The following is a 72,089-nucleotide window of genomic DNA, read 5'->3' as shown; positions in this document are numbered from 1 at the left end:
ACACCATCCTCCTCCCTGAAAATACAAAGTAGACAATGTTCATTTTTTTTTTTTTTGGTAGGATGTTCTCTATAAAATCCATTAAAGATATTGCAATGAAACTCTCAAAGCAATCAGTAAAACCAAAAGACTAATACATCAAATGGGTTTTATATAAAAGCGTCAAATGCCTAACTAACTTACTCACAATGAACTGCCAAGGATAGTTATCTTAGCAATCAGGTGGGGTGGGGGAGGGAGCGAGAACAAATAGAAGTTTCTAAGATTATGAGCATGTATATATTTTATATATTAAATATCCTCAAAAATTACTTTTCTGTTCAGTTGTAATATGTGTTTAAATATGAATTATTATTGAAGTTTGATGTCAACAAATTGTTTTCATGAAGTATAAATAATATAATATAAACACAAAGTATTAGAATAAGTTTGAGTTATTTTTCTTTTGTTTATGTAACATTTGTATATTTCACAGCTTGTATTGAGAGAGATTTTCTTCTGGATGGGAGTTAGTTTCTTACTTGGGAGGACAAAATTATGTTTCCAAGTAAGAAATGTAACCCAAGTAAGTTTCTTAGTACTAAACATCAAAGCACTCAATTACATCATTGCAATTATTCAATTAGCCTTTCAAAAAAATCAAAATCAGTTCTCAATTCAATTTCCAATAAAACTGCAGAAAATTGGGTATCTTATATGATTTCACAATTCTTATTTTTCTTTTCAATCATCTTCTTAACAACAACACAAATCATTTTTGTATTGTAAAACAAAATGGTAAATGAAGGACCAACCTCAAAATGAACCAACCAATTGTTAATTCCTGCTCCAAACCCCTTATCAAGATGGTAAGCCGGGGGAGACCCATCCAAACAAACTGCACAATATCAGAATCCCAAACACATTATAGTCAAGATTGTAAAAAAGATTTTTTTTTTTTTTTTAAAAAAATTAATCTAAATTGGCTTATTATGAAGAAGATTTTAACCTGCTCCTTTTGCAACAGCATTCTGAACATAAGTTATGCCAACATAGAAGCCTTCTGTTTTGAGCAATATCAGTACACAAACTAGCATTTGCAACCATTGTCCTAATCTCCCATTGGCCATTATGCACCTCTGTTAAACATACCATACCATTGAAATTCTAAGAATTATATGTAAATAACAGAGAAACCCAAAAAAATTAATAATAATAATTAAATTAAATTAAATTACAAGGAATATATTGCGAAATTTGAAACCAAATAACCAATATACGCAAATAGATATATGGGTATTTTATGAAGAAACCATTTATTTTTCATTTAAGAGAGTGAACTGAGATTATATCAAATGAATTTAGATAGGATTCAAGTCCTGATATGGGATACCTGAAAACGGGAAGAGATAGAGAAAATATATTGTTTTATTGATAGAGAACAAAACCCAGATGACAAGCTTTGAAAACCCAAACCCAAACCCAGTATTGATAAAACAATAGTCTTCTACAGAAATGAGAAGTGGGCTTGAATTGAATTGATACACTAGTGTCAGTATATATATATATATATATATGAATTGTGTGGTGTGTTTGGTTTGGTTTGGTTTTATTTTTTTTATTAACCAAAAGTGAAGAGAAGAGCCGACCGACAAGAATTGGCTCGAAAGCCAGTAAAAAAACAGAGGCACCAAAAAGTTAAACCCAAAAAAAAGCTGCTGCAATGCGAGAAAGAGAATTTGCAGCACAGAAAATCTGCAATTAATGACTTACAGGTGGATAATAGTGATTACTGTTTTTTAAGGGGTTAAACTTTCAACTCCACTAGACAACAGATTTTTTTTTTATAAGAATTATTAAATGAAGGTATCTATGAGGCGATGTTTTCATAAACTCTTGTTTAGATTATGTTTTTGTAGGCTTTTACTGATAAAAAAAACCTTTGTTTAATCATAATTCTTATTAATAAGAAATCTCAACTATTTAATCCAGTTAACAGTTTAACAGTGGAGTAGTCAAATCTTATTTTTTATTATTATTATTTTGTTCAGTGGAATTAGGGGCATAGAATGTTTTAAATATATATTACATATATTTGAGATAAAAAAATATTTGCATTTATAATAACCAACATATTCATATCATATCTATAAATACAAACATATATGTTACATCTAGACATTTTGTGTTGAAATTTTTTGTATTCTTAGGTCTCATTTGTCAATTATACATTTTAATCAAAAAGTTAAAAAGTTGTTATAAGTTGTCACATTACTCTTTCTATTTTTCTGCTCATCTTTTCGTAAAAAATTAAAAAATTACTAAAATAACATTATCTCAAACGAGCTCTTAGACTTTTTCTATTTTGTTCTGTGTAGATAAAGAAAGTATAAATTATTTTAGAAAGTGACTTATAAAGTTAGCTTATTAACTTATTTAGGCCTCGTTTGGAAATAAGTTTTTTTAGTAACTTTTCGATTTTTTTGCTAAAATGTGATGTAAAAAAACTAGTATGTTTGAGATGATTTTTTAGTTTTTTACGAAAAGATGTGCAAAAAGTAGAAAGAAAAGAAAATCTTTGACTTTTTAGTATGAGTTATTGACTTTTTGATTTTTTTAATATTTTTTTGACTTTTTGACTAAAATGGACACTTGCCAAACGAGGCCTTAGATTGCATTATCTTTATATTTTTTTATATGTCTTTTTGTACTAAATTAAAAAATAAACTTATTTAGTACTTTCTACAATAACCCATAAGAATTTACGTACTAATCTAATGATTTATTAATATTTTTTCATCTTTTTTAAAAAAAAAAATTAGGTCCAATTAATTATTAGGTCTCTCTTATTGATTGGGTATATTGCCAATCTGAAATTTCTGAAAAACAAAATAATTACTTGTAAACATAGAAAGAGAGTGTGAGAGAAGAAAATTTATTCAACAAATCTGGTACATTTCGTCATCATTCTAATATAATGTGCTAAACTGATCAATTTTTTTTAAAAAAAAAAACTGATAGTTTTCTTTTTGATTAATAATTTGTTGGCAAAGTTTTTTTTTTAACAGATTTCATGCATTGTGATTTTTTTTTTTTAATGTATTATTTTCATTAGTCAATTACGCTGCTGATTTGATCCCAAAAAAACAAAAATTACACTGCTGATGTGGTAGTCTGAGTCCATGAATGCCTCGTGAGTGAGAGGAGAGAGAAGTTGCATAGGCTAGGATTGGTGGAAACGAGTCAAGATTTCCTTCTTGCATTTCTTACTTGTAGGGCTATTGGGCCTACTTTTAGGCCCAATTTTGATAATCAGAACCGTTCATATTTTAAAATTTGTTTAGTATATCATACCTGTAAAAAATTAAGTTGATCAGATATCAGAAAGCATGTGTTTAGAAAAATGTTTATTAAATTTTTAAAAATAATAGTTTTTAGTTTGATTTTTCCAAACACATACTTTTTGATATCTGATCAACTTGATTTTTTACAGGTATGATATACTAAACAACTCTTAAAATATGAACGGTTCGAATTATCAAAATTGGACTTAAAAGTAGGCCTAATGGCCCTGCTAGTAGGAAATGACGCAAGGAGGAGATCCTTGCTCGGTGGAAACACTTGGGAACACGTGGACGTCAGTGATTTGTTGAAATATTGGGACCCAGCAAAGGTCGTGCGCATCATGTGAATCTGTAGAAGCATGATTCCCCCACCTTTAAAAGTCATTTTCACCTTTATTGAAATTTAATTCTATAAAAAAATAAAAGTATAATAATTTAAGGGTTTTTTTTTTTATATTTTTTTATTATGGTAGCTCAGGTTAGCTTCCGTTCACTTTGACTAATTTTAAAATTCAGTCTACATAAATTGGACAAATTTTGAGATACTATTGATATTACTTTAAAAAAAATTTAACCAAACAAAAAATTACTGTAAAATAATTTTAGAAAAAATCACTCTAGTAGTTTTTAAAATTAAAACTCAAAAAAATTGAATATAATTTTATAATTAAGAGTCAGAAGAATTAAATATAATAATCAATGTTACATTTACTAAAAATTTTACTTTCCTTATATTATTAAAATAGCATTTATGTAGTATTTAATATGCTATTATTATAATAATAATAAATTAAGCATATTTGTGAATTTTTTTAAAATACTTTCATAAGTAGAATTAAATCCTTATTCGAATTAATACTATGATTATAGTGATGAATTTTCTAGTACAACAATAGAACCGTACCATACCAAAACAAAATCATTTTTTTACAGTTTAGCTCAATTTGATTCTAAATGTTTTAAAAAAAAATCTCAATTCACCATACATGGTTCTATTTTTATTTTTTTTATTTTTTCTCAAAAATAACCTAAATCCAGCAGGCCACGCACCTCTAGATAGGAGGACCCATGCATGGAACAAGAATAAAATAGCTTTCCATCCGTGTACCCAATTAATTAAGGCATTCATGGCTGAGTGTGCTTGGCCACCGACTCTCTTGCATTACATTGTGTCATTTGGGAAGTGGGTTGATTTTTTTGCTTTTTAATATTTTTGGTTATTTTAGTCTGGGTTAAAAAATTTGGTTTGGGAATGATTTTTTGATTTTTTGATTTTTTTTTGTGAGAGAAGAGTGTAATGATTCTGGGTTAGATATGATGTTTTGTTTGTTATGGTTAAAATAGCCTATTTTGTCTTTTGTGGCTAAAATAACCAAAAAAGCTTCCAACTCACCTTTCCAAACGGTGGCTAAAATAGTAAAAAGTTAGTTTTTTTATTTTTTGACTTTTTTGGTAATTTTTTTGGTAAAAAATTGAGTTATTTTGAGTAAAAAAATTGATTTTTTAAACTAAAAAAAGTTAAAAAATTAAAAAATTGATTTTTTACCATTGTTCCCAAAAGTGCCGTTGTTGCCAAACAAATGAATTTTTGGGCATGTGGTCCACTTTTATGAAAACAATTTAGATTCGTTTCGTTTCGTGGTGCTTTTGTTTTCCAATAAATACCAAATCATTAGAAAACAAAAAAAATAATAATAATAAAATATCAAATTATAATCATTATGGGGTGAAAAAATTTCCAATAGTTTCTACTTGACTTTTGCATACAAATCATGATAATGCATATTTTTCCTCCAATATGCCATTGAAAGGTGAAAGCAAAAGCGAAAGCATTTAAGTGGACACAGAGGCTCCGTGCCAAAATTGTCTATTTTAATTAATTTTTTAATTATTTATAAAAAATAAAAAGACTAATATAACAATTTATAATGATATCAACAACAAAATATCATGTTAATTTCATTTTTTTTAATGAATATTTTTAAAATTGTAAACATTTTTTTTTTACTTTTTTAGATGCACCTTACTTAGATATATCTAAAAAGTAAAATATTTGTAAAAAAAATATTTTAAAAAATTAATAAATATGCAAAAATATCAAAATATTCTGAATTTTCATATTTTTTTTGTATTTTTGGTATTTAGTGAATTTTTTTAAAAAAATTTACAAAAATTATACTTTTTAAGTGTATTTATGTTAGGTGTGTCTAAAAATTAAAAAAATTGCTTAAAATATTAAAAAAATTCAATAAAAACAAAAAAATATGAAAAATAAGAAAATATAATTTTTTGAAAAGTGTTTTCAAAGGACTAAAACCAAACAAAGTGAGATATTATTAGTGATTGTATTAAGAATACTATGTGAATATATGCCCACTAAATTGTAAGAAAAATAAGAGATGAGGTTGTCATATATATGTATATATATATTCCCTTGCTATTTAAAGAGTATTGTCCTATATTCTAAACATACTAGATAATTTTTCATATTGTTTAATGTACTTATTTTCAAATTTACACGTTTGATTATATTAATTTCAGCCCTATCTAAATAAAATTGGGCTAATTTAAGCAATACTCTTCAATTACACGTTTAATCATATTAATTTCAGCCCCATCTGAATAAAATTGTGCTAATTAAAGCAATACCCTTCAATTAAACAAAATGACTGTTAATATATGGGAAACTTGGATTAGTACAGTGATGGTATATACTTCCTCTATTTCAAAATAATAATTCTTTTGGAGGATCTAACTTAGGTAGTACAATTATTGCACTTTAAAAATATTAATTTTCTAAAATTATCCTTTGATGGTACATTTTTTTTTGAGAATATCAATTGTTATAATTGTACTTTTTGTGTTATTAATGAATTTAAAATAAGGGTAAAATAGAAAATTCACATTATTTTAGTTCTTGATTTTTTAAAAGGGACTAGTATTTTGGGATAATAAAAAATAGAAAAATGGACTAACATTTTGAGATGAAGGGAATAGTATATACCTACTTTTTCTTTTCTTTTTTTATCATTTAGGACAAGCCCATGACAGATCTGATTCTACATAATTATGCATGGGGATATAATCAGTTTGGTACAGTTGGAATTTAAGTAAAAAATTACAGCGAATCGATAATATCGACTTTATTATTTTGAACACCGATACAGACCGCTTCTCCTACCAAACCGCACCGAACCGAACCGAACCGAATCAATTGAAAACGGTTCGGTTTTGTGCGATTTAATCGGTTTAAAATTTTTCAAACTTGAGTCACTTTTAAATATAATCATTAATCTATATAAAAATATTAAATTAGTTATTTGTCTACCATTTCAAACATATCTAATCCATCCATTTAATACATAATTTTTGATTCCTAAATTAACAAAAATAAAAACAAAAATAAAATTAAAAACACTAAGGTTTCAAGAATAATGAGTTAGAGTTAAGATTATATATAGTATATATTACAAATAAAATATATGTTGAAGCGTTCAGTTTCGGTTTAAATCGATGCACAAGATGCTTAAATCGATATCGAACCGAAAATTGAAAAAATTCATATTTAAAAACCATACAGACCGATTTTTGTTAAAAAAAACATATCAAATATAACCGGTTTGGTCCGATTCAATCGGTTTGGTCAATTTTTTCAATTTTTTTTACATCTCTAATTACGTATTTTATGATTGATGACATAAAATTTTATGATAAAATTACACATTTTATAATAGAGTGCATATATACACCCTTAAAAGGAATGCTAACCATAATATTTCCTATTGCTATAACATGGGACCACATATCCCTATGCCAAAACTTGGTCCGAGAATTGTGATTTTAGTTACAAACTTTCAAAACCTAGTTAACCTTATGTATGGTAGAACAAAAAAAAGGTTAAATAAATTTTTCATTTCTCTCTCTTTCTCTTCTTCTTTCCTCTCTGTGTGTGTGTGTGTGAGAGAGAGAGAGAGAGAGAGAGAGAGAGAGTGTGTGTTGTGTTTTTTGGTTGATGCAAGAACTTTAATACAATTATTGTAAGGAGGGATAAAGCTTGAATGAAAGGGAGAATTTTTTTCAAGAAAAGTGAGAAGTTTTTTGAAATCTTCTTTAGCTTTGTTTGGTAGAATTGTGGGAAAGTGCTTATAACTTATGTCTTAACAATTTGTAACTTATAATTATGAATATAAGCTGATTTCTGACTTATAAATTAAGCTTCTCTTGCCCCACTCAAAGAATAAGTTGATTTTTGACTTACAAAAAGCTATAAGCTGCATTGTTAAGTTAAACCAAACACATCAAAATAACTTAAATTAAGCTGAAAGTTGAAATAAGCTAAAAAAAAGCTGTACCAAACAGGGCCTATGTCAAATGTGAAGATATTTGGTGGGAAAATTTAGGAGAAATTGAGGTATAATAAATACAACAATGGTCTATTTTGGAAAGATAGTAAAAAGTGATTTTTTTAGCTTTTTACTAAAATTTTTGACTTTTTTAAACAAATGATTTGAAAAGTTGGTAAAAAGTTACTTTTGGTTTTTTTGATTAATATTTATTTAAAATGTCAAATCACAATAAAATAACCAAACTATCCCTATTCAATTTAAAAGATTTACAAGTTCATTTATGTAGTATATTTTGATCCATAAGGGGTAGAATTGTAATTTCACCAATGACTAAAAACCAACTTCCCAAATAAAAAAAATACAAAAAAAAATTAACTTTTAACTTTTACTAAAAATCTAAAAAAGTGGCTAAAAGCCGAATTCCTGTAACACCCCAATGTTACAAATATCACGTTTATGACTGTCTTTTTCACAAAGCGATGACCCTATAACAGAACAGTGAAAAATATAATAAAAAAGTAGTTTCGATTTTTTTTTCGATAAATAATTCATAAGGTACCAACTCTAATGTCAAATTTTTAGAAGTATTTTCCGTACTTTTCCATTCTCTCCGACCATTGTTTTCCAACCAAACGAGAGTAAAGAATCAAATTTTTTTCTCTCCTCACTTGTTTTTTCTTCTTCCATTGTGCCTTGGTTTATTTTCCCACTTTCTCTCCTACCAAACAAAGCATCTACAGATGCATGTGAGCAACATGGTTATAAATATTGTCATACAAATTAACTTAATAATTTCTTAATTTGAATCTAACAACAAATTTATAAGACGATAATTATGCATTAAATTTTTTTGATTTTAGGTTTCTATAGAATTTATTATATTTTGTGAGTTAGTAGGTTTTTATTATTTTTTGGTAGAAGGAACTTATATTAAATTAAATTGAATTTTTTATTTTTTGGTAATAAATTAAATTGAATTAGATAGTACAATATCTAGTATGGGGCATCCAACCCGCGGAGCCAAGTACCTGCTACGGGTTAATTTTGATATTATTTTCATTATTTAAACTGTTTATTTTATAAGATTTGCTGAGAGAATCATTCATATAAAAAATCAAATTGATTAGAAATCAATAATCATATATTAGAAAAAAATTGTCTTTAAAAATAGACAGCAAATGTGATTTTGAAAATAGGATATTTATTTTTTCTAGATAAATGTAATTTGATCATGTGACTTCAATACCTAATTAATCTAATTTTTTATGTACATGATTTAATCAACAAATCTAATAAGATGAATGGTTCAAATAATAAAAATAAAACTTTGGGTAAGCCCCAAACGGCATAGCAAGCAGTCTCTTGTTGTGAACAAAGCAAGTATCCCTCATGCACTCCACACTAGTTTCTAGTTAATTGGTAATCTTTCTTTCTTTCTTTCTTTTTTTTTGTTAAGCTCTTATACATTATTTATAAATATACGTGCCATAAAAATGTATAATTTATTTTAAATTTTATTAATTAATTTTGTTAAAATATTCATTAACAAAACCCTTTAAAAAAAAAGAAAAAAGAAGATCTTTAAGTATTAAAAAAAAAAAAAATCATTTCAAACTTCTTTGGCATGCCATTCAAATAGTACTACTTTGGCATGCCAATAGTTTGCCAATAATGAAGTCATAAATTGAAAGGAGGTAACAACACTCATTAGGCTTCGGTGCCGAATTAGGATCCTCTCCTTACTCTCTCTCCTTATCTCTCTACTTGCAATGGTAGAGATGCACTCTAAGATAATCCAACGGTTTAGATCTGACTTGTTTAATAACTTTATTTTTTAAAATAGTTAGATCTAAACTGTTGAATTATCTTAAAATACAATTCCACCACTGTAAGTACAGAGATAAGGACAAAGAGTAAGGGAAGAGTCTACACTCTTCGGTGCCACCTGCTTCGGCTTTTTCAGTACAAGTTAGTAATGAAATTTAGGTGAGCAATCCATTGAAGTTGTTATAATATAAAAAAATAAAATAAATAATATGACTTAAAAAATTAAAAAATTAACTTTTAGTCAAATTTCAAAACAGGTCAATGAAAGACAATAAAGAGAGAGAAAAGGTAAATTTTAGGGCTGAGCAAGGAATCCGTGAAATCCGTAATCCGATCCAGTCCAGTCCAATCCGATAGGTTTGGATTGGTTTTTTGAATCCGTGGTTCGGTTCCGGATTGAATAATTAAAAATCCGTAGTTCACGGATTTGTTCCGGATTGAATCCCACGGTTCCAGATTGGAACCGATCCGGACCGTATACAAATAGTCTATATTTTTATTATACATCCTCCCCCATAGTATCTTTTCTTATTCTATGTAAAATCTAAACTCAAACCTAAAATCGTATAATATCTTCTTTTATTACTTTTGTTTGTTAGTTTTAAGTTTTAATTTGCAATGGTCTAAATACTTATGGTGAAACCAGTTTTCTTATGGTTGTTTAAATTCTAGAACAGTATGTCGTTATTATAGAAAAACATGTTGCTATTATGGAACTAATATAGCGCTATGTTTATATTTTTATGAAATTCAAGTGTTATATATATATTTTTGTTATTTAATTATGTGAATCCGTGGTCCTAAACCGATCCAATCCGTATTTAAATGGATTGGTTCGGATTGGTTCCATGACTTGAACGGATTGGATTGGTTCCAATTTTTTAGGAACCGTAAATAACGGATTGGTCCTGGTTTTATTCCAATCCGGTCCAATCCGGACCATGCTCACCCCTAGTAAATTTTAGTTGAGCAATCATGCGAAGTTATAGTCCCAATCAACGGAAGAGAATGAAGTGAGAGAGTGAGAGAGTGAGAGATTGGTACTGTTTAATTTTTGGTGAGCAATCCTTTCAAGTTATAGTCCATAATATTTGAAGTTAAAGTCCCAACTAATGGAAGAAATGGAGTGAGAGAGAGAGATTTGTTTTGTTCAATTTTTGGTGAGCAATCCTTTCAAGTTGTGGTCCATAACAATGGAAGATAATGGAGAGTGAGAGAGAAGAAATTGATCAAACATGTTATTTTCATAAAAACTAATACTATATATATTCAGAAAAAATATTGGAAAAATTATTCAGAATTTAAAATTTAAAATCAAGGTTTATTCATGATATAACCTTTTAACAAGAAATTTAAATATATATTTTTTAAATTTAAAATTTTAAATGATTTTCTTATTACTTTTCTTGGTACATAGACTTGGCTTCCATCAATTTAGTGATATTATCACTTTGTTACGTGATTGGTGAGCAAAAAATTAAAAGCTCCAAGGAATTTATTCGAGACCCACTAATAAATAAATGAAATATGAAAATGCATTTTCATTCTAAAAATGAGTGTGTGGTGTAAATTTAAAATTAATTAGATGTATGTCAAATTCACAATAAATGTAAATTATTAATATTTTTTTTTAATAATTTTTTGAGTAATTATCTTCAATATGTAATATGTAATAGTATTGTTGTAAATGAAAGTCAACATCTTGGTGGAATGACTAGTTTTAGACCACTTCAGTGATGGTGATGACTAATAAATACATTATCTATAGACGCTTTGGATGAGTTCATTTTTGGTCACTTCAGTGATGGTGATACTAATAAATACATATTATCTATAGACTCTTTTGGATGAGTTCATTTTTGGTCACTTCAGTGATAGTGATACTAATAGATACATTATTATCTATAGACCCTTTTGGATGAGTTCATTTTTGGTGGTTCGGACTACTTTGTCAATCATAGTCTTAGGAAACTATAATTAGTTAAATTAATAACAAAAATTTAAAAACCAGTCAAACACACAAGGTGAGATTTACATTCACCTTTATTGTTAGAGAGTTGTGAAATTCGTATATCACTTAATTAAAATCTATCATATTAAAAATTGAAAAAGTAAAATTTTAAATCTCATCCAAATTTAATCAAATCAAATATGTAATGTAATGGTTTCAAATTGTGACAAAGTAAAATTTTAGATCTCAATCAAAATTCTAGTATCATTTATTTTAGTATCATTAATTTTTTATATAGTATTTTCCTTATTATTTTTAGAGTAATTTACCTAAAAGTCCTATTTATCAATGTTATTATAGCTCAGGTCCTATTTAAAATTTTTTTGAACTAATAAGTCATATTTGGTAAAACTGAGAATATTATCAGTTTTTTTTTTATTTTTAAAATTAAAAATATTATCAATTTTGCATAGTAATATTTTAGATAATTGTTTCACTAACTGATAAAAAAATAGAGGATGAGATTACATATTTTTGTCTTTCTACTTATTGATTTGATTCAATTATCTAATAAAATCGAAAACAATATCAATTTTTTTCAGTTTTAAAACTGAGAATACAAGTCACTAGTTTTGGTAGGAAGTGCACGAAATTATAAGTTGATTACACATCGGGTTACTTTTTAAAAAAATTAAATTAAATTAACGAAAAATTTTATACATATTAATAATTAAATTTATAATTTTTTGAATTCATTTGTAAATATTTCATGAAAACTCCATCTGTGTGTAAATTTTGCTAATAATAATACTATATAATTCAATAAATTTTATAAATTATCATATTCATATGATTTGTATCAACCATATTATTTAAATAAATACTCTTTACTTATTAATTTATATAATATTTCAAAAAAAAATTAAAAAATAGGCGAAGAGGCACTACAACATATAAAAGTTTTAGAAACCACAAAATTGGTTTCTAAAAGTGAAAATTTTGTTGCAAAAGACATTTAAAGATCAATTTCTATCGTCGTGAGGATAGTCACTAAAATGTCGTCCCGAAAAGTCAAAAACAAGGCTTTCAGGGATAAAATTTTTAAAATATTACTCCCTCCGTCCCAAAATAATGGTCCATTTTGGGGAATCCAACTTTTTTTGGTAGTACAATTATTGTACTTTTAAAAAGTTGGTTTTCCAAAATTACCCTTTGCTAGTACACTTTTTTGAGAATATCAATGTCATAATTGTACTTTTTATATTATTTATGAATTTAAAAGAAGGGCAAAATGGGAAATTTATATTATTTTTGTACTTGATTTTTGAAAAGGAACTAATATTTTGGGACAATGAAAAATGGAATAAGGGACTAATATTATGGGACGGAGGGAGTACTAACAAATAGACTTTTAGGGACAAAATAATTTAGTCTCAAAAAGATTTATTTTTTGAGACAAAAAATTTGGTCTGAAAATGATAATAATTCAACACTAATGTCTAATTTTTGTTACTAAAAATATAATAACAATTCTTTTTATAACAAAAATATTTAATCCTTAAAAAATAATTTTATCCCTAAATTTTAATTTCTAAGACTTTAATTTTTTTTAGTGAGATCATAATAAATGCTTGGATCAACTTTGAAATTTATTTAATCATTAATTTTAAAGTTTCAAAGTTAATTGGGACGTGGTCAAACTGATCCAATCACTTGGTAGGATGGCAACACTTTGACCTTTACTTAAACCAACTTCATGTGACCTTGGGTGCCCCCGGATTAGGGATGGCAATTTAAACTTGATTTGACGGGGACTCGATCTTTCGATTCTGATTTGAGTTATTTTTTCTCAAAAAATAACCCTAACGGAGAGGGGACGATATTCAAAAATTAATCCACAATCAGTTTCGGGTCGGGGACGGGAATAAGTGTTTCAGCCCCGTACCAGGCCCCGTCCCCGTCTCCGTCCCCCGGTCCCGTTTTTCCGATGTAATATTACTATTATACCCCCATATATATATATATATATATATAAGCACACCCTAAAACACACACAACCTGTGTGAGTTATACCGCCCCCTCTCTCTCTCTCTCTCTCTCTCTCTCTCTCTTTTTCTCTCTCCCTGCGCCGATCTCCCTCATTTCCCTGCCGATCTCCCTTCTCCTCTCTCTCTCCCGGCCGATCTTCCTCCTCTACCCGCCAATCTCTCTTCGATCTCCCGCCTCCTCTTCCTCAGTTCGACCGCCGATCGAGTCCCCCTCTCCTCTCCAAACTCTACCGCAAGCACAACCCTAAGAGGCTGGCCACGGCGGCTCTATTGGGGCTAATGAGGAAGAGATGATTCGGCTGCCATTGTTGACACTCTTGTGTGCTTGTTCTTGAGCCCTCTCTCTCTGTGTGAATGTTTCAGATTGTTTATTTTATTTTATTTTGAATGTTTCAGATTTTTTATTTTTTACATCTGAGCTCCGATCTGTTCAATTTGTTGAATATATATGTTAAATTTGATGTATGGGTGTGTTGTTGTTGATGATGATGAACAAATATGCTCAGATGATCTGTTTTTGAATATCTGTTGTTGAATCTGAGTAAGATGTGTTGTTGAATATCTATATATATATATATATATATTTTTTTTTTTGACTGGGGAATCTTCGGGATTGGGGAAACTCGATCCCCGTTAGGGGTGAGGGGTGGGGGCGGTAATAGGCTCCCCGTCGGGGATCGGGGCTGGGGACGGGGAATGTGATTCCCGGCCCCGCCCCGGCCCGTTGCCATTCCTACCCCAAACTTGGGGTTTTGACAGCAACCTAGTGTGCCTCTTTATAAGAGTTCATCTTGAATATTTTTCGATAATATAAATCGTTGATATTGAAGGGTTTGTTAAGAATATTATTTATATAAAAAATTAAATTAATTAGATATTTATAATTTCACAATTAGGTCTTAATTATTTTTAAAAATTTATTAAAATTATGTTAACCGTTAATTTTTATCAAAATAAATGTGCTTTGGTTATAAAGCGGCAGATATTCAATCAACTTTATTTTATACATGGATAATTTACTTAACAAATCTTATAATATGAATAATTTAAATTACTAAAAGAGATACAGGACGATACTTCACAAAAAAAAAATACAGTAGCCTGCCGTACCCAAATGCAGAGCAGGATCCCACATTCCCCCCCCCCCCCCAACAACACATAGACATTGGCCGTAGAGCACCTTTTTAAGCCAATCCAATCCAATAATAGAGGTTAAATGTTTGGGTGACACTGTAGGAAATTTAAGTTTTCGCGGCGTTTTAAAAACGTCGCTAAAAGCTTAAAAAACGCCATAAAAAGTCAAATCGACGTTTAAAATTTTTGCCGCTAATACGGCCGCCGCAATAGCTTTACGACGTTTTAAAAACGTCGCTAAAAATATAAGACGGCATTTTTTAAAACGTCGCTAAATCTTTGACATCAACTTCCACTTCCGTCACAAATTAACGTGTGACGTCATGATGATGTCATTTAGTGGCGTTTTTGAAAAAACGCCACCTTTTTTTTTAATTATTATTATTATTATTATTATTATTATTATTATTATTATTATTATATACATAGCATAAGCCAAAGAATTTAACTAAAGAAGGTGGCTTGAAAATTGAACTACGAACACAAATGGCTCAAATTCACATATCACCATGCATCAAGCTAATCAGAATTTTTATACATCCAATATATTGTAATCAACCCATCATAAAACATTATACAAAGTTAGGGGAAAATACATTAAAGTATTCAACTCATCTATGAACCAAATTAATTGCACATTTCATGAGATTTTTACTACACAAAATCTATGTACTCTTCAATCCACACAAAATATACTCTTCAATCCACATGTTTGTTGGCGTCAAACTTCTCGCAGAGCTCATATGCCTGAAACAATCAACCATCATTGACTAAATTAGACATGGAATATATCCAAAAAAAACACTGTTAGGGCTAATGAAATCAGAGAGAAACAATGAACTGGAAGAAAAAGACACGAAAGAGCAAAGATACCAAAACTAAATATATGAATGAGCTTCTCTTTGTGTGTGTTCATCCCAACAAGAACAGTTGAATCGGAATTGACATCATCAACCGTAGCTTCAATTGCTGGCTTTGCTGATTGTCTAATAACAGAATTGAAGGTGTACAGAGCTCCAATATTTACTACATTTGGCTTTCAGGAAGAAACACTAGCATTTCCAGTCCTAGCCATGACTTTCATGGGCACCCACAGACAAAATAACACCACCATCAATGTTCTCCTAATGAATATACCAATCTCCATTTCTATGCAAGCCAGCAATTGCCTAAATTGATTATTCAGCAATTTCAGGTTAGCATTGTTTCATGAAAGTTTGAAAAAATCAAACACCTGTTAACAGATGCAACAAGCAAGTGAAGCTTACAATACAAAGCTTGAAGATATAGGATCAAGATTACCAAACAAAGTGGGTCCCAAAACTCTCAGAACCCACGTTCTCAAAAAAAAAAAAAAAATGTGATATCAAAATAAAATATATTGTGTGAGCTCAATTGTAGCCTTCTGACTAAATGTCCAAACAGTACGATCAACTGCATTGCTGGGAGCTGATGTTAAGTCCTGAGAAAGAGAGAGAGAGAGAGAGAGATGTCAAGTTAATTGTTTTTAAGTGAATTCACTACAAATCACCAAAAGGAGGAGCCCATGTACGTGTACTAGTTAAAAAGACAAAAGGTGTACCATCCTAGAAAGAGCTAATATCCCAAGTTATCAACAATGTCCCTAATGCTGTGGATCAATTACACAGTTGTCTTCCACTCCATCCAAGTGTTCATCCCTCTTTGTAGAGGGGCAGAGCACCAATCAACTATCTCCTCCTTGTAACAAGGTTTAAAAAGAACATCAACGAACATATGGCAGAAACAGAAAAAAAAAATTAGAATCTCATGGTTTTAGAAGATAGAAATAGAAAGAAAAAAAAATATTACAAAAGTAATGCAGAAGACTTTACCTCATAGCCCATAAAATACAAGCTAAATTTCATTTCTGGAAAATCCAACCTCTTAAGTAACCTGTAATATGCAACGAAGAAATTCATATCAAAATTCAATTTCATAGACTGTAGATTTACTCCTAACTTTCCTTTGTTATGAGCAATAAGAAACTATTATAAAAGAAAATGGATACAAGGCAACTAAAAGAATTCCTTGGCGCCCTCCAAATTTTTAAATATACTTCTCTAAGGTTCTTGTGATTGATAACAAACTTAGAAGTGCCTTTGCAGGATGCTTGTGCAACCTTACCTTAGAGCATCTCCAATGGATGGCTATATCAGCTGCCAAAGCCATAATATAGCAGCTTGGACAATCGTGGCTTCTCCAATGGCATGCTATACCAGCTGCCAAATTTGGCAACTGCCAAATCAAGTGCCAAACTTGGCAACTACTTTGGCAGCTGCCAAATCTGCCAAGTCACCCAAAATTAACTGTTTTCTCTCTTCCTTCCTTCCCTCCTTCCCTTTCGGTTGGGATTTTCTAGATTTATCAATATTCATGAATGAACAAGAATGAACAAATTCATCAATATTCACTAATTTTATTCATCAATATTCATCAAATTCATCAATATTCAACAAGAATGAACAAGAATTCATCAATATTCCAGAATTCATCAATATTCATCAAATTCATCAAATTCATACCAAAAACAAATTTAAAAAGATTTCATCAAATTCATCTTCATTTGTTAAAATATATACGAATTTTTATATGAATTTTTTGTGCTATCTGGGAATATTTTTTTTGCTACGAATTCATCAATTTTTTATACGAATTCATGAATTTTTTTTATACGAATTCATCAATTTTTTTTGCTACGAATTTCATCAAATTCATCAAAATATTTTTTTTGCTGCAAATTTTCAGGAGATCGGGGCTGAAAATAATCCAAGAGCAGCGTAGAAGGAGGGTTGAAGGAGCAAGATTAATGAGAGGTAATCTCAAATAATCCAAGAAAAATACCTGATCCGAGGGTTGAAGTTCACTGATCTGAAAAAAATCTTCACTGATCCGAGGGTTGAAAAGGGTTGGAAGTTCATCTTCATTGATCTAAAGCTGATCCGAAGTTCATTCGAAGGTCTCTCCCTCTGATCTTCACTCATCCGAAGCTCTAATCTTCCCTCTGACCTTCCCTCTTCCCTCTGATCTTCACTCATCTGAAGCTCTCTTTCTCTCTCTCTCTCTCTCTCTCTCTCAAGTTTCGAAGCTCTCTGTCTCTCTCAAGAGTGGATCTGGAAATTTCCTAAAGTTGATTGAACTTGGGTTTACTTTATTCATGAGTGGATTACTTTATTCATTAAAAAAATAAAAATTAAATAAAAGCATAATTGAAACATATATCTACAACGGCTATAAAAAAAAGGATTAACACAAACCGGCTATAAAAATAAAACAGCTCTTTTTTATGTTAAAATGGCTCTTTTTTTTTCTATAAATACAAACATTTTGTGCTCTCTTTTTACTCAATTTCATTTCACAACAAATTTTCTAAATTACATTTTTATTTTTATTTATATTTTCTTTACACAATCGGTATGGAAGGTTCATCAAAAATAAAGAGAGGAAAATCATTCACCATTACTGAAGATATGGCACTTTGTAAAGCTTGGTGTCACATTTCTGAAGATCCAATTGTTGGTAATTCACAATCTTATATTCACTTTTCGGGGAGAGTTTATGAAAATTATTGCTCCCTTCAGAATGATCAGTAAAGAACACAAGTTTCTATCCAATCTCGATGGGGTACAATCATGAAATGTTCTAACAAATTTCGTGGATGTTTAGCGCAAGTCGAAAATCTACACCCAAGTGGGATGTCTCAAGTTGATTTAGTAAGATTTCATCTTCATTTATTACGTTAGTTTTTATTTTATTTTATTTCGTCTCATAAAAAAATTAAATAATTACTTAATTCAAAATTGATACATATTTTATTTTATCTAGTAAGATTTCATATTTTATTTTATTTTATTGATACTTACTTAATTCAATATTGATACAGATGTTTCAAGCAAAACTTTTATACCATCAAGATGAAAAGAAACATTTTGCTTTTGAACATTGTTGGTCAATCTTGCAAAACAATATCAGGTGGCAAGATGTAACTCCTACGAATACGGTGAAGTTAAGGATACATACACCATTTTTCCCTGATTCAGCCCCCGATTCCCCTATGGATAATTGCATTTCTTTTGAAGATGACACTAGTCCAAGTGTTGGTAACAATCCAACTGTTGGTGAGGGTAGTGTCTCTGCAAGGGGTAAAAGGCCGATGGGTAGGAAATCTGCAAAAGAATTATTTCGAAAAAATCAAGTCGTTCAAGCTGAAGTTCAAAATATGAGCACACAATTGGACACATTTAACCAATACCTTGCTGAGAAGGAAAAGAAAAAAGATGAAAGAGAAGAAAAAATGATTCAAGCAATGCAGGAGATAAAAGAACTTGAGATGAAAAAACATGACTTCGAGATCAGAAGACAAGAACATGAGATGAAAAAACATGACTTTGAGATCAGAAGACAAGAACATGAGATAAGAAAGGAAGAACACCAAATAATGACTGCGGACATTTCTCATTTGGACCCTCAGATGAAAGCGTATTACACAATGCGAAAAAATGAGATTTTCGCCAAGTGGTCCTCAAATGTGAGCAGCCCAAATTTTTATTTCCCCTACCTCCTGATGAATAATTACGGGATAAATGTTAGTCTTTATTTTTTGCAATATCATTTATTTTTTGATGTAATTGTTAGTCTTTTTTGCAATATCATTTATTTCATGTTGTTTTAAGAAACATTTTTGAGTATTTTGTACTTCACAATGTAAAAAAAGACATTAACTGACATTAAAAGACATTGTAAAATAAAAAGACATTAAATGAAGAACATTTTATTGGAATAAAAAGATATTAAAAGACATTTTTTATTTTTTATGTGTAGTTAAAAAAATTTATTAAATATGTAGTGATATGTTTTTTGGTGGGGTGAATTAATCAAACAATTTTTTTTTTCCAATTTTTCATTTTTTTTTTATTTTTTATATTTGTCTAGTTGGGAATAATATAAATATATAATTTTTTTTAACAAACAAATAAAAAAATGTCACAAAAGACAAAAAATAAATAAAAATAAAATTACAAAAAATCTATATCCAAACAACACCTACAAAATTGGAGGGAAAGTTGGTTGAGATTTGTCAAAAATAGCAAATGACCATTGGAGCACTATTGCTATAATTTGGCAAAATAACACTATTCATTGCCAAATTATAGCAATAGCAACCCCAATATAGCAACAACCATTGGAGATGCTCTTAGGGGTTAATTCATGCCTGCTTTGAGCGAAAACCTTGCAGCCAAATAGGTCTTCAAATCTGGAACTGCCTCAATGGCCTTTATCAAAGCCCAAAATCAGCTACTAGCTTTAACCAAGTATAATATGCACCCGATTGTATAAGAGCCCAAGCAATTATACATGACAACTAACTATAGCTTCATCTTCTTTTCTTTTTCCATTTTTTTTTAATAACATTCATATACTCTAAAAAGGCCAGGAAAAAATGAATGAATCTGTGTCAAAGATTATGGCTTACCCCATCATGAAGGTATTCTAATGCCCTTGCTACATCTACAGCTATTTGAATCCTCAAATCCCAACTCAATGGTTCAAGCTTTTCATTTGAACATCCAAATACTGGATATAAAAAAATATATATATACAAAAAGAATATATGACAGAACACTGAAAATGCACACAGATTCTATCTTCTCTCAGTGGGCTGTTACATTGCTGGTTTGATTTTAGTATATCATATGGCTAAACATGCTATGTTCTTTCAGATAACATATATAAATCTACTGATGATTAATTAACTCATTTCCAATGACTAGTCAGTCATTCAAGAAGCAAAGTTTTTGAACTGGATTTAAACTCAAACCAGAAAGTATGTCAGTCCACAGATACACTGGGAAAATAAACAGACAACTGGGAGAAAGAGCATAGCAATGGTATAAAAACTCTTGCAAAAAAAAAAAGGTAAACTAATACAGGGGAACATGAGAGCCTACAGACATCACCAACTATGAACTACCATTTTTCAGATAAACTAACACGAAAAACTAATACAAATTTACAACTTTGTTCTAGAGGTCTGTTCCTTTAACCTAAAAAATGCAAATAAACATAATCACACAGGTCATGACGAACTTTTTCAAGGGAAGTCAAAGCACATCCAATGCTGTTGCAGATGAAGTTGTAAATGATTCCAAAAGCTAGCAATGCAACAGGTTGAATAAAACCACAATAACATGCCCAACCGCCACATTCCTTTATACTAGTACAAAGTATTCTTCATTATTATGGTATGCCCTTTTTCCTGTAGTGACAACCTAATTAAAATGCATGTAAAACACCCATAACTATATGAATCCCAGAGAAATATAAGACACAAACCCAACAAGATCATCCAAATGAAAACATCCATATGGGCCCTACCAATGGACCATTGTCTCACCATTGGTATCACATTATAGAATAGCATGATCATCACAAATTATATAAACTTGTTTTTTCTTTTTTTTAAACTAAAGAATGAAAAAATTACAGAGTTAATCAGCAGATTTGACAATGAGAAAGTAGAGAATAAAAAAGGTACCTGAGATAAGAGCAAGAGAGATCAGCTAAAACAGATCGATTTTGGATTTTGAATTTTGAATTTTGGATCTGCGATTTGATGAAGAACAAATCGATTTTGATGAAGAACAGAAACACAGACACTAGCAGTCTGAACAAGTTAAAAACCAAAATAATTTTTTTTTTAAAAAAAAACTACAAACACAAACACTCTAAATAACAAAATCAAAGATGATAATCCAATATTGTTTAGTTTTTTTGTGTGTGTGGAAATGAATTTAGTGCATATAAATGTGTGTATATATAGGTAAGTAGATAACATAGATAGATTCAAATAGAGAAGTAGGTGAAGGTGAATTGAGATGAATTAGACGAAGAGAAATAGAGAAGCGAACTAGTGATGAGGACATGAGATCTGCAGTGCTTGCAGTAATAGACAAAGAGATCGGAGTCTGGACCGTCTGGTGCCCGTCCTCACTCGAGTAGCTTCGAGATCGATGAAGAACAGAGATCGTTGCAATTGATGAAGAACAGCTAGAGCAAACTGCTGCGATTGAGTTCTGTGTGTTTGAGCTTCAAATTGAGAGTTGTTGAGCTTCGATCAACATTGATAAAGAACATACAATGCAAAATCTCAATTGATCGAGCGAGCAAGAGAGAGAGTCTGTGTGTTTGAGCTTCAAATCGAGGGTTTTGGAAGAGAGAGAGAGAGAGTGTTTGAGCTTCAAATCGGGGTTGTGGAAGAGGCAGAGAAAATGAGAGACGGAGTCCAGGATGGTGTTAATAAATTGACCCAACACGACATCGTTTAACGGAGATCAAAGACAACGTTTTTAAAACGCTGTGTTTAATGAATCTATAATGGCGTTTCCATAAACGCCACAAAACAAACGTTGCAATATGCCCTTTTTTTAGTAGTGTGATTTCAACTGTGCTTCAATTTTTGTTACAAATCCATATAAATTAACCATCCCCAAAAATATTTATAGTTCAAAATCTAAATACAACACGTCTCTTGAAGTTAATATTAGGATTATGTTTGAATCTCAAATTTGGTGAGACAAAAACAGAAAAAAGAAAAAGAGATTTAAAATGCCTTTACAAGTTTGGTTGCTAAAAAAAAAAAATTGTGACCTTAAAACTAATATGTTAGTGGTTGTACTAGTAGGTCATGTTTGTTTGGCTCTATATGTGGGAGATTAGACTATCAATTCTGTGGGTTTTACATAACCCATGTTTGGTTGACAAAAGTAGAAGAGAGACTAATAGTCCCATAGGACTATGACTACTATCATATAGGGGGATTAACTTGGCTGAATTTTGGGTAAGATTGGGAAAATAGTGACGGAATTAAGTCTATTTTATATATAAAAAAAAATTAATTTTTTTTTAACCAAGTGCACATGTTTGTTTTAATATTTGTTCTAATTTTTTTAATATAGAAATAATTTATTTATTTATTTTATATAAAAATAATTTAACAATCTCATCACTAATCCTCTCTCATACTATCATTAAAACAAAAATACTTTCACTTATATCCCTCACTAACAATCCCTATATTAACAATCTCTGCACTAATAATTCTATCCAACCTAATCTGCCAAACAAACGTGGCCGTAGTGATGTCTAATATGGTGGTAGGATAGTGGAGGTGGAGCTGGTGAGGTGATGGCAGCGGTAGTGATAAAATGGAAGATTTTGATTCAAAAATTCAAAATTAAAAATACTTTTCACCCAAATAATTATTTTTTTCATAAAAAATATTTATCATTAATCTTTCTTTTTCATCATACTAAATGTAAGAAAATGAAAAAGTGTAACCAAGGAAGGCTTTAATAGTAAAACACTTCGCCATACTATTATGATAGATTTTAGTATCATTAATTTTTTATAAAATGAAGTGTAGAAAAATAGAGAGAGAAATAATTTTTTTTAGAGTTATTTACCTAAAATTTCTATTTATAAATGTTATTATAGCTCAAGTCATATCTAAAATTTTTTGAACTAATAAGTCCTATTTGATAAAACTGGGAATACTATTAGTTTTTTCTAATTTTTAAAATTAAAAATATTATCAATATTGTATAGTAATATTTTAGATAATTGTTTCACTAACTGATGAAAAAAATAGAGTATAAAATTACACGTTTTTGCCTTTCTACTTATTGGTTTGATTCAATTATCTTATAAAATCGAAAACATTATCAGTTTTTTTTAGTTTTAAAACTGAGAACACTATTCAGGTAACTATAATTAGTTAAATTAATAACAAAAATTTAAAAATCAATCAGACACACGAGGTGAGATTCACTGTTAGAGAGTTGTGAAGTTCGTATATCACTTAATTAAAATCTATCATATTAAAAACTGGAAAAGTAAAATTTTAAATCTCAATCAAAATTAATCAAATCAAATATATAATGTAATGGTTTCAAATTGTGAAAAAATAAAATTTTAGATCTCAATCAAAATAAATCAAATCAAATATAATATAATGGTTTCAAATCACTTGAATAATTTTTTTATTCCTTTTGATTAGGCGAGGAAACAATCTCCATAAACACAAGTCACTAGTTTTGGTAGGAAATGCACGAAATTATAAGTTGATGACTCATATGCGCAAAGTACATAATAATAAATAAGGAAAATTACACATCAGGTTACTTTTAAAAAAAATTAAATTAAATTAATGAAAATTTTTATACATATTAATAATTAAATTTATAAATTTTTTTTATTAATCTATAAATATTTCATAAAAACTCCATCTGTGTGTAAATTTTCCTAATAATAATACTATATAATTCAATAAATTTTATAAATTATCGTATTCATATGATTTGTATCAACCATATTATTTAAATAAATACTCTTTACTTATTAGTTTATATAGTATTTGGAAGAAGAAAAAAAAAGCGAAGAGGTCATAATAAATGCTTGGATCAACTTGAAGATTTATTTAACAGTTATGCTACGTAGCTTGAATTTGGCCCAAAATCAAAACGACGTTGTTTCGTCGTTTTGATTTTTTTTTTCTTTTCAATAACTGGCAAAATCAAAAAAGAAGAACAAAGAAGAAGAAGAAGAAGAAGAAGAAGAAGAAGAAGTGAAGAGGAGAGTAGCAGAGAGAGAGAGAGAGCGAATCATCATCATCAACCACCCAACAAGCCATTTATCTTCAGATCTTCATCAACATCATTATCAACAACCATTCATCTTCAGATCCAGGAAAAAAGAAAAAATAAAAAAAAAATCAACCATTCATCTTCATCATCAACAACATCGTCATCAACATCGCCATCATCATCATCAACACATCATCATCAACCAACAGTTTTATTATTATTTTTTTTCCCTTTATTTTCAGATCCAGATCCACTAAAAAAAAAAAAAAAACGGGCTACAACGATCGGAGGCGGCGGCGGCGGTGGCGGCGGCGGCGGCGATCAACCCCCCCTCTCTCTCTCTCTCTCTCCATTCTCTTTTTCCCTCTCTTCTCTTTCCCTCTTTCTCTTCCTCTTCTCTCTGCTCTCTCTGTTTCAGAAAACATACGGAGGGAAAAAAAAAAAAAATTCCTAAAACGACGTCGTTTTGGGCAGTCTGAGAATTCGAAGAAGAAATTTTCGACCTACGAAATTAATCAGGGTTGGTTTGGGAAGTAGGTTGACTTTTTGACTTTTTGGTTTTTTTGACTATTTTAGCCTGGGCTAAAAAGCTTGGTTTGGGAAGAATTTTTTAATTTTTTGGTTTTTTAAATTTTTTTATGAGAGAAGAATGTAATAATTATAAATTAAATGTAATATTTTATCTTTTGTGACTAAAATAATTAAAAAAATCTCATATTCTTTTTTCCAAATGGTGCCTCATTAATTTTAAAGTTCAAAATTAATTGGATGTCTTCAAACTGATCCAATCGCCTGGTAGGATGGCAACACTTTTTTTTTGGGTAAGTAATGGCAACACTTTTGACCTTGATGTGACCTTGGGTGCCTCAGACTTGGGGTGATGCTGTGCTCTTTTGTCGGTGTTCATTTTAAATGTATTTTGATAATTTGAATTGTTTATATTATGAAATTTTTTAAGAATATTATTTATATAAAAAATTTAATTAATTGAATATTCATAACCTCATGATTAGGTCTTAATTATTTTTTAAAAATTATAAAAATTATGTTAACCGTAATATTTATAAAAACAAATTTGTTTTGGTTATAGGGCCGTAGAAATCTAATCAACTTGATTTTTTGTACGAATGATCTACTTAATGAACCTTGCAATATGATGGTTCAAATTATCAAAAGAAACTAAGAACGATACTCTACAAGAGAAAACGACAACCTGCTGTGTCGCAAAATCCCCAGATCCAACGCCCCACAAGACATTGACCTTAGAGCACCTTTTTAACTTGATCCAATGTTTGGGTTATTTAAACTTTCCTTGAATTATTGTTACAAATCCATATAAATTAAGGACCGTGCTAGGGAGCTCGAAAACGAGCTCCCCCGAATCCCCCTAATTTCTATTTTTTTTTCAGAAGCAGAGAAAGAGAAGAGAAGGAAGGAGGAGGAGGAAGAGGAGGAGGAGGAGGACTGGACTGGAGGGGGCCATAACAGTGGGAGGAGGCGGAGGCGGGCCGGAGACGACGGCGGAGTTGCTGCTGCGATGATCGGACCTGGGCGATAGGCTGGGCGACGGCGGCGACGGGCTGGGCGACGATCTCTTCCCCTCTTCTTCTCTCTTTCTCTTTCTCTCCCTCTCCCTCTTCTGCGTTGCAGGTCGGAAAAAAAAAAATGGCCAAAACGACATCGTTTTGGCCATTAGGGGGATTTGGGGGGAAGAATTTCGGGGGACAAATCATTTTCCATAAATTAACCATCCCCAAAAATATTTATAGTTCAAAATCTAAATACAACATGTCTCTTGAAGTTAATATTAGGATTATGCTCCAATCTCAAATTTGGTGAGAAAAAAAGAAAAGAAAAAGGGATTTAAAATGCCTTTACAAGTTTGGTTGCTAAAAAAAATAATTTACAAATTTGGTTGCTAAAAAAAATAATTGTGACCTTAAAACTAATATATTAGTGGTTGTACTGGTAGTGATGTCTAGTATAGTGGTAGGACAGTGAAGGTGGAGCTGGTGAGGTGATCGTCGTGGTAGTGATCAAATGAAAGATTTTAATTCAAAAAACTTTTTCATCTTTCGAAATTAAAAATACTTTTTACCCAAATATTTTTTTTTTTTCACAAAAAATATTTACCATTAATTTTTCTTTTTCATCATACTAAATGTGAGAAAATGAAAGTGTAACCAAGGAAGGCTTTAATAGTAAAACACTTCGCCATACCATTATGATAGATTTTAGTATCATTAAATTTTTATAAAAAGAATTGTAGAAAAATAGAGAGAATAATTAATTTTTTTTAGAGTTATTTACTTAAAAGTCCTATTTATAAATGTGATCATACCTCAGGTCCTATTTAAAATTTTTTGAACTAATAAGTCTTATTTGGTAAAATTGAGAATATTATCAGTTTTTTCTAATTTTTAAAATTAAAAATATTATCAATTTTGTATAATAATGTTTCGGATAATTGCTTCACTAATTGAATAAAAAAATAGAGCATGAGATTACACGTTTTTGCTTTTCTACGTATTAGTTTGATTCAATTATTTAATAAAACCGAAAATATTATCAGCTTTTTTTCAATTTTAAAACTGAGAATACTATTCAAGTAACTATAATTAGTTAAATTAATAACAAAAATTTAAAAATCAATCACACACACTAGGTGAGATTCACCTTCACCTTTCTTGTTAGAGAGTTGTGAAGTTCGTATATCACTTAATTAAAATCTATCATACTGAAAATTGAAAAAGTAAAATTTTAAATCCCAATCAAAATTAATCAAATCAAATATATAATGTAATGGTTTCAAATTGTGAAAAAGTAAAATTGTAGATCTCAATCAAAATTAATCAAATCAAATATAATTTAATAGTTTCAAATCACTTGAATAATTTTTTATTCCTCTTGATTAGGCGAGGAAACAACCTCCATAAACACAAGTCACTAGATTTGGTAGGAAATGCACGAAATTATAAGTTGATGACTCATATGCGCAAAGTCCATAATGATAATGAGGGAAATTACACATCAGGTTACTTTTTAAAAAAAATAAATTAAATTAATGAAAAATTTTATACATATTAATAATTAAATTTATAATTTTTTTTATTAATTTGTAAATATTTCATAAAAACTCCATCTGTGTGTAAATTTTCCTAATAATAATACTATATAATTCAATAAATTTTATAAATTATCGTATTCATATGATTTGTATCAACCGTATTATTTAATTAAATACTCTTTACTTATTAATTTATATAGTATTTGAAAGAAGAAGAAAAAAAAAGGCGAAGAGGTCATGATAAGTGCTTGGATCAACTTGAAAATTGATTTAATCATTAATTTTAAAGTTTCAAAATTAACTGGGATGTGTTCAAACTGATCCAATCACTTGATAAAAAAACAAAAAATTGTTTGGATGGCAACACTTTGACCTTTACTTAACTTCATGTGAGCTTTGGGTGCCCCCACATAGACATTGACCTTAAGAGCACCTTTTTAAGCTGATCCAATCCAATCCAATAATAGAGGTTATTAAATGTTTGGGTGATTTAAACTTTCCTTCAATTTTTGTTACAAATCCATATAAATCAACCCTCCCTTAACATAATTTTTTAAGAAGAAGAAAAAAAAAATTATAGTTCAAAATCTAAATACAACATGTCACTTGAATGTAATATTGGGATTATGTTTGAATCTCAAATTTCGTGAGAAAAAAGAAAAGAAAAAGAGATTTAAAATTCCTTAACACGTTTAGTTGCTAAAAAAAAAAATAATTGTGACCTTGAAACTAATATGTTAGTGGTTGTACTAGCAGTGCTGTGTAGTATGGTGGTGGGATAGTTGAGGTGGAGATTGTGGGGTGATGGTAGGCGGCAGTGATCAAAGGGCAGATTTTAATTCAAAATACTTTTTCATCTTTCAAAATTAAAAATACTTTTCACCCAAATAATTTTTTTTTTTTTTCACAAAAAATATTTATCATTAATTTTTATTTTTCGTCATACTAAAATGTGAGAAAATGAAAAAGTGTAACCAAGGGAGGCTTTAATAGTAAAACACTTCGCCATACCATTATGATTGATTTTAGTATCATTAATTTTTTATAAAAAGAAGTGTAAAAAAATAGATAGAAGAGTTAATTTTTTAAAAAATTAATTATTTAAAAATCTTATTTACAAATGTTATGGTAGCTCAGGTCTTATCTAAGATTTTTTTGAACCAATAAATCCTATTTAGTAACTAAGAATATTATCAATATTTTCTAATTTTTAAAATTAAAAATATTATCAATTGTGTATAGTAATGTTCTAGATAATTATTTCACTAAACTGATGAGAAAAAGTAAAACGTGAAATTAAATGTTTTTGTCTTTCTACTTATTGGTTTGATTCAACCATTTAATAAAATCGAGAACATTATCAATTTTTTCTAGTTTTAAAACTGAGAATATTATCAGTTTTTTCATTTAATTTTTTTTTTTAATTTTGCACATCAATGTTACATCATCATACTCCTTAATAGATACAAAATTTTCAATTTTGTACAAAAAATAATTCAATTTTAAAAAAAAAATTCAAAAATTTTTTTTTTTTGCACGGTTTTTTTTAATTTCAATTTCAAAATTGATATTTTAAAATTTTAAAAATCAAAATAAATGTCAAACTATCATATTTCTTTATAAATAATTATAAATGATGAACAATCATTGTTTGAAAAATAATTCCAACTATTAAAAATTTAATGGGACTTAAGATTCGAAAAATCGTAATTCAAACTTAATGAAGTATAAGTTCATAAATTAAAATTTATCTGTAAATGTCCCATTTTTTTAATAACGATTTTTTTTTTTTTTTTTTTTGTGACTATTTTAATGTATTATCAAAACAACCCTATGGTGTGCTGTGACACGAGCTGAACCGAGAGCAAGCCCAATTCCTCCATAACAACTACAATGGGCTTGGTCATGTCGCTCTTGCCTCAATCGAGTTTGAGCTTTCAAAACTTTGGCGGGCCTCAGAAACAAAATGACCACTCTACCCATTACAAGATAAATCTTGCAACAAAAATTAACCTGATATAAAAATATAACAATTTTAAAAACTTCTTGTTGTCCCTAATACATAATAGATAAGTATGAAACACAGGCATTCACTTTTTTAGATATTTAAAATCAGTAAACAAGTCTGTTCACTCTAGCCAAGCTCACAAGAGGAAATATTTCCACATTCGTTACCAAACATATGGACAAAAGGGTAAAATTGGGATTATATATTTTCACATTCATTACAAAACAAACATGAATAATAAGAAATTATTTATCCCACTATATCAATTAGATAATCAATCATATATACTAATTGCATGAATTATTCTCCCTAATAATTTTACTAACCAAACAAGGCCAAAGATCGCATACAAACCTAATCTTTAGAACATAATTAATTTTCAAAATATGAAGCGCTCGTCTCTATAATTTTAAAAAATAATATCTTGAAATGCTTGTTATATATGATTAGATATCTACATTTTCAATTGCTTCTGTTATTGTATTGATTTTTTCATTTCGAAACTAATAATTGATTTATAATAATTTGAGACTTCAAGTATAGGTACAAATTGGACAAGACTTAAAATCAATTTCCAAGTGCTTGTGTAAATAATAAAAAAAATGAAGATTTTGAATTTTTTTTTTTTTTTTTTTTTTTTTTTATGTTGCAGGGGAAAATTTTTTTTTAATTAAATGGGAAAAATGAGTAGTGAAAACAAGTCAAAGTGGGACAAAATGAAGGCACAATGGTCCAGCTGGGATTTAAGAAATATCAACAATGCTCCTATTGCTAACAATTTTACTAGTACTTTTACATAATGTGTTAGTAAAATTGTTAATTGTTGGTAAATCTTGATATCTTCCTATATATTGGTAGATCAAGATAGCTAAACATATAAAAACTATTCAATGTCCAGACATAACCCTTGATTTCTATGAAATAGTGACTCACAAATTTCAAGGGTCAAGTTTTATTTTTCCACATAAAATCAATTTTCAAAATGAGCAATGGTAGAGGGCCCAAATTCTGTAGCTCAAATGTGGTTCAAATGGCCAAAACGACGTCGTTTTGAGTACAAAACAACATCAAAATGGCCAAAACGACGTCGTTTTGGCCATTTGAGCCACATTTGAGCCACAGAATTAGGGCCCCCAAACATTTTTCTTTCAAAATACCCATCTCCCACAAAAATCAACGACCAAGATATGTTTGCGGCATTTTTACATCAGTATTACCAACGACATTGAATAACTAGTTATTAAACACACAAAATGAGAAGTAAAAACACTTAATAAAATTGCAACCCTAGCAAAGCAAAGCAAAGCAAAGCAAAGCAAAACAAAACAAAACAATGCAAATAAACAAGCCCGTGAGTGAGTACCACCTAGTGGTGGAGGGCTAGGGACATATGCCAAAACAGAGAAAATGACCCTGTAAAGCAAGTGGTTGTTGCCCTGTTGATGACTAAACCACAAAGCCCTACATGCATACCCTTATCATGCTTCTGTCTCCATGTGGCCTCTTCAACAACTAAGTGGCTGATTGTTGTTTTATTTATGATCATATACTATTTCCTTTTTTGTTTGGATTGGTAATAGTGTTTCCTTTTTTGTTTGGACTGGTAATAGTATATTTTCATATGCACTTAACTTGATTATGATTTGCATGGTGGCTTTCCACTTTTCATTGCTTTTTAGGGATTGCTCACAAGTGAATATCATTTACATATCACATGGTGTGTTCTTCCACTTCCTTTTTGGCTCCACTGGCATGTAGAGATGACAATTTGTCCCATTCCTACTCCGACCTCATATGCCAACCTCACATCCCTCTTATTCTATCGTGCACCTGATTAAAAAAACAAAAAACGACGATTTGCACAATGAAGTTACTTATGTACAAGGTTATTTTAGTTTTTTCGCTTAAGCCATTAACGTGTCTAACGATGCACTTTAGTTTACAAATAATAGGAAAATCATGTGCTTTATTTCTAAATGATGGGAGATTAAATTAAAATTTGCCGTATTTGGTTTATGATGGATGCTGACTATGAGTAATCATAATGGTTCATTGACACTGGAAGAGTTGCCAAAAACACTCAAAAAAATGGATGGCACTATCAGAAAAGTTTATAGTGATGAGATGGTGATATTATTGATCCTTGACAACCCAGACAGATGCTGAACCAAAGGCCCCTACTTGCTAGCAAACAGTAGAACAGTCATGGCTGAAATAGTGGAACAGCTGAATAGGCCCAACTCAAAATTCAATTCTAATTTTAAAAAATTACTTCATAATTATTAAATCCAATTTCAACAGAGTTAATAAGTAGAAATATACAATCCACAAGAACAAGTGCGCAAAAAATTAACATGAAACTCCTGAGAAAAACTTTTCACCCAACAAATCCATTATTGAATCAAGGAAGTTACGACCCCTACCTGGTTCACCTATATAATTTAGAAGTCTCCGCACTTGATTTTCACTCCACGTGGCTCTAAACCCAGTTGACATTTTTTGATCTAATAGCACACACTGGAAAATGTCTCAAAACAATAAAGGACGCCATGGCACGAATTCATATCAAACTCATGGGCTTGGGCACCCATCGAGTGTGGGTAAGGTGCATGGGGGGCTCGAGCACCTGTTCAAATTGCACGAACTCACCATTTTTTTTAAAAAAATGTATCATAAGGTCAATGTAAAAAAGATAAAAATTGATGCAGTTTCAAAACACAAGCGTCCTAAAAAAATATTTTACCTGAAATGTAAATATACATATAGAGGCAATGAAATGATATTTGCAATGGTTGATTTGATTTTCCTCATTACAACACATTCCCAAACCACTAGTTTTGTCATACGAAAATCGCAGCACTACCCATCCTATATCAAAGGGTTGTTGTGACAAAGAAGTTTTTGTTTGGTTCCTACTGATAACTCCACAAATTCAATCTATTTCGTTTCAGCTTTTCAAATAACCATCATCAAGCCACAGTGGGATTTCCACCATCATTGATTCATATTGCCACTCCACCAGCTCTAATTTGAATTTTTTTCAAGTCAAAAAATCAATAATGCATACTTTTGACCACTACAAGATGTAATGGGCATCTTTGAAAATCTTTTGAATTATCTTCATTCTTTCCTTAAATAGATAGCCAAAAGTACGAAAATGCCTTTTTTGATAAAGGGCTACAAAATTCCTCATATAATATCTCCAATGCAATGCTGACAACTAAACTAACACATCAAATGGTAAGAGAAAATCGTAGTAATAGATAGTCATTGTAGCATTACTCTTAAGCGTTTGCACTCAAGCCACTTCACTGCAGGGGTTAACCATGTATGATTGTATTGACGGATAACTAATCTCTCTCCCAGTGATGTTATGAAGCATCAAAAATTATTCAATAATCTCAAAACACCATCATAGCACGTGTATTTGGTGTTTATGACCAATGAGGCTGTGCAGAAAAGGATAAAAGAGGCGACCTTGGCGCCCACCCAACGTACTAAGGTGGTCCAAATTGGCTCCACTTATTATTATTATTATTATTATTATTCATAATTGGGTGTCTATGCCAGTTTACACGCACCTCGACTAATTTTCGAAGACCAATCTCATCGCCCATTTACGGGGGTCCTATTTAAAGTCAGAGCAAACGTTCTGTATGGACTGGCAACAAGGAGTTTATTGTAGCTAGTGAGTATCGAACTTAAAACCTAGAGGGAGCACACCCTTAGGTTCCACTTATCTCATCCCATAACTGGGAGCACCATGCCAACACTTTGAACTGCTCTAGGATTAGGAAAATTATTAAGTGGCTTCATAATACATGCAGCATTGCTTATGGTGGTGGCCTTGGCTCCCACCCAACCTACCAAAGTGGTATAGATCGGCTCCACTTATCTCATCTTGTAACCAAGAGCACCATGTCAACATGTTAAAACTGCTCCAGAACTAGGAAAATTATTAAGTACTTTTGGAATACCACATAGTATTGGTTATGTGGTGATCCCGACAAATAAGAAACCACAAAACACACTAGGTGGATTATCTCTTGTCTCTCAACAACCTAAAAAAGGTGGGTCGGTATTGTCCCACCAGTAAACTTTTCATCTAAGTCATTGGTTGAGAGCACATAGTACTCCGAGACTACTAAATAATTAACGTGGGACTTCTAGTAGAATATGTTGCGTGTTAGCAAGCCATGGAGAACCCCATCTAAGGAGCAGATTGGTCCATTCAAATGTTCAGTGAAGCCAAATGCAGTGCCATGGTCATAGTCATCATCGAGTGGGACATGTCCAAAACCACTACCATCACTAAATCAAACTTGTTATTGACATCATACCATTACACAAATTATTCAACAAAAAATACTTGAACTTGGTCCACAACTGATTCCATTATTTCAATAGCCACAATTTCTCTTACTCAACCATTTTACCATGGCTCAAATAATCTGGTAGTCATTGACATCAAAAGCTATTGTCTAGATGCATTACTCTTGAAAATTGCCTTTTATTAACGTGTACAATTATTTTGTTTTTGTCATTTTCTTTGGTTCATATGTTGATCCACTATGTAACACAAGTATGCTATATATATGCATAAAACTGAGCAAGAAATACATCATAAACTGCTACAAGGCAGTAGATTACCTGGCCATCATGATGGCAGTTGAGAGTGAAGTCCATGGCACCTATGAAGTTCACTTCACCAAGAAAACCATCGTAAAAGCTATCGGGCCTTTGCCGGAATCTCATGTTCTTACCCTCTCAAACCTTGACCTCCTTTCCGGCCGCTTTCCCGTAACATACTTCTATTTCTACCACAATCCCCTCGTTGCTAACTTCACATCAATCATTGAGGCCCTCAAATTCTCGCTTGCCAAAACTCTAAATCATTTCTACCCATTTTCTGGTCGAATCATTGAAAACCCAAGCACTAGTGAGCCTGAAATCATTTGCGACAATAGTGGTGCTCTTATTGTGGAAGCCTGTGCTAACATCGCTCTAAAAGAGCTAAACTTCTACAATCTCAACCAATCTCTCCAGGGAAAACTAGTCTCTATCAACCATGACATCCCATTGCAAATCCAAGTAACACGTTACACTTGTGGAGGCATAGCAATAACCTTCACATTTGACCATGCACTAGGTGATGCTAGTGCCTTCAGTAAGTTTCTCATTACATGGTCTGAAATAGCCAGGGACAAGAAAATTTCTTGCACACCTGATCATCGTAGGTCTCTTCGTGCCCGATTTCCTCCTACTTATGACCCATGGGTGGACCAAGCGTTCATCTCCTGCACCATGGAAGACATATTAAGTATACCAATGAAGAACATCTTGCTCAAGCGCCTTTATCATATAGACATATCAAGCATCAATCAGTTGCAGAGGATAGCATCTATTGACGGTAGCAAAAGAACCAAAATCGAGGCTTTCTCTGCTTATGTTTGGAAGGTCATGGTTCGTGCCGTTGATGAAAGTCACAAACACTGCAAGATGGGTTGGTTAGTTGATGGACGAACTAGAATGAGTAAAGATCAGAACTCCATGTCAAATTACATTGGAAATGTCTTGTCACTGGGCTTTGGAGAGGCAAGCATGGTTGAATTGAAGAATGGGTCCTTATCAGATGTTGCCAAGATTGTTCATGAGGCGATTTCCAAGGTAACTAATGAGACTCATTTCTTGGACTTGATTGATTGGATTGAGTGTCATAGGCCTGGATTGATGCTATCTAAGATCGTCTTAGGTCGTGCCGGTCCTGCTGTTGTTGTGTCATCGGGACGAAGGTTTCCAGTAGTTGAATTAGACTTTGGCTTTGGAAGTCCGGTGCTTGGGACCGTCTGTTCTACCATAGAAAGGATTGGAGTTGGTTATATGAACCAGAGGCCAAGTGCTAGAGGTGACGGTTCTTGGACTGTATCGGCAATCTTATGGCCGGAATTAGTTGCAGCCCTTGAGTCAGATTCTGAACATGTTTTTCAGCCCATGACTTCAAATCATCTTCAGCTGTAGTCCTGCTTCATACCTTAAGTATAATATGCAAGGAAGTGTGTATTAGTGTAAGAGTTTAGCCATTGTAAGGAAATGGTACTGAAGCAATATAGTGACAAGCACATGCTGTGTATCATTTCAAGTAGATACTTTTTTAGATACCTGTAACTAAGGGAAAGAACAAAAAGTATATATTGTTCTTCTGTTTTTTGTTGTGTGCATGTTAACATTAGAGTGTGCATATAACAAATGTCAAATGTGTAATATAAGATTGGAGTCCTTGTTTTTTAATGCGTTTAACGTATCTTCACTCTTACAAACATCAAATCACAATTTGAGATTGATGCATTTGATAAATAAAAAATGAAGTTTGTAAACAAGCAGAGATCTATTATGGTTTTGAAGCATGAAATCCATAGGCATGTGCAAAGGGATTTTTTAAGCTTTACATTGAACTTGCCGCGCATAGTGGAGTCTCATAGCTTGTGAGAATGAAAATGATGTGGCTTAGTCTTTTATTCTCTGGCATGTATTTAAGATGCATCGAAGGCAAATTGCTTTGTTATGCTAGCATAATATATTCTAGGAGATAGACTTGCTTTGATATTGTTTAGTTTTATTATTCCTTAAGTAGTGTTAGACAAACTAGAAAAATTGTGCAGAATTATCATAAAGAATGATGCGGCTTCTTGTAGTCATATCATTTGAAAACATAAGATCCATCAATATTGTTTAGAATTACCAGCATGCCACTGCCATTTCACTTTAGAAAACAATTCTGTAAAAAAATTATGGCTATTTATTATTTCACTATGTTAAAATCCACCTACTCTCCACCTACTTCACCCACTTAAACCTACTCCACTAAACCTAACCCACTACACCACTACCACCTCACCTACTCCACTAAACCTAACCCACTACACCACTACCACCTCCACTTCACCTACTCCTTACCTACTACACACTCACCCTCTTCTATATATAGGAATCATGAATCATTGTAATAGATATCAATTACAAATATCAATCAATAATACAATCATTTCTCTTTATACATTAAATTTCTACTTGGTATCAGAGCAAGTTTAAGACCTTGGTATTTCTCGCTTCACCGGCGGGCGGCAACCTCGCCTTGGCCGCCCGCCGGACCTCAACCTATTCCGCTTATTTTCTACACATACTTTGACTTCGTCAACATTCACCTTCTCATCTCTCCTTAGCATAAAGCACAGGCTCCAACATTTTCTTACACCCCTCCTCCGCTATGTCGGCGGCGGCACCCGCATCATCGTCTAGCCTCTATCGCCGTTCACCTCGCCTCTCATATATCCGTGGTTGTACTCTTACTCGTCGTCGTCGTTGGCGTTTCTGGCGCTGCTTTTCTGCTCGTCACTGCTGTTTTTTTCCCGATTTGCTCTCTCTCTCTTAGCCATGGATTTGGGTGTGGGGTGTAGAGCTGTGGCTCTGTTGTTGGTAGCCATGTTTGCTGGCTTGAAGGTTTCAATGGCAGCAGTGTACAAGGTTGGGGACTCCGCTGGTTGAACCATCATTGGGAATATTGATTACAAGGCCTGAGCTGCTTCCAAGACGTTTCATGTTGGAGATGTCATCATTTTCGAATACAATTTTTCAATGTCACGTGTTGCAAGTGCCCCACAAAGAATACCAAGCCTGCAGAAGTGTAAGACAGTAACATGCATCTTCACATACAGCTTGGGTAATGTGTAACTGTCAAAAGCACAAGCTTCTTGGACATCCCTCTCTCTCTCTCCATGGACCCAACATCATCATCATGCACCCACTCTATCTCCTTCTCTCTCATCTTTTCCCACTTTCAAACCCACTTTCATCATATCTCTCCTTTCTCTTAATTTATTCCATCAACGTTCTTTCACCCTTTTCTTTTATTTTAATATATATATATATATATATATTTTATTATAATATATTTTCCCTATCCCTTGTTAGTAAGCATCACCCGTTTTCCATTCTCTTATTATTATTTATTTTATATTCCACCAAAAAAAAAAATAAATAAATAAATAAAAAATAATCACACTGCTGTTTTTCTTATCACCCATCCACAAATATTTTTCTCTATTTTCTTTATCCATTATTTTCTTTTATTTTATTTTTCTTATTAAACAAAACAATACCACAAAATAACACCAACAACATTTCACAACCTTGTCATTTTATTCATATCAGGGGATCAACCCCGATCACACTTTTACATCCAAAAAAAAAAAAAAAACAACCCACACAAACAAAAACAAAAACAAAACTACCACACCCACAGTGGGATTTTTCTTCTCTACTCAGCCGCCGGTCTTTTCTTCTTGCCTCCGTCCTGGGCGGCCCTTGCCGGTGTTGCCTCCGTGTTTCCCACTCCACTGGGCACGATCACTCCACCCTGCTCCTCCACTACAGCATATGGTGGACCTCCAAATCGGAACATCACGGTGGCCTTCCGCTTCAGCTCCTTGTTTTCTGCCTTTAGCACACTTATCTCTGCTCGCGCATCCTTATACATGCGTTGGAGCAGAGCCAGTTGGGCGTTTAGCTGCTGCACCTCATTTGTTCTACTCTGCAGCCGGTTCGACAAATTTGTAACCGCAGTCATGGTTTCCACACATGACTTCAATGTATACTGATTGGCCTCCACATCCGACTGCACTGCCATTCTTTGCTCCACAGCCCGCATAGGAAAGTTCAACAGAGCAAACTCCGGGGCGCTTGGTTGAGGTTCCAGTGCCACCGCACCAGTTATCTCTCTTGTTGACTCGTTGAGGTCGGGAAAAAGAGTGAGCAGACCACGGGACGAAGAGGCCATATTCTGGGTAGCTGAACGGGAAGACGAGGCCATGTTATGGGTTGCTGAGTGTTTCAGAGAAAGGTTGGTTACAGAATGGCAACAGAGTGTTCCAGAATCTCTTTCTCAGAAACGGAAGAGTTTTTTCAAAGGATTTCGGCGGTTTCAGACTGGTTTGCACAGCCTCCGCCTCAACCTTGGTTAAATAGCCGAGGCCGACACGCCACTCTATCGCTCACGTGCCTCGCCGCGTCTCCGGCTCACCTTTTGATGGCTCGACGCTTTCTGTCAGGCCCGCCTTTTGATGAAGTGGGCGCGCCTTTTGAGGGCGCGACTTTTGAGGGCTCACTATATATATCCATATATCTATATATTTGGGCAGCCTATATACACCATCATACAGTGTATTTTTTATGGGTCCGACAAGACTCTGTAAACTGTCCCGACATTGATTCCGGTTAGCTCCTTCATGGGTCCGACAAGACTCTGTAAACTGTCCCGACATTGATTCCGGTTAGTTTCTACAAGGGTCCGACAAGACTCTGTAAACTGTCCCGACATTGATTCCGGTTAGCTCCTTCATGGGTCTGACAAGACTCTGTAAACTGTCCCGACATTGATTCCGGTTAGTTTCTACAAGGGTCCAGCAAGACTCCGTAAACTGTCACAACATTGTCTGCTACAACGGTCCGACATGACCCCATAAACTGTCTTCTACAACGGTCCGACATGACCCCATAAACTGTCTTCTACACCGTTATGACACCACCATACAGTGTCCTCTACAACGTTATGACACCCCCATACAGTGTCCTCTACAACGTTATGACACCACCATCCAGTGTCTTCACCAATGGTCTGACACGACCATACAGTGTCTCCTATCCTCTTTTATTTTTATGTATTTTCTTGTTTTGTTACTCTCTCCAAACTCAAGTTGGTTAGTTCCTATCCCCCTTGAGTTTGCGGGGGGCTGTTAAAATCCACCTACTCTCCACCTACTTCACCCACTTAAACCTACTCCACTAAACCTAACCCACTACACCACTACCACCTCACCTACTCCACTAAACCTAACCCACTACACCACTACCACCTCCACTTCACCTACTCCTTACCTACTACACACTCACCCTCTTCTATATATAGGAATCATGAATCATTGTAATAGATATCAATTACAAATATCAATCAATAATACAATCATTTCTCTTTATACATTAAATTTCTACTCACTATTCCCTATTAATGTGATTAGATATTATTTTTTTGATAAATCCTGTTAATGTATTAGATATAAACTCATATGAGGCTTAAATGGTGAACTAGGGTGATGAATAGAGGCTAAACTTGTAGAGATGAGGTGCCTTAACACTTTCAGATCTTGTGCCATAACTCCTAAGGTTGGGATTAGTCATTTCAAGGAAATCATTTTGCATGAGGCAGTTTCTACTAAACCGTCTAACAACTAGGAAATTTAATGGGTTCATGCTCACATAGCCATCATGGCATTCAGATAGTTATTCTTTGACTAACGGGCTTATACATCAAAGCCATATGATTGTGGGTTAAATGGCCACGTGGGATAAAACGTAGGATAAAAAGGCTCAAACAGTGAATAAGTTGCTAGCCTCCCAAGAGCCACTTCCATCCAGAATAAGATTGAATGTCCCTCCAATATCAACGCATTTAAACATTCACTAAAAATTATTACAAATTAATTAACTAGAATCAACCAAAACCAATAAGGTTAGTAGCATACACTTTTCTTGAATGCTACTATTGTAAGTAACAAGCTAAATTAAACTTTACTAAAAACAATTATTTTTAGTAAACGACAATTCTAAATGTTCGAGTTGTATAATTTATTAGTTATTTTTTCATTTTCAATGATATGTTTTCAGAGGGTTCCAAAACTTGCAAATAGTTTTCAAGAACTTCCCAAGTGCCTCATTGAGATTTCTCAAATCATTCTACTAGGACATTTTATGCATTTATATAAGGTATTTTTTTAATTTTTGTTAGAAATTTCTCAAAACGAATCCATAAAAGTTTCAATAACTTTCCAAGTAGTTTCCACAAAATGTTTCTCCAAAATTGTCAAAAAAAGTATTTGTAAGCACGCTTCTACGGACATCATGTGTTGCAAGCGCATTCTTTTGATTGTCCCTTAGAATAACTATCCTGAAGGTCCAGTCCTCAATTATCCCAGTGCTGGATAAATGAATCTTCTAAGAGATCATGTATAACACAAAGGTTGACCATATTGCCAATAAATAAAAAATAAAAATAAAAAAAGTTGTACTGTACATTGGACACAGACAAAATTGCTCCAAAAAAAGGATCAACCATAATACATATTAAACTACAAGTTGAAAATTAGTAATGGGTCAACCCTCTATCTCTCCCACATACATGTATACAATGAAATGAACATATAGCAATTGGCTGCAAGGTCACCACCTTTTTTTTTTTTTTTTTGTTCTCATTTGTTTCTGCACTATTGTTAAGCAACCAATAAATTCAAATTGTTTTTTCTCCAACAAGAACATAAGTTCAAAAAAAATATATATTTAAAAGTGTCTACCATCCCAAAACCAGGGTGTGACATTCCATGCTATTCTTTAACTAATACACAAATATTGCATCTGCTAAGGTTCATTAGAGCTTCTATTTCGACACAAAATAAAGTCAAATATATATCCAGTTATATATTACAACAATACTGAAAAAGATTGGGCATAATGATGATTTGCTTCTTTAGTTAACATATCTTATGATTTGATAACTAAACAAAGAAATAGTTGGTCCTAAATTACTTTCTCCTTCTCCTTCTAACTATGCTTCTATATGGCAAAAAGAAAAGAAAAATAAAAATCAGTAAAACACTAAATATTATACCTCAGCATCTTTGATCGAACATGAGTAAATAAAGATATACGTAAGTCATTGCCTTTTTGACAAGAAAGCTCTTAAGTTCAACAAGGTGGAATCCCCCTGCAAATATAACGTTTCTTTCCTTTCATTAACTGGTGAGCATAGAAATATTTAAGTTAAAAAAGCTATAGCAAGCCGAGAGACTCACACTATTTATGAAGACAATGTTCTTTCCCTGACAAACAAGCATATGGAACTCACAACGTATGGACAGACCAAATAGGATAGTGCGTCTAAAGCTAATCTGTAAAATTCATGGCAAGGAAGTCATTAGACATCCATAAGAATGTCAGTTTATAGCAAGCATTATATCTTTTGGCAGAACCATCAATGAAGAACTTCATTCAATTAAAATTGTCCGTGCCAGAACAGATATGGGTATTGTTCTCTCTTTTTGAATTCCATGGTGTAGATAATACTCAAGTTGAACGATATTTTCTGTTTGTAAGCACTATACCTCACAAGAATTATTATATCAATTTTTTTGCTAGAATTGTAGTAGTCCAGGCAACAGAAACTGTCCTATTCATCTTCAAGTATTCTTTTCTTTTGTTATAATAATTTTGATATGTAAACAGAAAGAAAATGTTCGTACTAAAATTGAATCTCCATTGTAATTTCATATTGGTATGACAAAAGTGCAATGAAAAATGAAGAAATTTAGATTTTATTATTATTATTATTATTATTTTGGTGGTGTGAGTGTTAAGAACATTATTTTAGGACTTATGACTCAAGTCAATAATTAGGAAGTGTGGTATACAGAAGCCTACCACAGGTTTAACATAAAAGAAATGGAAACGAAAGAAATTCCAAAAATTGGTAGTGCATCTATTTGTTGATCTGAACTTTTTTCAACTCCCGATAAAGGACAAAGAATTTATAACGGAGAAATACAAAAAGATCAAAATTTCAAGAGAGACACAAAGAAGGTAAATGAAGCAATGGCAAAAAACTGTACTGACAAGCAAGCACCTTAAAACTAGTTATCTCTGAATGTTGACCAGTACCTGCATCCATGAATGGGAAGTGATTCTCTTTGATCCAGAAGTCATTTCACTGGCCTTCTTCCTTTCATCCACTTAAAAAATATGATTCTGTGCTCTCACTAAAATGCTGTATGCAATCTGTTATCTTCAAGTCCTTGTTGCAGACGTGAAAGTTAAAGAAGTAGATTCTGTATATTTTTAAAAAGAAGCCAAATGAGGAATGATAAAGTGCTTAATGATATTTTATGAGAAGGGTCTTGAAGCATTTGATGTATCCCTGCAAATAGAATTTGATTGGTAAACAAAACCACTCTGTGAATAATGGATATTCACCTATTAAACAGCAGATATCCATTAAAGCCACGAGAAGGTAACCCTACAGCCTTTTGCAGCAAACAAATAATCTAATAATGTGCCAGCACACCTAATCAAGCTAGAAGCGTCAGGATGTAGGACCATGATGCTTGATTGGTTCTTGCATCTCACTGTTAGAGTACCCACCTGCAGGCTCCAAATCCAATCCCAGATTGAGTTAAAACTCTAAATTAAATATAGTATAATACCTCAAGTGAAAGAAGAAAAAAAGAAAAAGAAAATACCATTTATTTTCTTGGGTAATTTCAGTTTTAACCCCTATAGTTTGACCCAAATTTGACTTTGATCCCCAGTGTTTCAAATTGAACAATTTGTTTCCTACACTAGTTTCAATTTGGTCATATATATAGATTTCCATTGACATTATTTAATCAACAAAACTGAAATCAAAAGGAAATGAAAACGAAGTTGGAAAAAAAAAAATGCCCATAGATATAGCAAGAGGCGGGAGACATATCAACACTTGTGACATAGCTCACCAAGAGCTCCAAGGGTGTCTCTATACCAAAATGTAGGTGTGTAATGGCAATAGTGTATACATTAAGTATGTATTAAACAAGGATGATAAATTATACCCGCCACAATGAGAACTCCAGGAGGATTAAGCTTTCGCCTCAAGGTGCAATAATGATTTCTCAAGCTCAATCTCACTCACACAAGGTGAGTTACTCCTTAGAGAAGTGATTTAGAGTGTATAGGAAATTTAATTATGGGGTATTTGGTATATATAGTCTAGCCCTTGAGGAGCTAGTTAACAAGTTCTTTTTTCTTTGAAGTACCAAGTGCGATCAACCAAGTTATGTTATGGTTGACCACTAGCGAACATGGCTGACCGCATTGTGGTCTGGCTTTCTAGGCTTTTGGGAGTTCCACTGTAGTCGACCACCACATCCATCAAAATGATCAACTATGCTGTTAGACTCACTGAACCTCCTCTCAAGACCTACCAAATCTTAAGTCAGAAGTTAGAACACAAAAATCTGAAGTCCATTGATTCTAGAATGTATACCAGAAACAAAACACTTCTCTAAACTGTTGATTTTACATAAATAGGGGTACAACGAAAATTAAGAAGAAAACATTTGAGTATGTGTTTCATGTACCTGATATGTATACAGAAGTACCATGCAAAATACCAATACCCAATAAGTACCCGGTACCTGTACGACATGTTTGTTGAAGTACCTATGCTTCATAGAATATGATTCATAAGATTGGCTGGAAGAAATAACAAAAGAAAATCTTAAAAATGTGAGTTATAATAAAAGAGGTGTGCACACACCCATACCCACCCGCCCACGTATACAAAATTACATACATATTGCTCACCCATCATAATAATGGATTATATAGAGTGCAATTACTTACTAATCCAAAAAAGCTATTTGTCATGTTGCAATCTTATGATTGGCAAACATGTCACCTCCTGTGAACATGCAGAATTTGTAAACCAACTCGTCCCAACAAGGCACCAATAACCAAACAAACAAGATGAATCCAAAACCTGATAGAGGCACCAATAAAATACCTTATATAAGCACAGGGTGGTTCTTAAAGATAAGGTGTCTCAAATCGTGTCCAACATTAACAATCAGCTTGCCTAAAAAGAGTAAAGCAACAAGCATGTAATTTATCATACAAAACCAACAACTCGGCAAATGAAAAATAAACAATTAATTTATTAAAATAAGTGGAGTACATACTACATATCTGATTCAATGTTAAGTAAAAGAATGGTTAATGCACATAATTAAAAGCTGACCTTTACAAGTTCCCTGATCATTCTTGATTTGTAACAGTTGAGGGCTGCTGCCACCCATGAATTAATGTGGTGTATGTAATTTCATCTAAAGCTGCTCCTCTCTGAGGCATTTGATTGCATATTTTAAAGCCTTCTTCTACCTTACCTTCCTTGCAAAACCCATTGGTCAATGCATTATACGTAACAGTATCTGGAACAATGCCCTTTTCAACCATCTCAGCAAGAAGCCTTGCAGCTTCTTTCACATCGCCAGATTTACAATGCCCATCAATCATGACAGTGTACGTAAATTTATTAGGTTTTATGTCATACGATGACATCTCCTTCAAAACATTTTCCACTTTATCCAATTGATGTAGCTTACAGTAACCACCAATAAGAGCAGTATAACAAACAACACAAGGCACCAATCCCTCCTTTCTCATTTCCTGGATAAGGAGTCTTGCCTCCTCAACATGGCCAATTTTGCAAAATCCATGAATCAAAGAAGAATAAGTGGCAGAAGTTGGTGGAATTGCCCTGCTTCTCATGTCATCACGAAGCCTAAAGGCTTCCACCATATTACCATTTTTACAGTAGGCTCTAATAAGTGTATTATAAACTACAAAATTTAGTTCCATATTCTGCTTGACCAACTCATCAAAGAGATTTTTCCCCTCTTCAACTTTCTCAGCCTTACAATATCCATCTATCATGGCCCCATATGTATAAATATTCGGACCCAGATGATTCCTTTTGCACTCATCCCAAAGGACCACAGCTTCATCCATCTTACCCACATTACATAGCCCATGTATCAACAAATTGTAGGTGAAAATGTCTGGCTGAATTCCTTGCTTTTCCATCTCTTCCCTTAGCTTAAAACCTTCTTCAACTTTCCTGTCTTTGCAACACCGTGAGATAAGTGTGTTGTATGTAATCCTATCCAATTGCAAACCTCGCCCTAGCATCTCTTTGAGAAGCCTCACAGCCTCAGCCATGTTGCCAGATTCACAAAGACCATGAATAAGAACATTTGAGGTCGCCATATTAGGAGCAAACCCTTTCTCCAATAACCTATACCAGATGTCAACAGCCTCTGAATGCTTACCCTCCTTACAAAGCCCACCAAATAATGATACCAACAACCCATTATTTGGCATCAAGTTTCTCAATAGCATTTCCCTAATGAATCTTAATGCAGATTCAAACCTAGAATTTGTACAAAGCCGGTGAATAACTGAAGTAAAAGCACCAGGATTTATAGACAAACCCTGTGATAGCATCTCCTCCAAAAGCTGCTGGGCTACCTCCATCTGATTAATCTTGCAGAAACCCAGGATAAGCGAGTTGAAAGTAACTGAATTGGGATTAAACCCCTTGGACACCATATCAACCCTCAACTTCAATGCATTCTTGACATTTCCCATTTTACAATACCCATCAATCAGCGTGTTATACACAACCTCGTTTGGGACAAAACCCTCTCCCAACATTTCATTCAAAACACAATTGGCTTTGTCATATTTTTTCAATTTCATGAACCCATTAATAAGGACACTGTACGTGATCAGACTCGGCTTCACTCCTTTCTTTGTCATTTGATCTTTTAACTTCAAAGCCTCGTCTAAATCCCCATTCTTACAAAGCCCATGTATAATATTATTGTAGGTAACAACATTCGGAGAAATACCCATCTTCTCCATTTTGAGAAACAACCCCATTGCATCTTTAACTTTTCCTCCCTTACAAAATGCATTAATTGCAATACTAAACAGGTAAACATCCGGTACAACACCTCGGCAAATAATGTCAAACACCTCATAACTCTTCTGAAGCTCATTATCCTTAACAAGCGAACTCAATAGAAAACTACAAGTCTTCAAAGACGGATACACACCCTTGCTCGCCAACAACCGAAACACATCCAATGCAATATGAAAACCCACATTCTTGAATTGGGTACAGTAAACATGAATCAACAAATCAAAAGTCCGAACACTAAGAGCCCGCTCGGACACCGAATTCAAATCAGACAACACATTGGCTATCTCAAGATGCCTATTCTTGGGATTGTTAAACGAAATAGGTAGCTTAAAATCAATTAATTTAATCAAAAGCAATCGAGCTGGGTCACCAAAATTGGAAAAAACCAGCAAACGAATCAAAAGACAATAAGATCTCAAAGTGAACCTAAACCCATGAGAATCAGATGCAAAATGAAAGAAATGCAAGACAGTTTTGGGGTTCACAGAGAACCTAATGTCGAAGAAAAGGGTATCGAATTGGTGAGGAGACAAATGGGTTAGAATGTCTTTACATTTAGATGAATCTAGAGATGGGTTTGAGAGGATTGAAGTTACCCAAGTGAGAAAACTCTGATCAAACAATTTGGGTTGATTTTGATGCTGCAAAATCGGCTGTGATTGTTGTTGGTCTTGGTCTTGGGAGGCCAAAGTGGAAGTCACGGAGGTTATAGGACGAGTGATGATGAGTGAGAAGATTGGGGAGGGATTGGTGATTGACAGCTTTCTCAAATTCATTTGAGAGTACATACATAGATAGATAGAGAGAGAGAGATAGAATAGTTTAGAGTGAGGGAGGCTTTGATGGTGATGAAGAAGCCATGAGTTTCGTGACCTGTTGAGAGGAAGAGAATGATCCACGAAGAGAGAGAGAGGAGGGTTTTGTGTGGTTTTGGGTATAAAGCTTCTTCTAAACCCTGAAACTGAAATCAGGGCTAGGGGTTAGAGAGAGAGAGAGAGAGAGAGAGAGAGAGATGGGGAAACAATATTTGGGCTGTGGGCTAAACTTGGGCCCTAACCATATAAACTTTGTACAAAACATATTAACAAATTTTTGACAAAAAATAATAAGAATAATAATACGAAAAAGGGAAAATTACCAACAAAAAAAACACAAGATTTTAGCTTCATCATATTGGGTTCATTTGAGCTTCATTTACCCCAAAAAAAACAAATTTTAAATGTTGAACCCAATATTTAGCCACCATGGACTAGAAGATTATCAACAGGAAAGGAAAAAAAAATAAAGAAAAAGTTTTTTCTTTTTAGAATTTGAGAGCTTCTCTCTCTGCTCCTTTTTCTTCTAAGATTTCTTCCCTTGGTGCTACTTAGGGTGGAGAAGAGAGGCTTTGGCCTCCGACCTCCTCCTACTTCCTTTCTTCCTTTCATTTTCTCTATTGGTTTTAGGTAAATAAACTTTGGAAGCTTTGTCTTTCCATCTTTTCCAATAGAAAACAAGGGAATTCAGAGGTTTTCAAGATGAACTATTTATTTAGTTACTTTTTTCTCCAATGTAAAGGGATATATATATATATAGCCATACACAACAATACAAGAAAGGAATGATTTACAATAAAAATGAATGATTTACAATAATTAGGTAATTGATACAGCTAGTGTAATCGATATAAATACCACAATTAACACCTATTCACACTTCAATCATACCAAACAATCTTCAATCAATCATGCCAATCAATCTTCAACACTTCCCCTTAAGTTGGTGCATAGATGTCACTCATGCCTAAGGCTGTACAACAGATTGCCCGACTTGCCAAACCCGTCTGGCCCCATCCGGCCCAACCTGACTCGCCCTCATTCTGGTGGATGAGTCACACATAGCAGGCGGATGTAGGCCCAGATTCTAGGTTTTCGCAGGTTCAAGTCGAGTGGTAGTTGATCCACCATTACACCTATTAAACCTGACCCGCCCATTTTGTCTCCAATTTTTTTTATTATATATCTATATAATAAGTCACAAAGGTTTTTGAATTTATGTCAAAAATGTATGTGAGATACATTTTGATCCAATGGCTGAGATTTACTCCCAAGTTTATATCAATGGTTGAGATTTGCTCCCAAGTTTATATCAATGGCTCACAGTTCCTGCCCAACACATTTCTGTGTCTCCCCCATACCCCCTGTCTTCCCCATACCCTCTGTCTACCATCTGTCTTCTCATACACTCTATCTACCTTCCTATTCCTACTCTCTGATGAGATGTGAAGCTTGGCAAATATTGCTGCAGAGTAATGGTTTAGGAAAGAGCTTCCCATTCCCATTCAAAAACCTTCCCATTTAGAAAAGAGCTTGGCAAATACTGCTGCAGAGTAAGCTTGGCAAATACTGCTGCTGCAAATAAGCTTCCCATTCCCTTTGTGAAAATATACTGCTGCAGAGTTGAGAGAAGCAGATAGTGAGGTGTGTATTATATATATTGTTATAGCATTTGATGATAACATGCGAAATTGATTTGAGAAGGTTGGAAAAGAATATGCAACTTCCTGTTGCTACTTGGATTATATGTCGATGTCATATATCCGATTCATAATTTGATTTCATTTGCCTTATGGGGAAAAAAAATGAAAATAATAGAAGTTTTGACAACCCAGTCTGTGAGCTAAAATGTTCTTTTAATTGCATTTGTTTTTTTAAGTGGTTCTATTTCCTTGCTCTGTTTTTCTGTTTTTGGGTTTGGATTTTGAGTTATTTGAATGATATATATATTGGGTTCAAAAGAAATTCTGGGTTCAAAAGAAATTCTGGATGATATTATAACTATAGTTGTGCAGATTTGTGGATGATATTATGGAAACTATAGTTAAAATATAGTTTATGCAGATTTGCAGATTTGTGCAGATTTGCAGATTTGTGGATGATAACTATAGTTAAAATATTATAACTATATTATGGAAAAGAAATTCTGTGTGCTGATTTGAATGATAACTATGGTTGTATGGAAAAGAAATTATGGGTTCAAAAGAAATTCTGCTGGGTTCTTAACTATAGTTTTGAAAACATGATATTTGAAAACATGACTTTAATAGAGTTGAAAACATAACTGTAAGATAATTTTAAAACATGATATTGAACCCAGCAATATCGAGTGGTATTACATGAACCTCTGTATGATATATGATATATGATATATGTTGTACCTCTCTAAATTAAAGTATGATATATGCTGTATGATCTGCTGGGTTCTTAACTGCTGGGTTCAAAAGTTATTGAATTCAAATTCTGCACTCTTAACTGCTGGGTTGAATTCAAATTCTGCACAGTCAAATTTTTATATAACATACACTTAGTTCTCATATATCCCCTTGCACTTAGCTTCTTCCCTTATTATATAGATATTTCTTCCCTTATTATATGAACCACATATTTAGTTCAAATATATTTTTTCAAATTATAATTTGGTTCATATAATTTAGTTCAAACTGATATTTCAAATTTAGTTCAAATTGATATTTGGTTCATATAATTAGTTGTCTGCATCATTTTTCTTATTATTATTATTGTTATTTTACATGAAAAGGAAGTGACAACAGATAATAAATAACAGATAACAGGTAACAGCTAACAGGCAACATGGCAATCACATTTTTTTATTGCTATATATGCAGATGTTATAAAATAATGTTACAAGTTTGTTAAATTATTTTTTTTTCAAAAAACAGAAAAGAAAAGTGTTCACACACCCCCATGGTTGCAGGATACCCATATGGTTACAATGATCTAAGAAAAATCAATGGATCAAAGCTGATCATTTAACTGACTAAAATTTCAGTTTTCAATTTATTTTTTTTATAAGACAATCTGAATGGTCTTGATTTGTTATGTTCACTAATATTTTTCTCTCTCTTTTTCTGAAAAGCTAATTTTGTTTTTGGCAATAAAAGAAATTGAACCCTTTAATATTTAGGTTGAAGACCAAGTGAGGACACAGTTTTGCTATATGAACCAAATATCAGTTTGAACATATGCTGGGTTGAATTCAAATTCTGCACAGTTATTGAATTCAAATTCAAAAGTTATTGAATTCATATATTCTTATTATTTATTATTTAGCATTCTCGCATTTTTATTCTTTCATTTTTATTCTCTCATTTTGTTCTTCCTCTCTCAGCTTTTGCCTTCATCAAAGCTTCTGTGGATCACTCTGACCACTCTCACCGTTGTTCACTCTGGCTCCATGTGAAACAGGAACTTGAAATAGAGGTGGAAATGATTAACTCGGCTGCTCGATAACGTGAAACAGGAACTTTGCTCGGTAATGTGAAACAAAATGACTACTCCAAATTTTTATATAACATACACTTAGTTTTCATATATCCCCTTGCACTTAGTTTCTTCCCTTATTATGTAGATATTTCTTCCCTTATTATATGAACCACATATTTAGTTCAAATATATTTTTTCAAATTATAATTTGGTTCATATAATTTAGTTCAAACTGATATTTCAAATTTAGTTCAAACTAAAATATAATTTGGTTCATATAATTTAGCTCAAACTAAATTATAATTTAGCTCATATAATTTGGTTCATATAATTTGGTTCATATAAATTATAATTTAGCTCATATAATTATAATTTGGTTCATATAATTTGGTTCAAATTATAATTTGGTTCATATAATTTAGCTCACACTAAAATATACATAAACCAATAACTGATATTTCAAATTTAACTTAACCCAATAACTGATATACATGAACCAATATACATGAATCAATATATTTATATATTTATTTCATGAACCAATATACATGAACCAATAACTGATATATCATATAAATTTAACTTAACCCACATGAACCAATAACTGATATTTATATGAACCACATACTCAGTATATTTTAGTTCAAATTTAGTTCAATAAGGGATGAAATTCTTTGATGAAATTTTTATATAACATACACCTAGTTTTCATATATCCTCAGTAAAGTATATTTATGGTAGAAATATATTAAATTCTTAGTTGGTTCAGTTTTAATTTTGATTTTGAAATGGGTTTGAATGATTTCGGTTTTGATTTTGAAATGGGTTTGTATGATTTCGGTTTTGATTTTGATATATCACTTATTTTTTAATTGAAATCAGGAACTTGAACTTGAAAAAGGGAACTTTGTTCTGCTGCTCGGTTGCCCAGTTAGTTAATCAGGAACTTGGAGCCATAAAAAATAAAAAGCTCGGCTGCTCGGTTAGTTTATTGCTTTGGTAACGTTTGGCTGCAGCTTCTGTTATTGCTTTACTTTGATAGTTTAATCAGAAGAATTCTGCTCAATGTGTTTTCAAAGCAGAATTTCTTATCACCAAAGAGTAGTTGCAAATGCTATGTTTTTTATCACCAAAATCACCAAATTCTGCTCAATATGTTTACTGTCAACTGTTTATCACCAAAATCATAAATTTTGGTGAAGCCAAAAATTCTGCTCAATGGATTTTTTAAATTAGTTTGGTGTTATACACTAGAAAATTGGTTTCAAAAAAAGTTTTTACAGATGTGCTTTGATTTTTCTATGTTTGTTATTTAAAATGAAATTCAGTGCTCTTAAAAAAATAGATGATGTTGACAAATCATGTGAATCTGTGTGTTTCCAAATTTTGATTCACATGAGTGCCTTGGATTTTTTAATATTAGGTGTATTATATAAAAAGATTCTGTATATACAAATTGTGCATAAATTCAATTTTAAAAAATTTGGTTTGGTTGTTTACTTAATCATCAACTAAGAAAATATTAGGTGTATTTTTTTTCTTTTTATTATAGATTTAGTATACAATAACTTTAGTTTCTGTCAGTATTTACAATTTTTTTTTACTTGCTCTTATATTTTGATTTGCAGTATTGGTGAATATTAAAAATCTTATATGTTTATTTCTTAATTTGCATTAACATTAGGGAGAGTTGTTATTTATTTTAGTTTTGTAGAGCATGTAATACAAGCAAAAATGTTACAAGTTCTTTAAGAAAAAAAAATTAAATATATTTTTATAATTGCATTTTAATCTTAAAATTATTTACATCGTGCCTTCTGTCAATTTTGATTAAACATTGAGCATAATTATTGTGAACCAAATTTCTCTCAGAACTATTAAACATTGAGGAAATGTGTCTCTCATCACCAAATTTCTGTCAATTTTTAATCAGAATTATTGTCAATTTTTTTAATAAAAAAAAACATTAAGTAGAAATTGGTTTGCTGTTCAAAAAAAAAAAAAAAAAAAAAAAGGTTATACACATTGTGTTTACTATCAACTGTGTATAATAGTTGGTCTGTCAATTATTGCAAATTATTTGAACTATGAAGCAGAAATTATTTGAACTAAATTTCATCAAAGAATTTAAAAAAACATTATGTGAACCAAATTTCTGTCAATTTTGATTAAACATTAACCAGAATTATTGTGAACCAAATTTCTCTCAGAACTATTAAACATTGAGGAAATGTCTCTCATCACCAAATTTCTGTCAATTTTTAATCAGAATTATTGCCAATTTTTTAATAAAAAAAAAACATTAAGCATAAATTATTTTTTCATCAAATAATTACTGTCAATTATTTGAACTATTAAGCACAAATTTGGTCCTTACACATAAGGTTGGTCTCAAAATTATTTGGCTATTATACACAGGAAAAACGTAATAGATCCAAAATTTTCACTAAATCAAGGATGAACAAAAAATTTCACCAAATCTCCAATAATAATACTTTTAAATCTTTTTTGATAAAATTTTAAAATAGAGTATGGATAGGAGATGGTTTTCTTTTATAAAAAATGGTATGGATAGGAGATGGTTTTTAGGATAAGTTTGGAATTTTTTTGAAAAGATTTGAAGATGCGAAGAGAGTAAGGATTGGAGTATTCATATCAGATTAAGCTTTTAATCAAATTTTCACTCAAATTTGATAAACAGAGAGAGAGAGAGAGAGAGAGAGAGAGAGAGAGAGATAAAGTAAGTTAAGTAATTTACTAATCATAACCATCATGGTTTGGTTGTCCTGACTCCTTATTGTTGTTGTTAGAACTTAAAGCTTGGATTAGGGTTGGTTGTCCTGACTCCGGTGGGTAAATTGAAGTGTAAAACATTTAGCTGATTACGTCGCTATTCATAAATTGGTCTGTCTTAAATTTTTAAAATTTGGTCAAGATTTGTTTAAATTTGATCAATTTTGCTGCATTATTAGAAAGAAGTAAAGCACTCTCTCTTATACCCTAACCCAAGGACCTTCGCAATTATTTATTTTTTGGTTCTTCTTGGAGGCTTGAGTGCTAGATATAGTAGTAGTTGGTAGTTTTGTAGATTAACTTGATATTGAAAATCAAGTGTGCACTGCTACTTGCATTGTGCCCTTAGTGAGGCATAGTCGGGTTGCTTCATCGTAGTTATGTGATAATATCTTTTGATGTAATATGGGCTTTTATTCTTCCATTAATTTATTTATTTATTCTTTCCAAAATAAAAACCTAGGCATTATTCATTTCTATTCAACTTACTAAACCATCAAGCGCATCACTAATCACTGGAATGCTCAGTTGAAGAACTCTACACGCTCAATTTTGTTTTTCAAAAATAGATGCAATCAACCATGATTTAGTCACACTTTTAATGAAAGAACATTTCATTTAGTAGGTTACACATGTATGCAAGATATAGAGAGAGACATCACTACGATATACCTTTACACAAAAATTGTACCATTCAAACGTAGTATATTTGTTGTGTGATTCTAAAAAGAAGGGGACTGATTTTTTTCATTTAATTTTTTTTTAATATCTAGAGTTCCTAATTAAAAGAAAAATTTCAAAGACTTGGCATTTTAACATTTATGTGTAATATGGTAAGAGAGTTTATGTTTTCTTTTTTCTTTTTTTGGCACCTTTTTAAGGGAGTATAATACTCTATGTTGTATTTCAAAAAATTCTGGTCAATGTATATATGTGTGTATTACTTTAGTTGTCTTCATTAAAAAAAAAAATGTATTAAACTTACAAGTATTTAACTTAACGCAAGTATTTAACATAATCCGTTTTACTTTGAATCAAATTCACCAAGTATTTAACTTAACCCACAAAAATGTATTTAACATTTTGTTATAAAAAATTAAAACAAAAAATTGTACCATTCAAATGTAGTATATTTGTTGTGTGATTCTAAAAAGAAAGGGACTGTTTTTTTCATATATATATATATATATATATATTTTGAATATCTAGAGTTCCTAATTAAAAGAAAAATTTGAAAGACTTGGCATTTTAACATTTATGTGTAATATGGCAAGAAAGTTTATGATTTTTTTTTTTTTTTTGCACCTTTTTAAGGGAGTATAGTATTCTATGTTGTATTTCAAAAAATTCTGGTCAATGTACAGAGATAGGTTATTTGGGACTTGGTTTGTGATTAGTGCTTTGTATTGTACAAATTAGTCTGATAGGGAAGAAACTGTTTGTTTCGAGCTATTTAAAAAGAAATTAAGGGTGATTTATTTAGTTGATCTTTCTACAACAAAAAAATTAAACTCACACTCAAAAAGAATTATTTAACATTTTATTTGCTGTGTAATATATTTATTTAGTCGTACCATTCAAATGTAATATATTTGTTGTGTGATTTTGGTTTTAATTTCATCTTTATAAAATTGAAGTCAGTTAACAAAGAGAAAAGTTCAAATTTAGACTATTTTATTGTGCTTCAGTTTTAATTTATCATTTTAATGTGACTGTTAAAAAACATCTATTCTAAATGCTGGTTTGACTCAGAAAATGTGAGTTTGATTATGGGTTTCGCAAAGAATGTAGAGAGAGAGAGGGAGGGAGAGGGAAGGGAATGTTTGTTTGGAGCTATTTAAAAAGAAAGTAAGGGTGATTTATTTAGTTGATCTTCCTGTAACAAAAAAATTAAACTGACACTTAGAAAAATTTATTTAACATTTTATTTCCTGTGTAATATATTTATTTAGTTGTACCATTTAAATGTAATATTTATTGGCTGTGTGATTCTAATGTACAGATGATAAATATTCTTCATTTAATTTTTTTGTGAATATCTATAGTTCCTAATTAAAAGAAAAATTTGAAAGACTTGGCATTTTAACATTTATGTGTAATATGGCAGGAGAGTTTTTTTTTTTTTGCACCTTTTTAAGGGAATATAATATTCTATGTTGTATTTCAAAAATTCTGGTCAATCCTTATGTCTGTGCGCATTACTTTAGTTGTCTTCATGAAAAAAAAAATGTATTAAACTTAACGCAAGTATTTAACATAATCCGTTTTGTTTTGAATCAAATTCACCGGGTATTTAACTTAACCCAAAAAAATGTATTTAGCATTTTGTTATAAAAAATTTTTTAAAAAAATTTGTACCATTCTAAACAGAGAAGGCACGTGCCTCTGGTATCTGTTGACCTTTTTCTTTTTCTTAGAAGTTTATATTTTTAGTTATTTCTTTTCCTCTTGATTGTAACCCGTTAAGTATTTTCTATTCATGGTAGTTATTTATTTAAATAAAATTTTGAATTTTATTATTCGGTTTGGTAGCAACATATTTGGAAATAACATTTCATTGCCAATGAAATCCATATTAACTTTTATTATTACTAATTTTTTGTTTCTTTGTGTCTAAAATTATATAACCAATCATTTTTAGGTTGAAGTACAACAGTTATGAACAATATCACTATTTTTGGTCAAGTAAGTTTTTTTTCTTCTTTTTTCTCTTCATATAAATTTAAGTACAATAGTTATGGACAATATCACTATTCTAATTATTTTTTTTCCTCATACTTTATAGGTAAATAATTTATAAATATATTCTACTTATTTTTTATAGGCAAAGGCAAAGGAAAAAGACAAAGCAATATCAAAGGAAACAAAAAAAGCTATTCTTTATGGCAAAGGAAAGGAAAATGCACATCCCATAGTATGGTTTCTCAATAATTTTTTGTGGGGATGTATTTTCTGGATACCAACACGTGGCAAGGTGACGCCGACGTGTCAGCCGAAGTGCCACGTGTCCTGGTTGTGACGCAGAGGCTATCTCGGCGAGGCCGAGGTTATCTCCGAAGATATCGGAATCTGAGATAAGCGGATAATGGATAAAGGACAAGAGTCCTAGAGTAAAGAGAAGACTTTGTTAAGATAAGGATAAAGCTCTGAGGGAGTTTATCTTTATCTCCTGAGAAATCCAAAGTAAGTACAGAATTGGAGTCCATAGAAGTCAAGCTTCTAGTGGGACTAGGATTGAGTAAACTATAAAAGATAGGCACCCCCGTGGGTCTAAGGTACGCAGTTTTATGCTTTGTATAGTGAGTTTAGCACTTGATTATCTTTGAGAGATATACTGACTTGATCGTCGGAGTGCCCCCGGGTGGAAGAGCCACCACCGGAGTCTTTTCTTTCTGTTACAGGTTTGCTGAAGCCATCTATTTTGCCGGTGCTCTCCAGCTGATTACTAGGCGGGCAGTGTGGTCAGAAAATCACCCACACAATTTGGCGCCGTCTGTGGGAATCTTAGAAGAATAGATGGCCAGCAACGGACAGAAGGAAAACATTGGGGGCGACACTCCTGCTGGGAGTGGCAGACCAATTGACCTTAACGTTGAAGGAGACAACCACAATGCAGAAACTCATGACCAGGGCCACAGAGAGAAAGACGTCAGCTAGGAGGGCGACGCTTCAAAAAGGACAGACCAAAGCAAGTATTATAACGAAGATAACCTTCAGGTATGGAGGGATAGGTGCCTACGGAGGGATGAGGAAGTAAAAGACTTGGCAAACAAGTTGGCAGACATACAGTCGGTCGTCAACTTCATGATGCAAAATAATGTCATGCAGCCACCATACCCGCTGCAGGATATGCTGATGCCTATAGCTAATGCACAGAAGAGGGAAAGAAGAGCAATCCTCGAAATCCCTCAGCACACCAGGAGTGGAAGGCACTCTCACCAACCTTCCAGGGAAGTCGGACGAGAGGAGCCAAGACGAGAAGAGTCCCGAAGGACGTATCAAACGAAGGACCAAGAGCCCAAAGAGCATCGGCATGTTCAAGGGCAAGCGCTCTGCTTTGACACAACACATGGAGAGAGGTCAAAACGAGCCCACCACGAGGCTGAAAGTAGTGTGCCAAAAAGATTAAAGTCCAAAGATAGCCGAGCTCCAGGGAGGAGTAAAGAAGACTTGAGAGATTACCTGAAGAGGAAACAACAGAATGCTGAAGCCGAGGTAACTTCCCCGGTTAAGCCGAAGACACCATTCTCAGTGGAACTGGACAAATTTCAAGCACCAAAGCGATTCAGTATGCCGAGGTTCCAAATATATGATGGTAAGTCAGATCCTAACTTCTACGTCGGGCTATACCGGAATTCGATGGCATTATATAGTGGGAACGAGCCGTTGCTCTGCAAAGTGTTCCCCTCGTCCTTTGGGGAAATTGCATCAGATTGGTTCCATAAACTACCGAAGGGAAGTGTAAAGACTTGGGAAGGCCTGGCCGAGATGTTTGTGGCTAGGTTTGTGACGAACAAACTACAGCCATTGAGGGTGGACGCATTAATGGCTCTGAAGATCAGCAAAGATGAAGGCCTTAGGGCCTATGCGAAAAGGTACTATGAGGTGTTCAATCGAATACCAGAATGTAATCAAGAAGTAGCGGTCGTATCATTCAAGAACGGCCTAAAAGACAATTGTCCACTACGGAAGTCTTTGGCAAAAACTTTGCCAAAAAGCATGGAAGAATTCATGGCGAGAATTGAGAAATATGCCAAAGCCGAGGAGGACACATCGGGGAATAAGGAGGTAAAGCCGGAAAAAGGGAACGGCGAGCCAAAGCGAAGCCGAGGTGACAACGGATTTAACAAATCGGAGATAGAATTAAGGGGTAAACATGCAGTAACGACTGTGTTCTGAATCCCAGTACACAAAGTCCTGGATCAAATCCGAAATCAACCTTATTTCAGAGCACCAGCAAAGACCCTAGGGGAATACATGGGAAGGAACGTTGGTAGGCGTTGTGCTTGCCACAATGAAGAAGGGCACTCAACTCAGGGCTGCAGAGCCCTAAAAGCATACTTAGAGGACTTAGTAAGGCAAGGCCATCTGAGGGACCTCATCGACGAAGCTAGGACAAGAGAAGAGCAAGCAAGATTGCCTCAAGCACCAGTAGCCCCGCCTCCCCCAGCACAGCAACCACAGGGAGGGGGACCTAGGGCGGTTAATGTAATTCACTCAAAAGTGAACGAAAGCGACATTCAGGGAGAAACCAAAGAGTAAAACACCTGCAGCACGTGAACCAGGTCAGACATAAAAGACCTCGGCCTGAAGAATGTCGAGGACCAATGATAGCCTTCACTGAAGCTGACCTAGAGATGGTCAAGCATCCGTATAATGATGCCTTGGTAGTATCCCTCCAGGTTGGAGAGCGCCAAGTGAAACGCATCCTAATAGATCAAGGCAGTTCTTGTGACATCATGTACGTTAGATGTTACAAGGAGCTAGGCCTTTACCCAGACGACATGGAGCAATCGAACGGCCCGATGGTCGGCTTCAATGGAACGCCAACGTAGCCATTGGGCGCAACAAGCTTGGAAGTACAAGCTGGCACTAAGAAGATCAGGACAGAATTCATGATGATTGACACACCTTCACCATATAACATCATCTTGGGAAGACCATGGTTGCATGCAATAGGGGCAGTTCCCTCAACATTGCATCAACTACTGCGATTCCCAACAGAGCATGGGATTAAAAAAGTCAGAGGAGATCAACTGCAGGCAAAAAGTTGCTCCATGGCAGCGATGAAGTCTACTTGCAGCGTTCGAGAGCCAAAAGAGGCTGAAATTGAAGATGAGGACGTGGAAGTACTAGAGGACGTCGGCAAAGAACTAGCCGAGAAGAGCGAAGAGGCGCTAAAGAAAATCCTCATCCAAGATGGAGACGAAGAACGTTTCTTTCTTCTCGGCTCGGGCTTAGCTGAAGAAGAGGAAAAAGAGTTTGAGACTTTTTTAAGAGCCAACATTGAGGTGTTCGCCTGGACACCTTACGAAATGCTTGGCATTGACCCCGAGGTCACTTGCCATAGACTGAATGTCGACAGGTCGGCAAAACCTGTGATTCAACGAGCCAGAAGACCGACGTTGATGCACGTCGAAGCAGTAGAAGAAGAAGTGGACAGACTTCTGGAGGCCAGGGCCATCCGAGAAGTTCATTACTTGACATGGCTATCCAACACAGTAGTGGTAAAGAAGAAGAACGGTAAATGGCGGGTCTGCGTTGATTTTGCAAGCCTGAACAAAGCTTGTCCCAAAGACTGCTTTCCCCTACCCAAGATTGACCAGTTGGTAGATGCCACATCTGGACATGGAATAATGAGCTTCCTGGACGCTTACAGAGGATACCATCAGATAGCCATGTACCCCCCAGACGAAGAGAAGACAGCGTTTATCACCCCAAAAGGCCTGTACTGTTACAGAGTGATGCCTTTTGGGTTGAAAAATGCAGGAGCAACCTACCAAAGGCTGGTAACCAAAATGTTCAAACACCTGATCGACCAAACAGTAGAAGTCTACATCGATGACATGGTCGTGAAGACCAAGGAGCCTAAGAGTCATCTTGCCAACCTAAAAGAGGTATTCAAGATCCTCAAAACATATCGGCTCCGACTCAACGCATCAAAGTGCGTGTTTGGAGTTGGATCTAGTAAATTTCTAGGATATCTGGTAACAAGGAAGGGCGTAGAGGCCAGCCCAGATCAGATCAAGGCCATCCTAGACCTACAGAGCCCAACATCGGCAAAACAGGTACAAATGCTTACTGGAAGGGCCGCAGCCCTAAACAGGTTCATAAGCTGAAGCTCAGACAAATGTAAACCCTTCTTCAACCTGGTGAAGAAGACCACAGACTTCCTATGGACTGAGGAATGTGAAGCCGCTTTGGCCGACCTAAAGAAATATCTGACCACGGCTCCGGTCCTCTCGACACCTGAACCTGGGGAAGAGCTGTTTTTGTACTTAGCTGTGTCAGAACACGCAGTAAGTGCAGTGCTAATCCGAGAAGAACAAGGAGAACAAAAGGCTGTTTATTATGTAAGTAAAACCTTGGCCGACGTAGAAACAAGGTATCTTCCACTAGAGAAATTGATGCTGGCCTTAGTAATGGCCTAAAAAAAATTAAACCATTACTTTCAGGCGCACAAGATCGTGGTACTCACAGAGCACCCACTGAAGTCCCTGTTGCAACAAGGAGACTTAACAGGAAGAATCGCAAGATGGGCAGTTGCCTTGGGCCAGTATGACCTGGAGTCCAGGCCCAGAACAGCAATAAAGGGCCAAGTTTTGGCCGACTTCGTGGCAGAATTCACGCCTGAAACCATCGAACATCGGGCTCCGTTGAGCCAGGATGAGCATTGTCCCAGCAAGCAAGGAGAATCCCAGCCTAAGGCAAAAAAGCAAAGGAAGGAAAAACTCAGACCCTGCAGCATCTACATCGGTGACTCATTCAGACTGTTTGTCGATGGAAGTTCGAACCGACAAGGAGCGGGGGCAGGAGTACTGTTGATATCTCCAGATAGAGAAATAATAGAACAGTCCATCCGTTTGGGGTTCAAGGCCTCAAACAATGAAGCGGAATACGAAGCATTAATTGTAGGGCTAAAACTGGCAGCAGCAGCAGCAGAAGTAGATGAGGTAATCGTTTTTTGTGATTCACAGCTTATTGTTAACCAATCAACAGGAGAGTTTGCAACCAGAGACGAAAGGATGTCGGCATATGAAAAAGAGGTCATCAGATTAGCAGCCCTATTTCAGAACTGCCGACTACTCTAAGTTAGCCGAGATGACAACACACATGCCGACGCGTTGGCTAACCTGGCAAGTTCAATGCAGACTAGAAAAACAAGGACAATTATGATCGACTATATGTCGGGCCCGAGCATAGAACCACAGAGCACAGAGCAGGAAGCAACGTGTGTGAACATGGGGCCAAGCTTGATGGATTCCTGAAAGAAGGAAAGCTGCCAGAAAATCGTAAGGAGGCACACAAAGTCAGACTGAAATCGGCAAGATTCAGTCTGACAGCAGATGGACACCTCTACAGAAGGTCCTTCACTGGACCCCTTTTAAGGTGCGTACACCCTTTGCAGGTTGAAGATTTCCTATATGAAATTCATGAAGGAATTTATGGAAGCCATGCTGGGGGCAGATCATTAGCCCACAGGGCCATTACCCAGGGGTATTGGTGGCCCTACATGCAAAAGAATACTGAAACCTATGTGAAGAAGTGTGAACAATGCCAAAGGTTTGCACCTTTGATACATCAGCCAGCTGCTGATCTAAACCCAGTATCCAGCCCTTGGTCGTTTGCCCAATGGGGCATGGATCTTGTTGGGCAACTTCTCCAGGCAACTGGGCAGAGAAAATACTTGCTAGTAGCAACAGATTACTTTACAAAGTGGATAGAGGCAGAACCTCTTGCCAAAATCCGAGATGTGGACGTCAAGAACTCTATATGGAGAAGCATCATCACCAGATTTGGGATTCCAAGAGCAATAGTTGTCGACAACGGAACACAGTTTGACAGCAAACTCATCAAGAACTTTTGTATGAAATTCAAGATCAAGAATTACTTTTCAACACCAAGTTTTCCCCAAAGTAATGGGCAAGCAGAAGCATCCAACAAAGTAATTTTGGATGGAATAAAGAAGAGGCTGCAGGCAGCAAAAGGAAAGTGGGTAGACAAATTGCCCAACGTGCTTTGGGCATATCGGACTACGCCGAGAAGATCAACAAGGGAAACCCCCTTTGCCATGGCTTATGGCACAGAAGTAGTCATTCCACTGGAAGTCGGCATCCCAGGGATCCGAACCTAGGGAGTTGAGAACGGGACAAATGACATACTCTTAGCCCGAGATCTGGATCTTTTGGAAGAACGAAGAGAGAAAGTTGCAATTCAGCTCGCAGTATACCAGCAACAGTTTGCCAGAGCTTACAACAAGAAGGTCAATCCAAGAGATTTTCAAGTTGGCGACCTAGTCCTGAGAAAAGTCGTCGGCAACAAGAAGGATCCTAGAGAGGGCAAGCTTGGCCCAAACTGGGAAGGACCCTACAGAATTACTTCGGTATTAGGCAATGGAGCTTATCGGCTTAAAGATAACGACGGTAAAGCACTGCCAAGACCTTGGAACACTTGTAATTTAAAATTCTTCTATCATTAGATGTGCATTATTTTTGGCCGATGTCATCAATAAAATCTTTTCCCTTTTCTTTAAACACATATGATTGATAAAAGTTACATATTGGTGTTTTTGGAAACATGAATAATGAGAACCCAAGTAGAACTCAGGTTCACATTGGGGGCGGAGAGAAGACAAAGACACTTAATTCACTTGTTAAAATTTGTAACAATTTACAAGTTGAAGTTAAGCTGAGATGGTTCCTTATCTTCACTTGTTGAAATTTGTAACAATTTACAAGTTGAAGTTAAGCTGAGATGGTTCCTCATCTTCACTTGTTGAAATTTGCAGCAATTTACAAGTTGAAGTTAAGCTGAGATGGTTCTTTATCTTCACTTGTTGAAATTTGTAGCAATTTACAAGTTGAAGTTAAGCTAAAATGGTTCCTTATTTTCACTTGTTGAAATTTGTAGCAATTTACAAGTTGAAGTTAAGCTGAGATGGTTCCTTATCTTCACTTGTTGAAATTTGTAGCAATTTACAAGTTGAAGTTAAGCTGAGATTATTCCTTATCTTCACTTGTTGAAATTTGTAGCAATTTACAAGTTGAAGTTAAGCTGAGATGGTTCCTTATCTTCACTTGTTGAAATTTGTAGCAATTTACAAGTTGAAGTTAAGCTGAGATTATTCCTTATCTTCACTTGTTGAAATTTGTAGCAATTTACAAGTTAAAGTTAAGCCAAGATTACTGTTTCTCTTCGCTTGTTTAAATTTGTAGCAATTTACAAGATAATGTTAAGCCGACATATGATCATCTGTTGAAATTTGCAGCAATTTACAGGTTGAGGAAAAAACTAAGTATGTTGTTTAAACACTTGTTAAAACTTGAGAAAAAGTTTGCAAAGTTAACATTGAGTAGTATATGTTTCACACTTGTTAGAATTTATGAAAAGTTGCAGGACAGTATCTTGTCGAAGTAAAAGTTTTGTAGCCATTATACTCGAGGTATGTAACCCCGAGAAGATTGCACAAAGGAGGCAAAGTATGAAAGGTATACAAAAAATTCTAAGTATAGAATCAAACAGAGGCAGTCAAAGAAAAGGCAAAAAAGAATGCAGCCATTCAAAGAAAGATAGTTATATTAAAATATCCAATAAAAACAGAAGGCACATCAGCCGTACAGAGAAGCTTCTACTGTCCAGGAAACAAAAAAGTACAAAAGACAAACATCAAAGTTATGATTCTTCTACTTTAGGAGCAATTTGAGACTGGACCTCGGCTGATTCCTGGAGAGCTACTTCGGCAATCTTTTCTGCCTCGATTTCGGCGTCAATCTGTGCAAGAGTTTCATCAAGACTTTTTTCGGCTGGAGGAACGTCAGATGAGGCCTGTTCAGGAGTAGTTTCCTTGGCAACTGCATCACCATCATCATCTTGAGTCAGGTCCAAGACTTGCTCATTCAGAGAATGAGACTTAGGCCCAACAGCCTCCTTGGACTTCCTTATTAAAGCCTCGTCCTCACCTTCCTCCTCATCTTCAGACTCAGATTCAGATTCTTCTTCAGCTTGACTTAGAGGTGGAGGAGGAGGAGGGAATGGGAGAGGAATAGCTTCGGCTTTGCGCAGAGGTGAATCTTTAGGAATATTGAGCTTTTTGGCCAGGGACATCCAACCAAGGGAAAAGCCTCTGTTGCATGCTTGCCTAACTTGTAATTTGTATTCCTCTGTAACATCGGCCATTCCTTGGGCATAGGCTTTTTCGTCGGCCGCTTTGATTTCAGTGTCTTTAGTGGCCAAGGCCTCCTGAAGTTCCTTTTCGGCTTGGGCCTTTTGTCCTCGGCTTCTCTCTTCTCAGCCTCGGCAACCTTCTTGATGGCCTCAACAGATTCGGCCTTTTCTTTGGCTAGGGTTTGGGCTTTGGTGGCAGCCTTAGTCTGGTCTTCCAGCTTGTTCATTTTTGATTGAAGAGTTTTGTTCTCCTTTTTAAGGGCAGAAACCTCCCCCTTCATGTCGGCCAACTTTGCCCTGTTTTCAAAAGCTTGCATAGAGAGAGAGTAGGCATGTTGAATGGCCTGAAAGAGCACAGGGCAAGGATTATTACAAAATTTTACAAACGTAAAGACACTTACTTGGACAGAATGTTGGAGCATAAAGGCATAGTTCTCGTACTCACTCATCTTGGCATTCCGTTCAAGATCACCTGGGAGAAGTAGGGCGGTACTGAGTGCTACGTCGATATTAATGTCGTCGGCACTATCACTGGCAAGAACAGACTTATCTTCTAAAGTAATTTCAGGCGTCCAGGGGACTTTTGGTATTCTGGACCCCGAGGTCGTCACAGACGATGACCTCGGCTTCTTTGATTGTGTGGAATCTGATGGCTTTGTCTCAACAAACCTTTTTTTGGGAACAGAAGCCGTCTTCTCACTCCCTGCCAATTGTGAAATTGTCAGGGTATCCTCAGCCTCAACTTCAGTGGCTTTAGCCTTTGGCTGGGCTTTCTTGGTTCGTTTTGGCTTTGGTGGGGGCATGGTTTGCGTCGGCTGAGCATCGACGTCAACAGGAAGATCGGCAAGGAGGTCTTGAGCAACGGGCTTTGGGCGACCCATCTCAGTAGTTTTGACAAGTCTTCGCCGACGTTTTCGTTCTTGTATTGGGACCAAGTATGGGGCCGAAGTAGATGGTTGATTGGTTGGGTCAGATGTTGACTTTTGATCTGTTCTTGATGTAGAGGCGGTTTGAGTTGTGGCAGTAGGAGGAGAAAGGCTTTTCTTCTTTCTTTTGGGGACGTCGGGCAAAATCGATTTGTATGTAGGAATAAAGTTGAGAAGAAGAGGTGCTTTTCTTTTGTGAACTGGCAAGTCCAGGAGTTTTTTCAGGTCCTTACTGGGAACGTAAGATTGGCGAAAGTTTTTCGTTGGCTTGCGAACGTCTGCAAGAAGAAACAAACATTAGAAACAGATAAAATATTGAAGACTTGAACAGAAATAGCTAAGTATTGATACTGGGCTCTTACCCTTGCCCTCTTTAACTGATCGGGGAACAGGGTAGAGATGGGCGTCTTCGTCTGCGCCAAACTCCCAATTTTTCAAAGCAATAACATAATCATCTCCAGCCCCCTTGTTGGAGTCTGGAAGGTCGGCTACGATTTTGAATTCAGTGGACCTCGGCTTAAGATAATAGACGTAACCTTTTTCCTTCAGATTAAGGGCGCACATGGTATAACAGTATTGGATGTCGGCAAGGGTGATCCTAATGTTTTCCTGCCTAGCTAAGGCGATAATACCAAAAATCACTCGATAAGAATTGATTGCCAGTTGCATAGGGTTCAACTTATAATAATGAAGGATCTCGTGAAAAAGAATGTTGAGTGGGAGCCGGAGTCCGCACTCAGTAAAAGCTACAATGGGAAGGGGCATGGCATTTTCTGTAGGCATGATGGAGTCATCATCCCTAGCAAGTCTCAGGTGGACATCGGCAGGGATGGAGAACTCCTGCCTAAAGTACTCAAGTTTGGTCGGGGCATCTACCTTGTGCCTCCACATACCCATAACGTCGGCCAAAAATCAGAGGGCTAGGTTTTAGAAAAAAGATGCTCTTAAGAGGTTATCGGGACCTCGGGGAAACCCTAGGTATATGCTGGTAAGGATTGTTTCAGTTTTTTCCTAAGAATTGATAGGTTCTATAGACAAATCCCAAACCTAAATCTATAAAGGCAAAGATTGAAAGCAAAAATTAAAGGCAGAGATATGGAAAACAACACAGGAAACAAGAAACCAGAACGCAGTTTCAGAATGAAGAACAGAAGTGGGGTTCTCAAAAGCATAAAGAAAACAAGAACTACAGGGCCAAGAACAGTGGCAAAAATACAAGAAGTAATGAACAATAAATATGATTCACGGAATTAACAGTTTAAACAGAATAGTAATGGCAGCAAGAAGATAGAAGAACATCAGTAAACTGAATACATAAAGAATAGTGGCTTACCAGAGAAATTGAAGCCGGAATGAAGTTCGCCGAAGACAGACGATGATTACAGAAGTGACAAAGTAGCAAGAGCCTCACCAGAAAGACGAATGAAGTTGCACAACTTGGAGCTTAAACAATGGCGGATTCGAGAGATAGAGCTTAGAGAGAGAAAAAGCAAGAGAACTCAGATGCAAAAGTGAAGAGACGAAAGAAATGGGGAAAGATTTTGTCAAAAAATGAAAACAGCGGCAAAAGCAATCAATACGCCTAAAAAAGCGCATACGTCAGACGGCGCATGTGAAGAAAAGATGACTTATGGGCGCGTCACAGGCATGAGCCAGTAAGAAAGAAACGCGTAATTGAAACGGTTGAGTTGAAGTGCATGACAACTCATGCGCGTAAAAAGTTCCTTAAAAATCTTTGATTTTTTAGGGAAAGCATGTCAGCCAGAAATAAATGATCTCGGCTGTCAAATCTTAAGCCGATTTACTGGAAAAAAATACAGATATAGGTTCCATCACCTCAGAATGCCGAGGTAATAGAACCTAGGGGGCAGTTGTGGGGATGTATTTTCTGGATACCAACACGTGGCAAGGTGACGCCAACGTGTCAGTCGAAGTGCCACGTGTCCTGGTTGTGACGCCGAGGTTATCTCGGCGAGGTCGAGGTTATCTCCGAAGATATCAGAATCCGAGATAAGCGGATAATGGATAAAGGGCAAGAGTCCTAGAGTAAAGAGAAAGCTCTTAGGGAGTTTATCTTTATCTCCTGAGAAATCCAAAGTAAGTGCAGAATTGGAGTCCATAGAAGTCAAGTTTCTAGTGGGACTAGGATTGAGTAAACTATAAAAGATAGGCACTCCCGTGGGTCTAAGGTACGCAGTTTTATGCTTTGTATAGTGAGTTTAGCACTTGATTATCTTTGAGAGATATACTGACTTGATCGTCGGAGTGCCCCCGGGTGGAAGAGCCACCACCGGAGCCTTTTCTTTCTGTTACAGGTTTGCTGAAGCCATTTATTCTGCCGGTGCTATCCAGCTGATTACTAGGCGGGCAGTGTGGTCAGAAAATCACCCACACATTTTTAAAAGTTTCTTTTTCGAATATTATATAGATTTTTTTAGGAATTGCATAGTGTCATATACTATTTTTTATGTACATTTTTCAAAAGTTTCTTCTTCAAAAATTTATTCAATTCTTTTTATTGAATGTGAAATGTTTTTCTGAAGCATGTTAAAGTAAGCATCTGTACAATATGCTAATGCATTTGTATGAACATTAATTTGAATTTTTAATATGTTTGTCTATTTGTATGATAAAAATACATTGCATTTGTACAATATGTTGCATCTACAACATAGCATAATAAAAATATAATAGAAGAAAATGAAAAAGGAAAATAAGAAGAAAGATGTGATGAAAAGGAAACTACATAATATAATTTTTTTTAATTTTTATTTTTCTTATAAGAAGTTCTTAAGGAAAGAAGAAAAAGACAAAAATGCATTTTAATATAACAGAAACAAGAAGAAGAGAGAAAAGGAAAGTACAAGACATTACACACTAATATTCACATTTTACGTACCCAATTATTTAATATTTACCTTTTCAACGTACATTTTGTAAAGATGGGTGTCTTAAAACCAATAAGTGCTCGCATAGTGAGTTTGCAATTTTGTGTGCTTAATGTGTTTTCAAATTATTTTTCCCTTCCTTTTTAAATTTCATAAATACATGCATTGGTTCTTATATGACTAACAACTTAACCGAGTGAAGAGGAAAAGTTAGTTAAAAGGAAGAAAAAATACATGATGAAAGGGCAGCAAGTTAGTTAATCTTCACATTTTATGCACATTCTTATATGATATTCTCATTTTAGGCACACAATGATAATGTGTTATCAAAAGCTGCATTGGCCCAACGTGCACGGCGAGAACGTGAAAAAAATCAAAAGCCATGTTCTACATACCAATTGGGGCAATGCCTGCGACGAGAACGAGAAAGAGAAAGATCGAAGGAATGTATTAACCCAAGACAACATTCTTTAACACCAAATTGGTAAAAAGAAAAAGAATTTTGTACCCAAGACAATCTTGAATTTTTTACTCTTACTATTACCACTTTATTATATAGATTTTAATTTGTTCACAATCTATTTCTATAGGCCTCCTCCTACAACTCCATGTAGAAATGTTGGTGTGGTCATCCGTGATGAGCACGACCTTAATGTTATTCGTGTTCGTGCGGTAAGTACAAAATCAAGTCAAACATTGTATGTATTTTATTTATATAATTTTTTTTAATCTTTTCAATGTTTTATTTATATTTGTTAGGCAAAAGATAAAGAAAAGGTCAACCCAATGTCTAAAGGAAAAGAAAAGATGGCTCCTTCCGGCAAGAGAATGACAAATGCATGTCAAGTGGTATATATTCTTTTTTTAAAATATGATGCAAAACTAATCAAAATTTTGAATAGTTAAAATATATGAGTGTATAAAATGAATTTATTGTTTTATGTTGTTTTTGTAGAATGATTGTAATATGTTTTCCTGTAACTTGCTATTATTTGTATGTGTTTTTCAAATTTATTTATTCTTATTTTGCATGGATACATGTGCATTTATAATGTATCATCCATAAGTTGCTACTTATATAAAGAGAATAGGAAAAAAGAAACGAAGAAATAAAGAAAAAATATATAAAGAAAGGAGAAACTAAATAAGATAGGTTTTTAATTCTTATTTAATATTTAAAATAAAAAACAAAGAAAAGGAAAGGAAAAGGGGAAGAAATAAGAAGATAGAAAGGGAAGAAATAAGAAAAAAAGAAATAATGATAACACTATTAAAGGTATAAAACAAATAAAATAGAAAACAAAATTAAGAGAAATGGAAGAAATAAGAAGATAGTTTCATTTTAAGCACAAAATGTTCACATATTTTGTTTCAATGATAAAATATTTTCTTTTTAGGCACAAAATGATAATGTAATATCAAAAGTTGCATTGGCCTAACGGGCACGGCGAGAGTGTGAAAAAATTGAAATTCAATGCTTGCAACGAGAGCAAGAGGGATTAGAAGAATGTGTTCAACTAAGACAACGTTCTTCAACACTAATTCGTCGCGATCGCACTCACTTGGAGTGGGAAACAATAACTGAAGATTCTCAGTCGGCACAAAAACGAACAATGGTTGCCCATCATTCTACATGTTCTTTTTCTATGCCAAGCACATCTTCAAATTCACAAAGGAATCGGTAAACTACTGTGTCTAATCTTGAAATACATACTTTTACTCATACCGTTTTGTTTTACAAAATTTTATTTATACACAAATATTCGTAGGTCTACTCCTATAAATCGATTTCTTTAACAAGATCTATTTACTGATGATGAATTAGAAGATTTGCCTATGAGTATATCAATTGACGCCTGGGCACACAAAGATTCTTGCCGCCATTATCTTGGCAAGATGGATGTATTATGTCCTTATTGTTCAGCCTTACATTGGATGGATGAAAAATTGACAAAATCATCTATAAAGCGTCCCTTATTCAGAACTTGCTGTTTGGAAAGAAAGATTAGGCTACCTTTACTTATTACACCCCCTCCACCACTTCAGGCATTGTATGATGGGAATAATGATCAATCAAAATCCTTTCGAAGTTATACTCAAGTGTACAATGCAGCCAATGCTTTTACGAGTCTTGGTGCTACATTGGATCCTAGAGTACTCAGTGGAAGGGGCCCTACATCATTCACAATTCATGGGGAATTGCAACATCGAACAGGATCACTACAACTATAACCAGGGCAGGATGCGAGTTATGCTCAGCTGTATATCTATGACCCTTATTCAGCTTTAGAAATTCTTCATCGTAGAAATCCTAACTTGAGAAGGGATGTTCTCAAAACTATTCAGGATAGTTTGTTGCAAGTCAATGCATTTGTAGATAAATATCGCCAGGCTCATGCCATTTTACATCAATTAGACTCGGCAGGACATAATCTACTTGCTCATCTTCATTACAGTTTAACAACTGATCGACGTCGTGTAACCAGCCCGCGGGGGACCTCGCTACAGCTCGGACTCGACTTGTAGTCACGGTTCTAAGTCTGAACCAAAGAGTCCAAATCCGGCAAATCGTTTTGAGAAAAACAGATTTTTGAAAGAAGTGCCAAACATGGACTGCTTTGCCAGATACAGAGTCGCCACCTAAATATTTTATTTTGGGAAATTTAGGAAACCCTGACTCGGTGCCAAAAGGCCACGTGTCCGTCATCACCAAAGTTGCCTCGGCTCGGGAACTTGGGTACGATTAGGGAAGGTCACTTCGTGAGCACCCCCGCTCGCCCGGTCATAGATCGGCCTCTACTAACCATGATATCTATTTTTGAAAACATTGTATGTTCTTATTCCGGTTATTAGCCTAGGTTACTATATGATGCACACAGCATATAAGTATAGACCGGGTCGCCCGAATTGGAACAAAACATTTCATGCTTGTTTATTTGAAAATGGTTTGATGATGCTACTCGCAAGTAGGCTAAGACGTGGATTTGCCACCCTCAGGTGGGCTTAGAAAAAAAATATGATTTTGCCACTATCTAGTGGGCTTAAAACTCACAGTCAATGATTTGTTCTAATTTAAACAACCCGACCTTCACCCACAGGCATTCAGGCAGTTATATCACATAAGCACATAGCCTCATGGTAAGTATGCTATCATGGCAATCACTCACACGCATGCAAGGATGCTAAAGCATAAAACTTACCGAGTACTCCAAGCCAAAATAGGAATTTATTAGAAATCATGCATGATCCTAAGTATACAAAAATGCCTAATGCAACACATGCAAAATGCAACTATAGCAGGCTCGGCTATTCTAAGATGGCATATGAAATGCTAGAACTATCATGTATTCAATTTGGAATTGAAAGTACAATGAAGTTAGTATGATGCGCCGAGCCCGGTGCATGCAATACAGATGAATGATGCAAACATGCTGTCATACTGTATGCTAATTTAGACATGCCCTAATCTAGCCATCATAAGCAGGTAAATAAAAGGGAGAAAGACGTGGGGTTGGAAGACATACATCACACTCACGCACACTTATTACAGTTGTGCCCTCGCGCAGAGGATCCGAATAAATATACAGTCCCAATATTACAGTCCCGAATAAAAGAATGTTACAGTCCAAAATATTATAGAATCCTAATTAATTAACAAATTAACTAAGAAAGCAAAATAAAACTGGCGTGAAAGCCAGGGACTGCCTTGCTTCTGATGGATGATGCATGTCCGGATTGTCTTGCGCGGAAATCCACCGGAATGCCCCAATTAGCCTCTGTTTACACCTGTTCTTGAAATGCGTGCCAAGTCCCAAAAGTTGCTGACTCTGCGTTTTGCTGCAACAGAGAGCAGGAAAGGGGCATAGCAATGTATTTGCACAGATATATGCATGTCTCGATCCTCGTGCCACCAATCACGCATACCGAGGCATGATGGCCGAGGAGTCGAAATGCACAACTCAATATAGGATGAATGCACATGAAACTACAGCTAAAACCTAACTCCATCATGGATAATCCGGAGTGTCGGCGACTGGGGAATTGAGACACATTCCGTCACTCGGAGTACGAAATGTACCTCGTTTCCCGTGCCCAGGCTTACTCCTATTCCGGACACGATGCGATATGCATGATATGCATGAAATGCAACTAAGATACAATCCTAACATGTACAATGCTATGGAAATGAAATGCCTCGAAATGCGTGCACACGGACACGCAAACCGAGAAAATGACAGAATGCAATCTAAGATACAACCTAGTATGCACAATGTTATGAAAATGATATGCCTCGAAATGCGTGCGCACGGGCACGCAAACCGAGAAAATGGCAGAATGCAATGAAAATGAGG

At 34.1% G+C, this 72,089-nt stretch overlaps 4 protein-coding genes and 1 long non-coding RNA gene across 33 annotated transcripts in view; 2 read left to right on the top strand and 3 right to left on the bottom strand.

Moving 5' to 3' along the window:
- Positions 1–1,726, bottom strand: part of LOC114303889 (pectin acetylesterase 8) — a 4,418-nt gene extending 2,692 nt beyond the window's left edge. Inside the window, exons 1-4 of the mRNA XM_028249039.2 lie at positions 1,373–1,726; positions 989–1,118; positions 795–877; positions 1–15 (exon numbers count right to left, since the gene is read on the bottom strand). The exon at positions 1–15 is cut by the window's left edge and continues 115 nt beyond it. Coding sequence (XP_028104840.2) covers positions 1–15; positions 795–877; positions 989–1,109 — 219 coding nt within the window. The 5' untranslated portion in view covers positions 1,110–1,118; positions 1,373–1,726. The remainder of the gene's footprint in view (positions 16–794; positions 878–988; positions 1,119–1,372) is intronic.
- Positions 1,727–15,149: 13,423 nt separating this feature from the next.
- On the bottom strand, positions 15,150–21,917 carry LOC114295335 (uncharacterized). Of its 2 annotated transcripts, XR_014344662.1 has the most exons (8): positions 20,121–20,562; positions 18,668–18,813; positions 17,492–17,771; positions 16,775–17,005; positions 16,483–16,543; positions 16,212–16,348; positions 15,503–16,091; positions 15,150–15,376 (listed from the first exon to the last, which is right to left on the bottom strand). XR_014344662.1 is itself a non-coding variant. In XM_082895718.1 (7 exons), the coding sequence occupies exons 3-5, from the start codon at positions 17,683–17,685 to the stop codon at positions 16,271–16,273; spliced, it is 333 nt and encodes a 110-aa protein (XP_082751844.1). In that variant the 5' UTR covers positions 17,686–17,771; positions 18,668–18,813; positions 20,121–21,917; the 3' UTR covers positions 15,150–15,376; positions 15,503–16,091; positions 16,212–16,270. The 2 variants fall into 2 exon arrangements, 1 of the variants encoding a protein (XP_082751844.1); XM_082895718.1 differs by lacking the exon at positions 16,775–17,005 and having other exon boundaries at positions 20,121–21,917.
- An 8,615-nt stretch (positions 21,918–30,532) lies between these two features.
- Positions 30,533–47,020, bottom strand: LOC114303890 (uncharacterized). 28 transcript variants are annotated; one of them, XM_082895735.1, is made up of 10 exons: positions 44,239–46,920; positions 44,005–44,076; positions 43,845–43,902; positions 43,580–43,694; positions 42,526–42,602; positions 42,123–42,289; positions 41,261–41,356; positions 41,077–41,172; positions 34,014–35,394; positions 30,533–31,193 (listed from the first exon to the last, which is right to left on the bottom strand). In XM_082895735.1, exon 1 carries the CDS (start codon positions 46,770–46,772, stop codon positions 44,256–44,258), a length of 2,517 nt encoding a protein of 838 aa, XP_082751861.1. In that variant the 5' UTR covers positions 46,773–46,920; the 3' UTR covers positions 30,533–31,193; positions 34,014–35,394; positions 41,077–41,172; positions 41,261–41,356; positions 42,123–42,289; positions 42,526–42,602; positions 43,580–43,694; positions 43,845–43,902; positions 44,005–44,076; positions 44,239–44,255. The 28 variants fall into 28 exon arrangements, with proteins under 28 accessions (XP_082751861.1, XP_082751850.1, XP_082751849.1 ...); XM_082895728.1 differs by lacking the exon at positions 30,533–31,193 and adding an exon at positions 31,622–31,989 and having other exon boundaries at positions 42,435–42,602; positions 44,239–46,928; XM_082895730.1 differs by lacking the exon at positions 30,533–31,193 and adding an exon at positions 42,701–42,794 and having other exon boundaries at positions 33,718–35,394.
- Positions 33,948–35,651, top strand: LOC114303893 (HXXXD-type acyl-transferase family protein). The gene has a single exon (XM_028249070.2). It carries the CDS (start codon positions 33,948–33,950, stop codon positions 35,379–35,381), a length of 1,434 nt encoding a protein of 477 aa, XP_028104871.2. The 3' UTR covers positions 35,382–35,651.
- Positions 47,021–48,160: 1,140 nt separating the features above from the next.
- Positions 48,161–51,492, top strand: LOC145802902 (uncharacterized). The gene is made up of 3 exons (XR_014344661.1): positions 48,161–48,443; positions 50,152–50,295; positions 51,129–51,492. It is a non-coding gene; the product is annotated as an uncharacterized LOC145802902 (long non-coding RNA).
- Positions 51,493–72,089: the final 20,597 nt, after the last annotated feature.

The sequence above is a fragment of the Camellia sinensis genome, chromosome 11 (genome assembly GCF_055761805.1).
Source record: "Camellia sinensis isolate YWXY chromosome 11, ASM5576180v1, whole genome shotgun sequence".
NCBI lineage: Eukaryota > Viridiplantae > Streptophyta > Magnoliopsida > Ericales > Theaceae > Camellia > Camellia sinensis.
The sequence above is the reverse complement of the archived record's forward strand: the minus strand, read 5'-3'. Positions and strand labels throughout refer to the sequence as shown.

Bases quoted from the DNA above. Each gene is read 5' to 3' on its own strand.
- LOC114303890 (XM_082895738.1), bottom strand. From the start codon at position 46,772: ATGTACTCTCAAATGAATTTGAGAAAGCTGTCAATCACCAATCCCTCC.
- LOC114303893 (XM_028249070.2), top strand. From the start codon at position 33,948: ATGCTATATATATGCATAAAACTGAGCAAGAAATACATCATAAACTGC.
- LOC114295335 (XM_082895718.1), bottom strand. From the start codon at position 17,685: ATGAGTGAAGATCAGAGGGAAGAGGGAAGGTCAGAGGGAAGATTAGAG. The intron at 16,544-17,491 runs GTATTTTTCTTG...TGCATATTACAG, and splicing joins AACTTCAACCCTCGGATCAG to GTTACTTAAGAGGTTGGATT. The intron at 16,349-16,482 runs GTAAAGTCTTCT...CCTTGTTACAAG, and splicing joins TGTATTTTATGGGCTATGAG to GAGGAGATAGTTGATTGGTG.